Source organism: Perissodus microlepis, chromosome 4 (assembly GCF_051167445.1).
Source record: "Perissodus microlepis isolate ML-2025 ecotype Zambia chromosome 4, ASM5116744v1, whole genome shotgun sequence".
Classification (NCBI taxonomy): Eukaryota; Metazoa; Chordata; class Actinopteri; order Cichliformes; family Cichlidae; genus Perissodus; species Perissodus microlepis.
The window spans coordinates 31744424-31815390 of record NC_140464.1 but is presented as its reverse complement, the minus strand read 5'-3'; the positions used below and the strand labels follow the sequence as shown (position 1 = coordinate 31815390).

The window sequence follows — 70967 nt, the reverse complement described above, 5'->3', positions numbered from 1 at the left end:
TCACTTTGGGAAGTTGGAGCACATGGAGGAAACCCACGCAGGCAAAGGAGGACATGCAAACTGCACACAGCAGATAACAAGGTTTGAACCAGGAAACGACCGGGTCCCTGTGCCAGCTACAAACCAAATCCATTATTTGATACCCAAGCAGCAGCTCACTTTATTTGTTCAATAAAGATGCCAAAGAAGGTGTGAGCAGCCTTGTAAGATAAGCTGACTCACCATGGGCATGCAGTTCGATCAGTAGCCTGAAGTATGCACATCCTCCTCATGTTTCACATTCAAGAAGAGCTTATAACACTGAGGTGATTTCTTTGAATAGCATTTCCTTTTTCAACCTGTGGATTAACATTGCAAGTCACACCTGAAGTCATACACTCCCTGTACACACGCATACTTCATGTATGCGCGTGTACAGGGAATCATGCTATTTACTTTTTGCTCCGACAACTGAGATGCAGCAGGGGGGAGCCTCCAATCAGGATAATTGCATTGACTGAGGAGCTGATTGAGTGGGCACAGCAGGCTTTTAATACCAGGGGGGGTTAAGCTTTGTCTAAACTCCTCGTGGGATGGCTGAAGAATGCCTTTCCACTTTGGAATATCTGTATGGACTATTTTTAGTAATTCATCAGTACTGATAATAACTCGTGGTCATTCACACCCAGAGGATCTGCTGCTAACCATCCCTAGCTGGGGCCTTCCTGGGTGGAGCCTGCATGGGTTCCTTCCCACAGTCCAAAGACATGCACAGTATATATGGTGAGTCCCTGGCTTCCATTCAGACGTGCTCGTATGTATTCACTGGTCTTGAAATCAGAGCCAGAATAATGGTGTTAAACAGGAATGAGTGTTTGGTATTTAGACAGCTATGTGGGTGTGTTTCACATTCCTGTGTGATGAAGCTTCGCTGTGTGAATTTCAGAAGGCTGCCAATAGAATCGTAAAACACCGAGTCCATCCATCACAGCAAAAGGCACAAGTTTTATTAGGATTCAGTTCAACTCAGCTTTATTTATAGAGTACCAAATCACACGTGTGTGTTTAATCTGTAGTATTGTAAAGCTCAAAAATGGCACCACACCTCCGCTGTGTGCACATCGCGTTGGTGTTTTCATGCAACTCATTTTACACAACTTTAGGAGAATTAAGTTTATACATATCGACCTGTACAGGGTGTGACAGCCGAGAAAGACTTCAGCAAACCATGAGCCTGATTTAAATAATTACAAGACAAAAAAACAGAACATAATGGCATTAAATAAATATCTTAATATTCACTGAGGAGATGCAGACATGTGTTAGGGTTAGGCTAACAACATCAGCAGACTCCCGCGTCTGCATGGATACTGTAGCTTCCTCTGAGACTGAGCTTAGTGGGGTTGGGTGAACTGGTGACCGGTCCAGGTGTGTCTGTCTCTAACCCCTGCAACAGGCTGGTGACCCGTCCAGGTGTGTCTGTCTCTAACCCCTGCAACAGGCTGGTGACCCGTCCAGGTGTACCCTGCTTCTGTGGCAGCTGGGACAGGCTCCCAGGGCACGATGAATAAAACAATGTTCTCAGGGAAACAATGCTAACGTTGCTCAATTTATTCATATTTTACAAAACAGTATGAAGCCATTGTAAAAAACAACTTGTCTGAACTTAACAATCCTGAAACATCCAACTGTGAGCAGCAAAGCCTGGTGAGAGTGACGGTGATATGCTCGGGCAGATTCAGACACAGGAAGTTTCTGTGGGTGCACAGAAGTGTTGCTCAGTCTGAGGCAGGGTGAAGATTTAGGTGATCGGGTGTAACACAGGCTGTCTGCACCAGTAACCGAACATCCTTCAACGTTACAGTGCGTGCTTCAGTGAGTGTTTGTCAGCAACGCGGTCACTCCCTCTGCAGAGCTCTGTGGTCCTCTGAGAGTTAAAGACAATGAGAAGCAGTTTCAAAGGTCCAAATGTCTCCAGGAACAGAGTCTACACTTGGTTGGAAACACTCCACCTGATCTACAGGACTGACCAGCTTCTTTCTGGTTTTCCCCATTCACCAAGTTCCCCAAGTGTCACAGACACAAGTGCTCACAAATTGACCTGCACCCCTTTATTTCCATCATCTTTTCTTCTTGCTTTGTCGGAGCATCCTCTTCCTCTTCACAATCATCTCATAGAGTTTCTCCAGGCCGGGCTGCAGACCCTGACCATTCAGTGCTGAGCAGCCCTCCGTGTGGTGCAGGGTGGAGGAGCTCAGCTCGTGGAGGCCCAGCACCTTTTCCACCTTAAACGAGAAAAAGTGAGGTTAGTCCCAACGCGTCATATGAAGCAATAAGCTACAAACTCTGAGTGTGAAAGTCGCTTTCAGAAGCAGGCCCTAAAGGATGACGTACGCATGTTTCTGCAAGAGTGATGAGGCTAAACAAAGCACACACCATTAACTGCACTATCCTCTAAACAAAAGGACAGACCAACAAAAACAACTTTTTTCACTTTAAAGTTGTGCTGCTGACAAATGCTGATGCTGCAGTTTACGGAGGTCACCCTGCAGCGACGGCACATCTGGGACTGTCGCTTCATGTTTGACACGATCAGACGGCTCTGTGCTGTCGCCATCTCTGTTGGCTCAGGTGTAGGGCGAAGAAAATAATGTGTGTGTGACTGGAACTTCATGCACATGATGCACCCACATCATCCTGAACTCCTGTCACATGCAAACCTGTTGCTCCAGCCCACTCAGTGCCTCCCACACAGGCAGGGTAGCCTCAAATGTGCACATCCATTTTTAATGTATTCTTTTAATAACAAACATCACAATGTATGTGCGTCTGCCCTCTGAGGGCTCAGCAAGGCTGAAAACAAACTGTTGTGACCCATGTCATCATTTTGTGTGCTGTTTTTGCTCCTCCAGCCCGAGAGTGTTGTTCTTTTTCTCTCCTGTTTTTGCTAATGCAAGTTCCAGGTGGAGGCTGACGGCTGGAAGACTGAATGGGGCTGGCTATAAACTGGGACACATCAAGACTGGCATGGCCCTGCCTACTTCCTGCTTCCAAATACGTTTAACCCTGTACTTTGTATTAAGTTGTGTACTGTGTGTGATGAGGTTTCTGTGGCTAGATGAGCTAGACTCGTTGTTTATGTTTATACTTTATAGACCTTTGTTGACTGACCTGGTAGCTGTAGGGGTGTTTAGGTTAGAGACAGGTCGGAGGCTTTATCACTCCCACCCCGACATTTCCTTTCTCTAACGATAAATATAATATTCAGTTGTTGGCAGCGTTGGACGTTCCTATCTTTCTTGTGTTGCGCTCTGGTTTCCCCCAGGCCGGGCCAGAACAATACAAATAAATAATCAGCTGCTGCTCCAGCACTGAGAAGTACTCCCCCACCCAGTGACTTCTGCCTTGGCCCGACACTGCCTACGGTCCCTGCTCTACTTTGCCACCTCTGTGAGCCCAGCACAGCCGAGGACAGCGACACATCTAACCACCCTTTCACACAGAGCGTTATTCTATGCACTTTAAAGTATTTTACTGACCTCACATCCAAAGCCAGCCTACAATCACCAACCTACCTAACATGCTACGAAGGAAGTCCCCACGCAAACTGATGGGTGGAACTGTACTGCAAGTGTAGAGTAACTATACCTCCAACCACAGCCACTAAAAAAGAACAATAAGAAGTAGATGCTGTGCCCAGAGCAATAATGCCGGCCATTCATATTTGATAATTACCTCTGTAGATGACAGCGCTCCATCCAGGTCTTGTTTGTTTGCCAGAACCAGCACAGGAATCCCCTGGTTTTCAGCTGACCGGGTGATCCGGTGGAGCTCCACCTTGGCCTCCTCCATGCGCTCCATCTCCGCTGCGTCCACCACGAACACCAGCCCGTCCATCCTCCGAGTGTACGACTTCCAGAGGGGCCTCAGCTTTTCCTGACCACCAACGTCCCACACTTGGAAAGTTGTGGTGTTGGCTTTGGAGTGTCCGATTTGCACTTTAATCCTTTCCATGTTGAATCCCTTGGTGGGGCTGGTCTCAACAAACTCCCTCAGCTTGAGTCTGTAGAGCAGGGAGGTCTTCCCTGCAGAGTCCAAACCAATCACCACCACATGCAGTGACTGAAAGCTGGGGAGGAATGGGCTGTTAGGGGCCGTGCCTGTTAGCTGGTTCCCCATGTTCGTGCCCTGTGATGGAGTGGCAGCTCTTAATGAATAAAGCAGATCTGGTTATCTCGTCTGGCTTGTTACTATTCTGCTTTTTACTTGTGTCCAGGGTCAGCTTGCTTTCTGCATCCTTGGCAGCGAGAACACAAGTGTGTGTCAGGGGGCTCTGAAGGTGTTTGAAGAGTTTACTTGGTTGGAAAATACTTCACACCCTGGCCTCACTTCAAAGGTTACAGAGGGGAGGGCAGGCTGTGTGGCTGCAGTCACTGAGGACCTGAAGACAAAAGAACAGACAGATGAAAACTCGAGTCAGCGTTTTAACAAATGGCCCTGCCTCCGTGAGCATCTTCAGCAACCCCAGTGGAGTTTCTATTTCCAGTCTTTTCCAGCTGTGCCCAAAACAGCGCTGGAAAAACCAGGCAAACCGAGAGTGGAGGAATCCTGCACCACCTGTTCTGGTTTCTGCGCACTTAGTATCATGTCTCACAGTCGGCCCTCTGAAGCAGTACTACAGACAAAGTAGCGACAACAGAATCAAACAAACTATATTTATATCAAAGCACAAACTAGTGTCAACTATGACTTCCCCAATAAAACCTCTTATTTACTTTGAAGACTCGCACATTCCACACAAAAAGGTCACAGTCACACGCGCACACACAAGCCTTTGTTTCTAGAAAACGAGGAGGAGCCGGAATCCCAGAGGACTAAGCCGACAGCCGCCGTGTGCGCTCCCGGCACACACGGCGGCTGTTGGCGCAGCTCTCGGGTCAGCCAGCGCGCTTCTGCTGGTGGACAATGATGAACATGTCTCACCTGCCAGTCTTTCCATGCCTGTTCCCGCAGTCAGCGCAGTTATCCTGGGACAAGTCCACCACACAGGGAATCCTCGTAGCTTCGTTTCAAGGGCGCTCCGCGAAGACGTGACCGGTTCGATCCTGAACCGGCGAAGACTGAACAGGAGAGAGGAGCTCCGGAAACACCCCGCAATCCCGCTGCTGACGTATCAACGGAGGGAGGGGGAGCCTCCTCCTTTTCCCCCCTCCTTCTTCGGCTGTTGCTACTGCTCCTTTAGGAGTCGCTACAGCGGCTCATCCGCCCACAGCATCCTCCTCTGTCACACCAGCCCCTGAACTGCACCCACGAGTCCTCTGTGGGGTCTTCCTCTCTTCCATCGTCAGTGTCCTCTGTCAGATATAACTAAGATGCTTCTTCTGCCCGTTGTGGGCTTTAGCTGAGTATCACAGACTATGAAATATCACAGACAAACGGGTCTCAAGCAGAGGTGTAAATATGAAGTAACGAAGTATTTGTACTTCGATACTTTGTTACTGTGCTTAAGTAGAATTTTCAGGCATCTGTACTTTGAGTAGTTTTTTAATGAAAACCTTTTACTTTTACTCCCTACATTTATAAACACGTGTCTGTACTCAGTGGCGGTCCTAGCCTGTTTGGCGCCCGGACGAACACTCCCTCTGGCGCCCCCCCCCCCTCCCCGCCCACACACACACACACACACACACACACAAACACACATAAAACATATTAAGGATTGTAAATGAACATAAAACTGTTGTCGGAACCAGACTGAATTTCACCAGAGAAACACACATATATGAAGAGAGAGAGAGTGTGCATTACATGCAAACAGCTACCAGACAGCCATCATAATTCATCATACAATGAATGACTAATTCATATTAAAATCTGTAACCTAATGTATTTTTTTGGAGTTTAGTCTGTTACTGTTGCTATTTTTACCATTTCTTTTTGGAGCAACTGTAACCCACATAATTTCCTCAGGGATTAATAAAGTATTCTGACTCTGATTGGTTCAGGATGACCTGCCATTATCCAATCACACATCTGCTTACCTGCATCTGTTGCTCGTTTCTCCTCCTCTTCTTTTCTCTTTTTTCTAAACTGAGCACCTGATGGCTTTGAACCTTTCTTGTCCATCTTCCATTGGTTTTAATTTTGCACTCCAGTATGAACACAAATCCCCCAACTCGAGGATCACCACAACATAACCTAACAGACCTACACCTTAGTTCACAGATTCACTTTGTCTAAGGTGTATTTCTAGGATTTTGCACAACCCAGGATTCAGATCATGAATCCATAATTTACAACATTATGAATGAAATGTGCTCTATTTGGAAGCAGCCGGCCCCTCCCCTTTCGACGGGTTGTGTGTGAGACTTTAAATCATCAAACTGTAAATTATAAATTTTAAATTGTTTTAAATTGTTACTCACGCTCACTTTTCACGTTTCAAAAAACCATTGGTGCAAATTATAAGTCTGTATCATGATGTCTGGTGTTTTCGTGTTTGTTGGTTTGTTTTTATTTTGTTTTATTTTGCGAGTTGGTTATTAGACGCTGTTCCAGCCACCAGTGAATCCCCCGCCGCCCCGCCCTCTCCTCCCTGTGCCGCAAGCAGCAGGCGCACCTCGCAAACGGAGGGCGCCCTTACTCCCGGCAAATGGGCGATAGAAAACCGATCGGTGCCTGTACCATTCCCAATACGCGCTGGCTGATGTCTGGGCAGCATGAGTACGAGCAATTTTGTTTGTTTGTTTGTTTTTTGCCGATGCCCGTGATGCTGCCCCCCACCACGATGCCGCCCCGGGCAACCGCCCGTGTCGCCCGTATCAAAAACCGCTACTGTCTGTACTTTCCACTCCTAACAATAATAAACGGGCTTGTTACTTCTGCTTTAACCACTTTGTCGGGATTTATTATCTGACGTCACTACAAGCCTTCAAACATTCTTTCATTAATCTTTATTTAACCAGCAAAAAAATCTCCATTGAGATTAGAAAACGTCTTTTACACGGATGTCCTGGCCACGATGAGAAGCAGCAAAGTGCAAAACAAGCCAATTAATGTACAAGTGCAACAAAAACATCCAAGTGATTTGAGCCTAAGCAGTGAGGCGTGTCTGTGTAATAATCACCAGGAGATGTGGCATAAGAGAGATACCATGTGCCATAGTCAGGGATAAAAGTGGCCCCACTTTTTTCCCACAACACCAGAATGACTGCAGGTGCAATCAGATCTTGATCTTGATTGATTATATCAAGTGAAGCAGACATTCATATAAATTTTACCTGATGATGCTGAGATTCATCGACTGAATTCCACCTTCATACCAACTATGCAGGCATAAGAAAATGCATTAGACCAAAGTTTGTATTCCCATTTTCTAATATTTTATTATTACATTAAATAGCACAAGGTTCAGCTAGCTTTGAACAAAAACAGCTGGCAGAAACATCCTCCAAAGAGCTAGGTTTGACTTTGAGCACATTTCAGAGCCTGTGCTTTTTGACTTTTACTTGAGTAAATAAGTTGAACCACTGCTTTAACTTTTACTGGAGTGTGTTTTTTAACACTAATACAGTCCACTTGACCGCTTGAAAAATGTAAAAAAAATAAATAAATAAATCACGTTTTGCATAGTTGGATCTTAACGAGGTTCCAAGTAGAGCTTCAACATGCAACAAGAAGAAATGGGAGTGAGACAAAACATATTTTGAGAAATTTATCGAAAACAACGCTTAAACTGAAACCGGCTGTTTTACAGCTGATCAAAGTGTAGCCTCGCTCTCTGATCACAGTGTAGCCTCTGTTGTAACTTTATGCAGCGTTGTTCCAACTGCTGGTTTAACGTGGGTTGCGGTCAAAGTCAACTTTAGATCAAGCACAGAGGACTGAGACGAGGCTATGGTGGAGGTCAGGTCTTCTTTACTCAGCTCCCTTTCAAACACATACAATACCACAGTACCACCTACTGGTGGGAGGTAGTAATAGCTGCTGCTTATTGCAATATACCACATCCCTCTTTTCCGAGATAATACTACCTCTTAACTCCAATATTTTGTAACATAAATGCACCTTTTAAATCGTAGGAACATTAACAATATTATATTCTTGAGACATTAAGTAAAGCACACCTTAGATTGCCTATCACTTGAACAATGCAAAGACATATCAGTGCAGTGTTTTGAAACAGATGAACACATGACAAATTGGATGAGACATGTCAAAATGAACATATGAAACATGACATATTTTCTCTCTTTTCCAACAAGACAGTTTTCTAACTTGTACAGAACAACTCAGGTACAGGATAGAGTGACTGTAAGTTTCCAATCACTTAGTCTCTATACCTGGCAGGGCGTATTATTGCTCGGCCACTGCGTGTGTAGCATGTGGGTGTATTGTCCATACTTGCAGGACGAGAGTGTTGTGGGGTGTCGCTTGCTGGTGGCACAACTGGCTCTTGGGCGTGAACAGACAGTTCATCTGGGTCTATGGATGTGTCCTTAAACAGACTTGGGTGTATTTTCCTCAGATGTCTCCTGTTCCTCCTGAGCACCTCACCCTCTGGTGTTTGCACAGTGTAGGAGCGTGGTTCCTCTCGCCGATGAGCTACAACAGCTGGTTCCCAACCGCGCCGTGTTTGTATGTGCACAGTATCGCCTGAGGTCAAAACAGGCAGTGGTCTTGCATGCTGATCAAAGTGGTATTTCCGCTTTGACTGCAGTCCACGCACTTTATCGTGAATGTTCTGTGGGGTTGACTGTCTCAACACAGCACTGGCGCATGGCAGCGTGCTGCGGAGAACCCTTCCCATCAGCATTTGTGCAGGTGACATATTCAGTCCTGTGACTGGAGTGTTCCTCAGAGATAACAGCACTAGATGTGGATCTGTTCCAGTTCGTATTGCTTTTTTAAGTGCATGTTTAACAGTCTTTATGGCTCGCTCCGCCATTCCATTTGAAGAAGGAAAACCGGGACTGGAAAAAGTTAGCTTTATCTCCCAAGATGCTGCAAACGATCTCATCTCGTAGCTGGCAAATGGAACATGATCGCTCACTATCTCTTTGGGAATCCCGTGTCTTGCAAAGACTGATTTCATCTTCTGAATCACAGAGTGTGCCGTTTTGTCAGGTAAGTTAAGAACTTCTGGGTATTTGGATAAATAGTCAACTAACAAAAGATATGGCTGACCGTTCAGTTCGAAGATGTCTGCTCCGATTTTCATCCATGGCAGCTCTGGAATCTGATGTGGAATAAGCGGCTCAGCCTGGTTCTTTGGCTGCATTTGCTGGCATTGTTCACACTTTTCAAGCATAGTCTCTATATCGTGTGACATGCCAGGCCAGTACAGTACTCTTCTTGCTCTGGCTTTTGTGCGCTGTACACCTTGGTGAGCGAAATGCAACTTCTCCAGGATCACTTGTCTGAAGCTTTGGGGTATTACAATCTTGTCCCCTATCATAATAATGTCATCATGGATACTGATATTGTGTCTCATAGGCCAGTAGCTGTGGAGTGTTCTGTCTAAACTCTTCCTTTTAGCTGGCCATCCGTTGAAGTGTCTTCCACGCACAGCTTGTAGCACGCTGTCTGCTGCAACTGCCGTTCTCAGGTCACTCAGTGTTTTCTCACTCAATGCTGCTGTGGCCTCCAGAGCATACACAACTCTTTCATCATTTGTGTTTTCACTCACATTTTCATTGTCACTGGTGGTTGTGGCACGTGAAAGTGCATCGGCTATGAACATGTCTCTGCCGGGGGTGTATGTGACGGTGAGATCATATCTCTGTAGTTGCAGCAGCATTCCTTGTAACCTTGCTGGTGCCTTGCATAGCGGCTTACGCATTATCGCCTCCAGGGGTTTATAATCAGACTGCACGGTCACTGGTCTTCCATAGATATACTGGTGGAATCGTTTAGTGGCAAACACAATGGCTAGCAACTCTTTTTCTATTTGTGCATACCTTTTTTCTGTGTCTGTGAGTGCTCGTGACGCATAGCACACAGGTTGCCCTTCTTGTAATAGGCATGCACCCAGCCCATCTTTTGAAGAATCGGCCTGCAATGTTAATGGTTTCTTGTGGTCATAAAATCTCAACACTGGTGCTTGTGTGAGCGTCGCCTTGAGCATCTGTAACGCTGCTGTGTGGTGTGGCTGCCACTGCCACGCTGTGTCCTTTTTGAGTAGCTGTCTTAAAGGTGCTGTGAGTGATGCTTCATTTTGAATGTACTGTGCCAAAAACTTCGTCATTCCCAGCAGACGCTGAAGGCTTTGTTTGTCTTCTGGAGTCGGCATGTCGACAATCGCTTTGATCTTTGAAACATCTGCTTTCTGCCCTGCTGCTGTGATAATATGGCCCATGTATTTCACTGTGTCAACTTTGAACTGAATTTTGTCCTTGTTAAACTTCACGTTAGCTGCTCTTGCTTTCTCCATGACCTTCTGCAGGATTTCATCGTGTTCGTGCTCCGATGTAGCTGCAATTATCATATCATCTGCAATGATAAATACACCAGGAATGTTGCCAAAAGTCTCACAATTCTTTTGTTGAAAAACCTCACTGGCGGATTTGATCCCGAATGGGAGCCGGAGGAAGCGATACCGGCCCCAAGGTGTGTTAAAGGTACAAAGCTTTGATGACGGCTCGTCCAGCTTGATCTGCCAGTATCCATCTTTTTCATCCAATATGGTGAAGATGGATTTTCCTGCTAGCTTGCTGCGAACGTCCTCTTGTGTGGGGATGGAGTAGTGCTGGCGTTTAACTGCTTGGTTCAGATCACAAGGGTCCAAACACACCCTTAGTGTTCCGTTCTTCTTCTGTGTGGCGACAAGACTGTTGACCCAATCTGTAGGCTCATTGACAGGTGTTATGACATCTCTGCTTTGTAAGTCCTGTAGCGTCTTCTTCAGCGGGTCCATTATGGAGAGAGGCACGTTCCTGCATGCATGAATCACAGGTGTTGCGTTTGGGTCAGTGTGTATGTGGTGAACTCCAGGGAACTCACCTAAGCCTGTGAACACATCAGCATACATCTCCACAAGCTCTTCCTTGGTAGAAGGTGGTTTGGCTAGTCTCGTTTTAGTGGATGTTATGGCAAGGGTCTCAACTCGTTTCACCAGATGCAGCTCTTCACAAGCTTGTCCACCTAGGATCGGTTTATCTGCATGGCCTGATACAAGAAAGTCAAACACAGCCTTGTGCTTCCGTGCTTCACACTCAAGAGACACCACACCATCTGCACGTATGCGGGCTCCACCAAAAGCTATGAGTACAGTCTTTGTGGGCTGTAATCGAGGCATCCCTGGTAACTTGTTGTAAACTGATCTGGGGAGCACATTTGCGTCCGCACCTGTGTCTAGCTTGAAGGTGACTGATACGTCTCCGATTGTTACACTTTCATGCCAACTTTCAGTTTTGTGCTTGTCACTGCACACCACGCCAATGTACAGTGAATCCCCATCAGTCTCAATGTTATTAATAGTTTTTGTTTTCTTGTAGTTTCTACTTTTCTCTGCGCCTGCTGTAACTTTATGCAGCGTTGTTCCAACTGCTGGTTTAACGTGGGTTGCGGTCAAAGTCAACTTTAGATCAAGCACAGAGGACTGAGACGAGGCTATGGTGGAGGTCAGGTCTTCTTTACTCAGCTCCCTTTCAAACACATACAATGCCACAGTACCACCTACTGGTGGGAGGTAGTAATAGCTGCTGCTTATTGCAATATACCACAGCCTCGCTCTCTGATCAAAGTGTAGCCTCGCTCTCTGATCAAAGTGTAGCCTCGCTCTCTCCTGCGCTCGCTCTGGGCTACGTAACTAGGTTAATTGTGAATCCACCTGCATATTGATTGCAGGGCGGCGTCGGTCCGTACAAAAAGAAGCCAGTTTTCTCTTGGTTCATTCCTCCCGTGTTTTTGGCGAAAAGCAGCAGTAAATGCTGGTACACTGCTACGCATCGATCAGCAAGTGAGCAGATCGCACGACAGCTACAGGTAACCTCCGATTCAATCCGAGTACCGGAATTTGTAATAATATAGTTTTGCGGCCCTGCTGTTCTGTTTCACTCCGGCGTTGCGGAGAGAGGTAGTGCAGGATGTCGCCTCCGGTCCTGGGGTAAGCATTCACAATTACAGGACGCTAAGGTTATTATTAGTGATGGTGAGATGAAGCCTCGTGATGAACTGAAGCTTCCATCCAACTGCTCGACTCATGGTTGGAAGGACTGTGATGATTCATTTGCTCTACTGCGCCATCAAGTGGACAATTCAAGTGAAACAGGCTCTGTGATTATAATGATGTGATGTGTAAACCTCTAAACTGAATAAATAAATTGTTTTCGTGGTTATTTATCCCGAATATTGTCTCAGTATGTTTGATACAAAAGAGAAAGTGGAAACTTTCGGGACAGAGTTTTGGTATGATTGTGTTACTGTTAGGGCTGTGTGTCGTCACTGATTTCTAGAATCGATTCAATTCGGGGAAATTTTGCCTCAGACAGGCAGAAATATTATAATTCAGATCATGCATCAGTAGATTTCCATATTTTTATATCTATAAAAAGGAAGCTGACACTTGTGAGACTTTATCAAAGGTGTGAGCATCACAGCAGAGGCCTTTGTGTCAAAGTAGCTGAAGATAAAACACAGAAGGTGATTTTCCTGGCCTGGGATTTTATAAAAATATTCTGCAGTAGATCAAAAACGAAAGAAAACCCTTAATCAGCATGTGAACATTACCTGATGCTGCTGACGTGAAGCAGAGCAAAGTTACAGAGGTTTTATTAGAGACACAACTAAGCGTTTTGCAATTTTGCATAATTTTAAAAAGTTCAAATCTGTTCAGTAACCTATTGAACAGCAGAAAGCGGCTGACAGCGCCCCATCTCAGTGTTATATTGGTAAAATCTGGGAACTAAATGGGCCCCAACAAGGCAAAGTACACAGAAACCCACCCGGGCCCCACCTTTCAAGTTTTTTGTGGGTACAACATGAGGAAAACATGAGCTTAAAAAGTTGGAAAGGCATTATCAGTGGGTTCTGTAGTTGCATCTTACTTCTAGTTTGAATTGGCTAATTTCTGGCACTGGGTGGGCCCCATGTAGTAAAACAGTCACAAAATCAATTTAACAGACGGCTAATACGGGTTCTGTGACACAAAGACACCAAGTATATTAAAGCTGACCGCAAACAAAAACTAGTTTGTAAATAAAACCATTTCAAAAATCACGAGGGGACACAAAACAACATTTTTCACATTTATTTTGTCCAACAACTGTGATTTTACGTAACTGTATTCCAAAGTGCGTAAACTTTTAAAAAACTAGAAATGTCAAACTACAGCAAAATTCCTTAGATATTTGGAACTGTAGCAACATGGGGAAAAAGTCAGATGGAAAACTCAAAAGCTTATCTTGAATCAGCAGGATTTCTCTTTTTGTTTTTTTACAGAGCCGTAAGTCTAGTTTGTACCCTTGCAGCCCTCGGTCCTCCTCTGTCTTTAGCTCCAGTGAACCACTTGGACAGAGCCTTCTCTGCTCCTAAGAAAAGGTTGCAGAAGTACAGAAAAAAACTGCCGTGTACGTTATAGTATGTAAACTGTAGAGAGAGAATGGCGCAATGAAAACAGAATAAGAAAAGATGAACTTTATTGAGTAGAATATAGGCAGCAAGAGTTTTGTAATTAACTTTTAATTATGTTTGCCAAAGACAATGACAGTAAATTAACCCAGTTCTACCTGCTAGCTAAAGATGTCATGCGTCTCCCCCTGAGGGACTAGTAAAAGCGCTATACAGGCCATTTACCATTTATACCGTTTAGGACAACTATAGAAATAAAACTAAAATAATCATTGATGAAAACTTATCAAACTTTCAGTATTTACCTTTGTCATAGTTTTCGATTCTTTGGTATCCTTTTGTCCTCCACGTTCTCAAACACCGGGGAGACGCTAGGCGGCGCAATCGGCTCCTCCCTCTTTTTAAACGAGCCAATAGGAGCCGCTCACATTAAAAACAACTTTATTTAAAAAGTCATTTTACACCTGATACAAACATTTTAAAAGTCAAACAATACACAAGTTTAAAAGAACAATTTTTAATTAAATTTTTTTTTAAGCATAGGGATGGTTAATATGTTTAGAAAATGAATATATAATATTTGTCAAATAATTGTCACCCAAATCAACATCATAATAAAAATATAATTAATAAAAATATAATAATGATAAGAAGAAGAATAACAGTGTACCTAAAAGCTCTTCTAACATTAGACTGCTTTTGAAAAGTTTCAATAGTGTCAATACACCATAAGGACAAGGGAGTTTCACAGTTGAAGTGTGACTGCTTGAAAGACCCCATTCCCTCTCCTCTCCACTAGTTGAAAGAAAATATAAATGATTTCTGGTTATATAATTTGAGGGCACAAGTTTGAAGAGTAACATTTTAACAGATCGGTAATATACTTCAGGAGCTTTACTGGATCTGATTAACCAAAACTTCCATCTTCCATGTAGCTAACTGTCTTTTCTCTAATACAGTAGAGTGTGTCTGATCTACTAAAAATCCTCAACTGCATGTTTGCTCAAGTAAATAGTCTTAATTGTTTGAAAAACCAGTAATCCTTAATTTGCAAATGCCAAATCTGGATTTTGTCTGTGTAATTCACTTTTATCTTGGGTTTTTTTATTTGTATTTTTTGCTTTTTTTTTTCTACTCTTGTGTCTGTTTTAAGCACTTATTATTGCTGCTGTGACAAGTGAATTTACCTAAGAAGAATCATGAAGTCCTTATTTTATCTTATCTGAGCCTCACCATGCACCCTCACCATGCAGAGCGCTGAAAGTTCAAATTAAGCACTTAAATGAAATCTAAAATTAAAAAGTAACCAGTTTCAAACCAGTTATTTGGAATAGAGTGCAGAGTGTTTTGAGTGACATTGAATGTTCAAAAACACCAAAGTTCCTATAGTCTCACTTGACAGCTGGACTGTAGTGTCTGATAACACATAACATCTTGAGGTCTCAACGTGGACTTTGAGTACATTTGCTAGCCAAGGCTAAATACTGAGAGGGTCAAAAATGAAGGGTAAAGAACATCTGACTGTACGTAAGGATAGCAAAAGTGATAGACTGAGGTTGTGCCAAATATGTTAAAGTTAGAGTGATTTGTTAGAGAATGGTACCCCGTGGGTGCCGTCTGCAGGTTATAAAAGAGAGTTATGTTCATACTTTCTTTTGAGATTCTTTTTACAATTTGACTTTCAGAACTCCCTGGGTTGTGTGCAATCTGTGATGGGCTTGTTTGGAATAAATCCTCTTTTATTCAAATAACACTTTCTCAGGCTCTTCACAGAAGAAGAATCCTCACATAAGCATGTGCTACCATTTTGAACCAATGTACACATTTACCATCACTGACCCAACTAGGACCTACATTGGATGCCCACCCATATGGATTTAATGTTAGAAACCCAAGTGGGTCCCATATATACTAAACAATCTTGAGCCCATGTAAAATATATGCCCATATTAACTTAACATAACCCATTTGGGGCCCACATAGACATGTTTTCAGGGTCTGACTTGCATTTGCCCATGTGCGACTCCACCTGTGTCATCAGTGCTAAAAAAATATATTGATTACCTCACTTTGCCCCACCTGGGGCACACAACAACAGCCTATCCTTAAATGACTGTGTTTGCCCATGTCTATCCCAGGTGGAAAACCCAAGTGGGTCCTACATGTGTTTCCCATTTTGGACCAAGTTAAGTGTTTCCCATGTTTGACCCAGCTAGGACCTACTAAAAGTGCCCATTGGGATTGCCCATATGGGTTTAATGTGAAAAACCCAAGTAGGCCCCATACAAAAAGCCCAGTTTGAGCCCATGCCCACATGGTACCCATCCAGCCCGAGCAAAAACCAGGTGGGGCCCATATATACATGTTGGCTGGGATCGTGGTGGAAGCAAAACAGCAAAGGTCAGAGGGAATTCATGACGATGTTTATGTGAAGCGTAGTTTGGATCTTCTTTTGCTGCTGGTTCAGTCAATATTGTTTGAAGAGAGATCAAACCTGCAGCTTCAGAATCAGCGCAAAAAGGAGAGTCAGCGAGCTGTCGGCTTTCAGCCCCGACCGTGTCCGTGCCGTCGGGTGAGAAAGGCGACATCTCACTGATCCTGATCCGTCGGCGGGTCTTTGTGTTTACGTCTTTGTGCAGAATCCGTGTTCTTGCTCTCATTTACTGTTCTAGCTGTTTGGTGGTTGTTGATATTTAGTGAGGTTTAACGTGAGATTCTGGCATTTCGGGCAAAATAAATTTACAATCAATTCAGGATTTTAATGAATCGATATCACGTTATCCAAGCTAGAATCGATTTTAATCGATAATCAAAACCCGCCTCTAGTAACTGTGTAATCATGCTTATGTACATCTGGATAATGACACAAACTAGTGTGTGGCGCTTCACTTTTTAATAAACTAAAAGACAGAAATCAGATTATAGGATCTGTAGTGTTGTTTATTTATATTATGGTGCTTATCATTCGTGATATTTATTACTGTGTGCATACTTTATTAGAAGAGAGGAGATTAAAAAAAATCTCTTCCTTGTTGGTTCCATCGAAGAAGAAATGCTGAAGAAACTATGTAGGACGTACGTAATCCAATTCCACAACACAGTGTGATGGGGGAATCAGCTGTGTTTTGCTGCCCATTTTATTTCGAATCTGGCGCGAACCGGCGAGCCACTTCCTGAATCAGTCACGTGGTACGGACTTCCCGCGAGGCCTCAAACGTCACTGCATACGTAATCAAAGCAAGCCTCGATACGCGCTTCACAAAACCCCCCCGAGATTACCCGACACGGGCAACGAAGCTTCGACAAACAGGACACATCACTAGTTATTAACCTTTGTTTTAGGGTTTGATTGCTGCCTTCAGCTCTCCGTGGCGAATCGCCCGACCTTAATTGGAGAATTGAGACGCCTGCCTAGTCGCTGTTTGAGGGCTCCTCCTCAGTGGAGCTGCTGTCTTGTCCCGTCTTGTTTCCCGTTTTGTTGCCAGGTGAACTGTTTTATTATTTTGCTCCTGCTGTTTTTGCCTTGCCTTGTTGGGGCGTTGAATTTTCTTTTGTTTTGTTTGGGGCTTACCTTTCTTGGTTTGCCTGGTTTTATTTAGCCCATTCTAGACTATTGTCTACACCCCTGCTTCTGTGGCTGGCTAGAGTGATCTTCAAATATTGCCTCCGCTGGCTTCTCCCAGTTTGCGCGGAGCTATACTGGACTGATCCAGGCTTGGACAATTATAGCCAGCAAAAGCTATGGTTTGATTCGCGGGGTGCAAGTCTCCAGTTTGCGCTGTGCGTGCGTGATTTCTTTTATTAAAGCTATTCAAGATTGAAGTTTTAGTTTTTTATGATATGTAGCGAGCTTGACGCTCAGTGTCCTTTTATTCTTTTAACGTGTTGTTCTGTGTTTTTATTTCAGTGCACGGAGGACGTGCCAGTGGCCCTAGGACCTCAGGTGCTGTCTGGATCTGTAAACTTCTGTCATGGTCCCGGTGTTGAACACCGGGACTTCTGGCATATTCTAACCCTTCCTGTGTTACGTTTAAGGTCCGCGTCTTGGGTCAGTATTTTCATTCCTCCCTGTCTTGTCATGTGTAATTCTCCTCAGCTGTGCTCCCTGTGTGTTCCCACATCCCTCATTATCTTCTGTATATTTATGTCAGAATTGCCCTCTGTTCTGTGTCGCGTTGTCCCTCATGCTGTGTGATCTCTAGTGTGTCTCTCTGTGAAGTTTAGTTTACATTTTACCAGTTTTGTTGTGTCTCCAAAAGTTGATTCTGTTCATCTGGACGTAGCTGTTGAGTCGTTCCCTTGAGTTAGTAAATAAAGCTGTATTTTGAGTTCATTCCCGAGTGTTGTAAGTCCTGCATTTTTGGGTCCAATCTCCTGCCTGCACACAGCGATTCATGACAACTTCCCTTTCCATCCATCCCCAAAGGTTCTCAGTTGGATTTAGATCAGGGGAACACACAGGATGGTCCAACAGGGTGATGTTATTGTCCTAGAAGAAGTCTCTTGTCCTGCAGCATTGTGTACTGTAGCATTGTCCTGTTGATAAACCCAGTGGTTACCACACAGACGATGGCCCTCAGTCATGAGGGACGCGCTCTGCAACATCTGGACACAGCCAGCAGCTGTTTGACACCCCTGCACCTCTTGAAGCTCCACTGAAGGAAAAAGCACCCCAGGCCATTACGGCGCCCCCTCCACCGTGGAGGTGAAATTGTTTTGCGTCTTTCACTTGACTTTTTTGTTCCACAACCCTCAGGATCATTTAAGAAATTACAAATGACCGTCGCCACCTCACCAGCACCTATGGTCTTATTAAACCCGATTCTTTGATCCCCATGATAGAACAGAGAAAACCCGACTCAGAGTGGTCAAAACATTTATAATTCTTTATTCAATCATCTTCCGGAAGAGAGAGAGCCCTGCACAGCCCAAAGCCAGTTGCAGAATCGCTGACATTAGAAGCTAAAAGTGTGTCTCATATCGGTGTTATTTTGGTACTTTACACGTCACACATAGTTTGGATACAAACACTCCTTATATGTTACTAGTTCCTCTTTTTGTCTGGTTTCCTGTTTTTATTTATATGCTTGTACAGCTCTACACTAACTTCCTGTTTTTCAGTCTGGCTGAGCACTTAGTTTATGAGTCAAAAGTGGCCTTGCTTTACAAGCCTTTATTACTAAAATACATAAAACAATATAATCAGAAAATAAGCACTAAGAATATATGTTTATTCCTTAACAGCCTCTGTTTAAATTAAGGTGGATGAGTTGACCCGTGTTTGGTCACTTTGCATCAACCAAGAGCCAATAACAGCAAACTAAAACTGCTCTGAAAGCTTTTATAGACTTTAATGAACAGATAATACTTTAAGAAACAGCAATAAAAAAAAATGTTTATCTCAGGGTCGGGCTCAGGTCACTGCAGGATCTTAGACTCCCTCCTCTCCAGGCTGTGTTCTCTGTAAATGTCTCCAAAAGCTCCGTTTGCTTTGCTCACAGGCTTTGATGTTGATCACTCTCCTCTGATTCTGTCCTTCAGAGCAGCTGGGAGATGACGTTTCTGTTCACTACTGCCAGGAGAACGTCCTGCCAACCACATGACTCAGCTGGTCTTCTAACAATGGGAATTCACTTGTTTTCAGGGTATAAAATAACCAGGGGTAGGGTTCTGTTGGTTGCCAAGTTCCACTTTCATTTTTAGTTACTTATTATGGTATTTCCACCATGGGGCCCACAATAACATCTTAGCACTGCAAACCCTGATGTGACAGCCTTGAGTTCATTTGCTGAGCCATGGTCTCTGTGGCCAGTTCAGCATCACCAGATGTTACTTTTCTCTTTTTTTAGCTAACCGTTTAATATAAAACATCCAACTTGTATAGAAAGAACTGGAAAAGAAAGCTCACTTTCTCTGGTGTGGTGTGACGGCTGGATTAACACGTGAAAGTAAAAATATGAAGAATTGGTGCAGAAACCTCTTTCAGAGTTCATTCTGGATCCATGCCACCACGCTGTCCACTGGCACTCTCTCTGATTGGAAATGCTCGTCCAATGTTCGTTTCCAATCACACATTCAGTGTTCCCACACAAGCGTGGTGGCGATGTGCTTCACTCAGACCGGTCCTTTCTGTGCCTCAGTGTTTCCTGCCGGTGCTTCAGTGTCCTCAAAGCACGCTTGTTAGTTTAAGCACTCACTTCTCTTTTCTTTTAATGCCACATTTTAATCATCAGCACTTTTCGATGCATTCAAATCACTTCATGTGGCTCACATCCATGGTCACTGCAGAATCAGAGTTCAGCTTGCAGTTGTAAAGGTCTGTATTTCAAACGGCGAGATCTCTACAAGCATTCGGTCTTAGATTGAGAGAAAACATGAATGAAATGTTTTCTCAATGATTCCCCTAAACAACACCTGAGCCTGTCCACATTTACCTTTAATGGCAAACTCTTCTGTAACAAACTCCTGACTGACTTTCTTCACTTCCTGTCTGCTACATTTAATGTTTTGTGACATATGCAGCAGAGTTCAAAGGTCTGTGACCCCCAGCCTCACCTAACAAGGACTTCTTCTTATCCAGGTCTCCTAACTAGCATCTTTTAAGACCTTCAGTGAAAGCTGGTGTATTTAAAATGAACACAGAAGCTTAACAGCACACAGCCATGTCAGGGTGGGACCATTGTTAGTGAACCATGGAGGGTGGAGGCAGCAGATTTACCCACACTCCCCCGCCAATCTGTTCCTCTGTAACAAAGCAGCCCAGCGTTATGTTGCCTGGAGGCTCTCCTTATCGAGGTCAGAGTGACACTGACACTTCAGCAGTGCTCAGCCCAGCCTGTACAGCTTCTTTGTCTCCTGAGTACAAGTCAGGTGAGTAAAACTCTCATTTGCTCATTAAGACCACTGCGACTGTCTGTGCTGATATTTATTCACACACGTAATCTTTAACAGCTAAAAGTCCAGGAATCCAGAAGAAAAGATAGTTCAAATTAATCATGTCTTCATTCATTAAGAGTGTGGAAACATGATCCAAAATCTGGGTGTGCCTTTGTCATTATACAAAGTCTGAATCTCTATATCATATGTGTGTAGCATGATATTTTCCATAGCTTCAAACTCTGACAGTGTGAATCAATATTCGAGATGTGTGGTATCATTTAAATGTTGTGTTCATTTTAAGCGTACAGGGCTCACACTGAGAGCAGGTCAGACAGGACCCAGCACAGTAATCAGAGTAGCTGGTGGCAGTGGTTGGGTGCTGTATCATGTAGCTGCTGTGAGATAAAGCACAGTGTTTGTAATCCAATCCTCCCCAGCACCAGCACATGCTGCTCGAGTCAGTTTGAATCGTGAAGTGGGTGATCGTGAAAATGAGAGAATGTGGGGATGATAAAGAGTTAGAGACATACCTGTGGAGGTGTCAAGAAGTGGACTTCCGTGCTGGTTGACACAATCTTGGTGAAAGGATGTCGGAGGAGTGGAAAAGTGTACTGATGCTCGTTATCCGTAACAAAGGTGAGAGCTGTAGTAACTAAGGGCTAAAGCTGAAGAGAAACCATGAAAGTACCAGAAAGAGTTGTTGAAGAAAAGCACTGCAGACGTGACGATGCTTGGTTGTGCTGATGGAGGAGGACAGATGGAGCTTCACTGTGTCTTTGTGGATCAGAGGAAGCAGATGAGATGCTGCCAAGAGAGGAACTGTGGTGCTGCATGAGGAAGTCATGAGAGGGTGGTGAGGTGTGAGTGGACAGATGGGTTCAGATGAGCAGCAGACTCAGCTCACTGTACAGCATACATTGGTCAGGTCTTCTTCCTCTCTCCATCCATGAGGTGTAGAGGCTTCAATTCAATTCAATTCAATTCAATTCAATTTTATTTATATAGCGCCAAATCACAACAAAAGTCGCCTCAAGGCGCTTCATAGATACAGAGAAAAACCCAACAATCATATGACCCCCTATGAGCAAGCACTTTGGCGACAGTGGGAAGGAAAAACTCCCTTTTAACAGGAAGAAACCTCCGGCAGAACCAGGCTCAGGGAGGGGCGGCCATCTGCTGCGACCGGTTGGGGTGAGAGAAGGAAGACAGGATAAAAGACATGCTGTGGAAGAGAGACAGAGGTTAATAACAGATATGATTCAATGCAGAGAGGTCTGTTAATACATAGTGAGTGAGAAAGGTGACTGGAAAGGAAAAACTCAAAAAAGATGTTCTGCTCCTGACACTGACCATCTCTCTATTTCCAAAGCAATCTGCATCCTGGCTTTGATGTCATGTAACATCATACATAAATGAAGATGATAAGGGAACGGGTTTCCATGGCAACTGAACTTCCCATGTCCTCCAAACTTCACAGCTTCATCTCTACATTTACCCCAGTTCTCTTTTTATGTACTTCCCAAAGTGACCTTCAGTGCAGGCACACCACAAAGGTTTACAGTGTCTACGTCTCCGTAGCCCAGACTCACTCGAGATGTCAGCTATGCACTGGGAGGCCAGGCGACGGCAGACTGCTCTGGACCGCAGGATGGCCCGAGACAAGCAGCCGGTGAGCAAGCAGCTATCTGCTTTCTAATAAGGAACCATACATAAATGTTCACTTATGAAACTTTCAGTGTTTTTAAATATGAAATGACATCAAGTGTAACCAGAATCTGAACATTTTTTATTACATTGGCAACATCTCCAGATTGTATATACTCGGGAAACTGTAATTAGATCCTATCACAAACCATCCATCCTCTTCCACTTATCATCAGGGTCACAGGAGGGCTGCAGCCTTTCCCAGCTACCACAGAGCGAGAGGCACAGACGACCATTCACACCCACAATTTACAATCACCAATGGCCCTAAACCCACTAACTGCATGTCTTTCACCATAACAGGTCTTTCATTAAGTTTCAGTGCTTGTAATACTTTGTCCTGCCAATCCAAGTTTGTCAAGGCTTCAAGTCAGGAGCTATCACACTTTTAGTTGGAAGTTAAAGAACTTCAAATCATTTCTCCAACTCTCTGGCTCATCCATTACCCTCCCTGTAACACATTGTTCTGATGATCTGAGCACTGAAGGCAGACTTTCCTCAAACCGTGACATATTCTTTAAACTGCAGATGAGTTCAGAGTTGGCTATTGTGTCCATCTTTCTCTTCACAGTTGGTGCACATGAGAAGCTGTTCTGACACCAATGCAACCAAATCAAATGCAACACAAGAACAACGAGGTAGGACCAGGCTTTTAACTATCACAATCCTCGAAGTACAGCTCGGGGGGTTGGTGGGGTGGGGCAGCGATCCTCTATATTATCTACTTCCACTTACTGATCACCCAAACACCCAGATTGAGTTTTAGTTCATTTGAAAGCCTGATGCTTAGTCTTGTCCAGCCAAGCTGGAAAACTGAAAAAACAGTTTTATTTGTTATCATCTCTAAGCCTAATCCTTACTCTGAGTTTTTGTCTGATTTCTCAGACTTCTTATCTGATTTATTGCTCATGGAACAAAACACAGGGAGAAAAACATGTAAACAGGAAGGTGAGACGAGACAACATGGAGACAGAAATATAGCTAAACATAGCAGCCATAACCAAGTTTAACTCAATACTAACTAATAGAAAACTAAAAGATTATAACACAGAAAAAAACACCATAAACTCAAAAGCTGGGTCAAATGACCCAGAACCACGACAGTTATTAGACTCAACTGGCTTCTTTCAAACTGTAAAAGAACCCACCCACCACTTTAATCACACTCTAGATCTTGTTTTAACATATGGCATAGAAACTGAACATTTAACAGTGTTTCCTGAAAACCCTCTCCTGTCTGATCATTTCCTGATAACATTTACATTTACAATAATTGATTACACAGCAGTGGAGAGTAGATTTTATCAAAGTAGACGTCTTTCTGAAAGCGCTGTAACTAAGTTTAAGAATATAATCCACCCACTGTTATCATCTTCAATGCCCTGTACCAACACAGAGCAGAGCAGCTATCTGAACGCTACCCCAACAGAGGTCGATTATCTTGTTAATAATTTCACCTCCTCACTACGTACGACTCTGGATACTGTAGCTCCAGTGAAAACTAAGGTCTCTAATCAGAAGTACCTGACTCCGTGGTATAATTCTCAAACACGTAGCCTAAAGCAGATGACTCGTAAGCTGGAGAGGAAATGGCGTGTCACAGATTTAGAGGATCATCATTTAGCCTGGAGAAATAGTTTGCTGCTTTATAAGAAAGCCCTCCGCAAAGCCAGAACATCTTACTATTCATCACCGATTGAAGAAAATAAGAACAACCCCAGGTTTCTCTTCAGCACTGTAGCCAGGCTGACAAAGAGTCAGAGCTCTGTTGAGCCAACCATCCCTTTAACGTTAACTAGTAATGACTTCATGAACTTCTTCAGAAATAACATTTTAATCATTAGAGAAAAAATTACCAGTAATCATCCCACAGATGTAATATTATCTACAGCTACTCTTAGTACCATTGATGTTAAGTTAGACTCTTTTTCTCCAATTGATCTTTCTGAGTTAACTTCAATAATTACTTCCTCCAAACCATCAACGTGTCTTTTAGACCCCATTCCTACAAAACTGCTCAAAGAAGTCCTGCCATTAATTAATTCTTTGATCTTAAATATGATCAACCTATCTCTAATAATCAGCTATGTACCACAGGCCTTCAAGCTGGCTGTAGTTAAACCTTTACTCAAAAAGCATCTCTAGACCCAGCAGTCTTAGCTAATTATAGGCCAATCTCCAACCTTCCTTTATATCAAACATCCTTGAAAGAGTAGTTGTCAAACAGCTAACAGATCATCTGCAGAGGAATGGTTTATTTGAAGAGTTTCAGTCAGGTTTCAGAGCTCATCACAGCACAGAAACTGCTTTAGTGAAGGTTACAAATGATCTTCTTATGGCCTCTGACAGTGGACTCATCTCTGTGCTTGTCCTGCTAGACCTCAGTGCAGCGTTCGATACTGTCGACCATAATATCCTATTAGAGCGATTAGAACATGCTGCAGGTATTACAGGTACTGCACTGCAGTGGTTTGTATCATATCTATCTAATAGACTCCAGTTTGTGCATGTAAATGGAGAGTCCTCTTCACACACTGAGGTTAATTATGGAGTTCCACAGGGTTCAGTGCTAGGACCAATTCTGTTTACATTATACATGCTTCCCTTAGGCAGCATCATTAGAAGACATAGCATACATTTACACTGCTATGCAGATGACACCCAGCTCTATCTGTCCATGAAGCCAGATAACACACACCAATTAGTTAAACTGCAGGAATGTCTTAAAGACATAAAGACCTGGATGGCCGCTAACTTTCTGCTTCTTAATTCAGATAAAACTGAGGTTATTGTACTCGGCCCTGAAAATCTTAGAAATATGGTATCTAACCAGATTCTTACTCTGGATGGCATTACCTTGGCCTCCAGTAACGCTGTGAGGAACCTTGGAGTCATTTTTGACCAGGACATGTCCTTCAACGCACATATTAAACAAATATGTAAGACTGCTTTCTTCCATTTGTGCAACATCTCTAAAGTTAGAAATATCCTGTCTCAGAGTGACGCTGAAAAACTAGTTCATGCATTTATTACTTCCAGGCTGGATGACTGTAATTCATTATTATCAGGAAGTCCTAAAAACTCACTGAAAAGCCTTCAGTTAATCCAAAATGCTGCAGCAAGAGTCCTGACAGGGACTAGAAAGAGAGAGCAGATTTCTCCTGTTTTGGCTTCCCTTCATTGGCTTCCTGTTAAATCCAGAATTGAATTGAAAATCCTGCTCCTCACATACAAGGTCTTAAATAATCAGGCCCCATCTTATCTTAATGACCTTGTAGTACCATATCACCCTATTAGAGCACTTCGCTCTGACACTGCAGGCCTACTTGTTGTTCCTAGAGTATTTAAAAGTAGAATGGGAGGCAGAGCCTTCAGTTTTCAGGCCCCTCTTCTGTGGAAGCAGTTAAAAGGGAGTTTTTCCTTCCCACTGTCGCCAAAGTGCTTGCTCATAGGGGGTCATTTGATTGCTGGGTTCTTCTCTGTATGTATTATTGTAGGGTCTACTGTACAATATAAAGCACCTTGAGGCGACTGTTGTTGTGATTTGGCGCTGTGTAAATAAAACTGAATTGAATTATCTGGCATCTGAATGATTCATGACAGGCCACACAGGCTGCTCTACACTCTCACATATCAGAACCCATTGATGTAATGCTTTCTTGGCAGTGGACAACAAAGGATTCATCATTCACTGCCTCATTCTCTCCCTTGTCAGCCATTCGTTTGGCTGAGATCATTCTACGGGCAGCAGCAGCAAGTTAGCCGTGTGGTCAGCTAGAAGCACACGTATCATTTTTTCAGAAGGTTCACTGTCCCTACAGCATCTCCCTCACCTATGCCACAGCTACAGGTTACACACAGAACAAATCAATGTTATGATTTAGTGAACACACCTTAAATATCAGTGTAACAGCTCTGTCCATCAGTTTGTTTGATTTGGCTCTTGTGCAAATCACTCACATCAAATTCAGAGCCCGGTGCTGTGTTTTCAGTTTATTTTTTCATATGGCATCAGTGCATAACAACAGTTTCCTCGAAGAGGATTACGCTGCAAAGTAATCTGAAGAAGACCTCTGCTAGAACCAGGCTTAGGGAGGGGCAGCCTAATGGGATGAGAGGTAAACAAGAGAGGTAACATTTCCATGTGCTGCTTGTAGCCGGAAGTCAGCATCACTGTGAAGGTGACCTGAAGATGGATGACCATCACAACCCCAAGATTCCCAACAGGTTCTCAGTAGGTATCATTGAATTCCTGTGATAAGGCTTGGCCTGTCATTGTAGACTGGCAATGACTCATTTTCATTATGTTTATCAGGATCAGTCGTCTTAGTAACGGCCCATCTATTACAAATATTGATCTATTATCCATTTATCTTCCAGTCTCTGCAGTACACCCAGCAGTGGTGAGGAAAGGGAAAGCCTCAACTCTCTCATGACTATTGCAGCATGTGTGGAAGCAGCTGTTTCTGCATCTATGAGATAATAAATGAAAATGACCTCGTCCATGTGTCTGTTACTGGAGTTACAGAAGGACCCTCAGACAGTTTGACACATATTCACACTGCAGCGAAGGCAGCAAAACTCCTATGAAGCTTCAGTGCTTGGTCTCTCTCACATACACATGCTCAAACACACAAACAGGTGTGGGTGTCTGACAATGCATGTGTAACACACTGAACACAAAAAGGAGAGATCGGGGTCATTATTACTATCATCACAGTGATTTATTCAAACAGCACTGGCACAGGGAAACTGTGTGCTTTGCAAAGGGAGGAGAGAGAAATTTAAGGCATGAACCACAGATGCACGTAAAATCATGAGAAACTCTAACAATGCAGACACAGGTTATTAAGAAGCTGCCTTCTTGTGTAAATTGGTCCTCCCACCTTAACTTTGCTCTTTGTTTAGCCTTTTCTGTGCTGACTCTCTCTAGTGTCTCCAGTCCTTCCCATATTTTCCAGTTCCGCCTTCTATCCAGCAGGGGGCGTAACAAATACTTTGTTACTGTAGAAGTAGAAATTTCAGGTATCTGTACTTTACTCGAGTATTTTTTTCCTGACAAAGTTTTACTTTTACTCCCTACGTTATCAAAGAAATATCTGTACTTTCCACTCCTCACATTTACAAAGCAGACATACTTTTAATTTTAAGGTGAGTTATTTCATCACACCTTCAAACGTCAACCTGATTTGAGCCTCAACAGCAACACGTGAAAGGCAGTCCTGTTCGTGTATTAATCACCAGAGGATGTCACAAAATGAGATGAAAGAGGCAAAACCGTGTGAAATAGTCTGGGATTAAAGTGGGCCACTGTTTTTATTTATTTTTCTGCACAGCACCAGAACGGCTGCAGGTGTGCGTAAACTGCAGTTGCAGTACTCCAGCATCTGCCTGGCCAGGAGTGAACATAAACGGATCAGTATTTTTTAAGAGACTTCTATCAGTTCAACAACCATCAGCAAACACAACAACTGTTTGTTTGCAGTTTGTCTCAGTGTTGTTTAGAGGCTGCATGATAAACAGGTTAGTTTGCTGCACTGTGGTGGAGTTAAAGTAAACAGTGTGCTGGACTGTTGCTCAGCGGCTGCTGTGCTCATGGTCAGAGTTACGTTACATCAAGTGCAGCAGAGATTAATGAGATTATTACAACACGTTCTCATCCCGACACGTAACATACCGACACTATGTGACAAATCGTCAGTATGTTACATGTTGGGAATGAGAATGCTCTGGATTTTTAGCTGATGATGCTGAGATTCGTTCACCTTCATACCAGCTGTATAGTGTCTAATATAAGACAGTATAAATAGTATACTGTCAGTGTAGAGGACAGAAATCAGCCCAGACAATTCATAAAACATCAGCTGGCATCTTGTTGAATTCAATTCTTTACGTCCACAAAGAGCCGTGAGCAGCAGTACCCTCGATCAGCTGATCACTGAAGCTCTCGATAGAGACGACTGAGTTGTGATTCACAATCAGTCACAACATCTGACTTTAATGTTCCCCCACTTGCTAAACCCTGACTGTGCTCATTTCCCTGTTTAGAGGCAAAGTCACCCTCTACGGTGCACGCAGTAGAAAACAGATCTGAATGATTCCTTCTTTAGATTCTGCTCATGCTCCATTTGACTGATTCAAGCTGAGGACAAGTAGAATTAACATTTAGACTGAAATAAAGTTTTTATTCCCATCTACTAATATTATTTTAATATTACATTAATATAGCACAAGGTTCATTAAACATTCAAGGAGTTACTTTGAGTACTTTTCAGAGCCTGTACTTTCTCACTTTGGTTAACACGAGTATCCGTACGGACACTTTAGTCCAGAATGTCTGCACGTCTGCAGCCTCTGACCATCTCTCACAGCAGTGGAGCGGTCTGTGTTTAACACAGGACTGGAAACACTGGGCTGACTAACAAACTTCAACTAGCAGGAGCTGATTTGACGGTTGTAAAGCCACGATGCTGCTGTGTTTCATGCATTGTTGCAGTTGGCTTTGTTTCCCCCCCTGCATTCATTCACCAAACACAGGACTCAAACAGGCTCACATAGCTTTATTGGACTTGTGGAGCGGAAATGTCTGTCAGGAAGCTTTACAGGAAAACGCGTCATTTCATCAATGCACCAAAAACCAGAACATGGTATCACTGTAGAACTGCACTTACATGTGTTACAGATTCCATTTACTTAAATGTTAAGCCAATTCATTTTAACAGGCTGTGTGACCTGCAAAGGTATTTTGCTGCATAAAGTTTCTTAAAGATCTCTTTAAAAATAGCTCCAAAGCCTCACACTTCCACTTCCACTTCAGTATAACAAACACAAGAAATAAAGAGAAGGCAGAAAATATACAGAAAAACCCAAAAACCCTGAAGAGCAGATGTGTTTGTGTGTAAATAGAACTTGGCTAAGGAGAGGAAGACCAAAATGATGAAGGCACAATTACTGAACAGCGACTTTCAAACAGAGACGATCAAGTGGAGAATACTTGGAATACTTGCTCATGTCTTTTGCAGTAAGTTTGGTGAATAAGCTCTCAAAAAGACAAATACTGAGCTTTATTTGAAGATCATCATGCCGTCTAATGATTTATAGGATTCCAGCTTACAGTGGGGGCAGCACATGCTGGACCACACTGGGTGCCATCCTGTAGGTGCTGGGTCATTTTAATGGACTGACTACAGTGATCTTTCAAAACCAAAGCAGCTGTTAACCTTCACACTGATTTTCCAGTCATTCAACATCCAGCCGAGACAGCATCCTGCTCTAAATATTACGAAGCACATTACTCTGGTTCACAGACACGCGCACAGCATTTGTTATCTGTGCCTCCATCAGGTCGATGCGGCTTGTATGCTGTGTGGTGCGGTGTTGTTTGCTCCACAGTCGATGTACTCGTACGTCTCCAGGGACAGCTGCTCATAGCGGGCCAGGCAGAAGACTGTCAGAGATATCCTGCACAGAGATCACCGTGAAAATCAACAAGCTGGAAACTGCAGACCTTCACAGCTGTGTGTCAGCCCGAGTTTGAAGACACTTCTCCCTCACCGACTCCCTGCTGGGAGCGGAGAAGAAGAAGGACGGCCTACATATTTCGTTGTCACGTACAAGTACCAGCAAACATTCACGAAGACCAAAGCAGACTCACTGCTCCTTCAGGACCATCTGATCTGGCTGCTGTTGCCATACACAGCCTTGTATATTCAGGTACTCACTGCTGGCTACAGTCAGGACATGTTCATACCTCAGCTGTGATCGGATCAAACAGCTTCTGTGAATCTCTTCATGCTTAAAATGTTCAGATTTCAAATAATGTAGAACCAATTAAAACAGCCAAGAGCAAAGACCTACTAAACCACACTGTTAATATAAGCTTGTTAACATCTAACTTTAAAACTTCTTTATTGTATTTTCTGCACAAACTGAAGAAGACTACGAGCCTGCTGAAACAAAAGCAGGAGGATGTCATACTTACTGTAGGTTCACATATAGAATATGGACAGGCAACGACTCTTTCTTACAGTAGTTACTGCAGAGGGAAGACAGCAGAAGCAGGAGTGAGAAGAATGATTCCACAAACTGTTTATACACAGAACAGAAACCAGTGGGACAAACTGTGCACCAGCTGCAGAGCTGGATGATCATTTCACAATGCAAACCAATACTTTGAACAATGTTCACCAGCTTTCTACACTACCTGTGCAAAAGGTAACCTTCAAACACCGGACTGACGAATACACATCAGATTTAAGTCTACGGAGACTCAGACTTGGATACTTTGTGTCACACATCTGCTGTTAGACAGCAAATGCATTAGAATAGATATGATTCAGTGACCTCTGACCCCCCAGTAACCGCTCTGACCATAAATTCGTCCCACTTAGGCTCACCTCAAACCAGGGTCTGTCAGCTGGATGGGTATCATGAAGGAGTACTGCGAAGAAAGAGAGATGCAGAGTCATTCCTCACTTACTGTGATACTTGTTGAACAAAGTCTCAACAACAGTAATCTTCCTTAAATAAAAAAAAAAAGCACAAAAATATTGTAAAATAACAGAGAAATCAGATCCATCAGTGAGGAAATACCGCTCGGGACAAATGAAATATTTCAATGTTCATTTTTGTTTTGTGAACAAACCAAATAGAGCCCTCATCGGTGACTGGGATATGTGAAAATCTGTTCTGGTTAGATGGATCTCTCTCCGAATGTTACAAACATGTCACATGAATACAGCTCAAAACAAACAAAGAGCCAGTTCACTGCTGCAGTTACAGACATCAAAACAATCAGCAGTGCTCTAACAGCCTGCATCGAATCGGTTATCTCTCATTCAGCAGGATTCATTAAAGGCAAACATCCTTCAAATAATACACGTAGACTTTTCAGCCTCACACATCTGTCTCACCACAGTAACCATAACAACTAACCTCTCACTGGATGCAGAAAAAGCCTCTGACCATCTAAACTGGACATTTCTCCTGAAAACACTGAAAAACGTGGCTTTGGGCCGTCGTTTATCCGATGGATCAAAACACTACGATAAACCAAAAGCAGCAGTTGTAACAAACACCTCAATCTCAACAAATTCACAGAGGTGCTACACGAGGAAAAAAAACACTATATTTGCACCTAAAACTCAAACACCCATATGGACTTACCCCGACTTCACTGCAAATAGAAAACACGTCGCACACCTCCGTCGCACACCTCCGTCGCATGTTTGATCACAATCATTTCAACAGCTCATTGACAGGAAACAGTTTCTCCAACATAACCAACTCAAACACTCCACCAAAGCAAAGCATCAACAACACTCAGCTGGCACAACATCACTGCAAGACAGCATCAATAAAACTGCAAAGTCACCAAAAACACTGAATACACGAATACCCTCTAATGACAATGCACCTCACACTCCAATCAACAAACAGCACACAGACAGTCCAATCTGGAGTAGAGTCTGCACTAACAACACCAACAATTTAAAATACTACAGTCCGCACACAGCACAGGACGCACACCACGGGACTGACTGACTCAGACATCTGCACACATCACTGATGAGCACGTTAACACATCCTGGTCTGTCCACCAATACACAACTTCTGGAAAGAAAAAAAAACTACCAAAACATCCCAAACCCTCGACCACAACATCCCGCTATGCCCCTCCGTCTGTTTACAGGGTGATCTGGAAGAACTAAACATAAACTCCAAACAGATGAAAACAGTCGTGCCTGTGGCCCCGACTATCACCAGGAAACCAGTACTGCTCAACGGGAAAAAGATTCACACATCCCAAAGCTTAGACCTCCTCACACAGCAGGTATCAATGGAACAACAATCAGCAATACATAAAAACCAATTACAACATTTCATTCAAATATAAAAGCTGCTGAGCTAATGCCACAGCAGAAATCATCAGCAGGAGAAGGAAGCGGGACACAAACACGCTCTTATTTATCTGCTTTTCTGTTCTCATCCTGTCTCGCTGCACTTCTACATAGAAGGACAGGTGTGTGCTCCTTCCTCTCACAGCTGTGGTGACTGCATCACATCTCACCGTTTTCATGGACAGAGGTTTGACAGACACGACGTTCTTAATGGACACCGTTCCCAGCACCGTGCCAAAGTTGAGTGCCTGTACTGTCAGGTTGTAGGCCTGCACCGCTGCAAAGTTGTTATTAGTGATGTTCAACACGTTCTACAAAAGAAAGCAAAGAGCCATCATCCCGTCCTTCCCTCCACAGCCCGACTGCTCCATTCATCACAGCCCGTCCCTCTCTTCTCACCGTGATGTTAATCTGCACGCCGTCGTGAGTGAAGTAAACAGAGGATGAACTGACAGCTACTGGAGACAGAATCACGGAGCGCGGGAACAGGAAGAACAACACCAGGACGCTGACCAGGAGGCACAGCCCGACAGACAAGGCAACATACAGCTTCCTGAGTGAGGACAAAACACGAGAAACAGAAATGCATAATAATAATAACTTTATTTATAAAGCGCTTTCAAACAAAGTGCTGTACAACTATTTAAAACTAAAAAGATAAAAAAATAAATAAAAGCGATACAGGTAAAAGACACAATACAAGTTAAAAACAGTAAAAATGTAAAAACTAAAAGCCACAGAATTAAGACATGTAAGAGAAGGTGAACAAATGTGTCTTCAGCTTAGTTTTAAAAACCTCCACAGAGCAGCCTGCCAAACATCTTGAGGAAGGTTGTTCCACAGAAACGGGCACGAAAAGAAAAAGCTCTCCAACTGTCTTTGTTCAGGCTCTAGGAACCTTTAGAAGGCCAGAGTCCTGAGATCGGAGAGCACGGGATGGAACGTAAAGATGTAAAAGGTCGGAGAGGTATGAAGGTGCCGATCCGTTTAAAGCCTTGTAGGTGAGCAGCAGGACCTTAAAATCTGCTCGAACCTGACAAGGTAGCCAATGCAGAGATCTCAGCACAGGGGTAATGTGCTCAAATTTCCCAGTTCTTGTTAAAATGCGAGCAGCTGCATTTTGTACCATCTGTAGACCTCTGAAACTTTTCTTTGGTAGCCCAGAAAGAAGAGAAGAGCGTTACAATAATCGATACATGAAGACACAAATGCATGGACAAGAACCTCTGCAGTGTCGCTTGACAAAACTTGTCTGATTCTGGCTGATGTTCCTCAAATGATAAAAGGCGGTCTTTGTTATCTCTTTTACACGAGACTCAAAGGAGAGCACCATGTCGAACCACACGCCCACGTTTTTTACCTTGTTCCTGCAATTTATGACACTGTCATCAATTCTCAAGATGAAATTTTGGGACAAGTGCTGAAATTTGTGCAGCCCAATGACCATCAACTCTGTTTTATCAGTAACTCTGTTTTAATACAACAAGTATCAGCAGCACTCTTACGTGTGTCTGGGCCTCAGCCTCTGGTCAGTACAGGGAATGACAGCAACCAGCTTGCTTTCCTGACCTGTAACACAGTAGGAACAAGGTTCTTAGATTAGAGAAGAAAGTGGGGCAGATGTGACGTTGTTGGGTTATCAAAGCAAACCGTGACTGGTCATGTCTGTGTCAGCCCTGTGGTACACCGCTGACCCCACTGGGGTGCTTCTCACCCTGTGACAGTGGGGAAAGGCTGCAGCCCAACTGTCAGCTTCACGAGTGACATGAACATCAGATTCATCACCCAGCTCTAAAATAAAGGCGGCTGTGAGGTTCCCATTGAAACACGCGGTGTGCATTACTGCTGAAAAGAGTTTCTCATGTCAGAGTTCATCAACTCAGAGACTTGATGAGAAAGTTACAGCAGGAGTGTGTGTGTGTGTGTGTGTGTGTGTGTGTGTGTACGGGTTCTTACTATACAGGTGGGGACCAAAATCCAGGTCCCCACAGGGTTGAAGGCATTTTCCACACTCAACATGTGGTTTCAGTGTCAGGGTTACAGTTGGGTTAAGCTTAGGTTTAGGGTCAGGGTCAGGCATTCATTGTTGATGGCCAGGGTAAGCATTGTGTCGATGGGAGGTCCCCACGAGGATATCAAACCAGACATGCATGTGTGTGTTGGTTCACTACCTCTGGGTATACGCCCGGTGCCCTGACAGGTGGGACAGTGAACAGTGTCTGCTGAGCTGCATCTCCTGCTCCAGCTGGTCCTCTTAATGCTGTCCTTCTCACTGATAGGCTGGTTGTAATCTTCCTGTCCCGCCCCGCTGGGCTGGAGACAGTCCTCGGTGACACCTTCACATTGGCTTGGAGCAGCTCCCATACCTAAAGAACACACACACACACACAGTACTGTGCAAAAGTTTTAGGCAGGTGTGAAAACATGCTGTAAACAAAGAATGCTTTCAGAAACATAAATGACTGTTTATTGGCCCCAAATGTACACTACAGCAGGACAACGAGGCCAAACACAGCGAAAGTCAAGACGAACAAGTACTGAGGTGATGGTCCGGCCCCCACAGAGCCCTGATCTCAACGTCATCGAGTGTGTCTGGGATTACATGAAGAGACAGACGGATGTGAGGACGCCTACATCCACAGGAGATCTGTGCACCGATGTGATTTAGATTCCTCTTTTGTTCATGTAGTGCACAGGTGTCGAACTCCAGGCCTCGAGGGCCGGTGTCCTGCAGGTTTTTGATGTGTCCTTGATCCAACACGGCTGATTTAAATGGATAAATGACCTCCTCAACATGTCTTGACGTTCTCCAGAGGCCTGGAAATGAACTAATCATTTGTTTCAGATGTGCTGACACAGGGTGAGATCTAAAACCTGCAGGACACCGGCCCTCGAGGCCTGGAGTTCGACACCCCTGATGTAGTGGGTGCGTTGGGTACAGCTGGCAGATTTTCCAGAACAAATCAGGAGCGATGGGAAAAACAGTCGTCGTCTTTGACACTCCTGTAGCAGCCGGACTGTGCGTTTGAAATTCAACAGTTTCAAATCATTTTCTGAATTATAAGGAAAAACTACTCATGTTGTGGAAGATGGGACCAGTGATCTGGATGTGCCAGGCCCGGGAGGCTCGAGGCCTGAAAAAAGATGTGAGAGTGGATCACGTGAATCAGAGCGGATCACGTGAATCGGAGCGGATCACGTGGATGTGTGACTGCGTCCGTCATTAGTAGTTTTTCGCTCAAAGCTCAGTGAATAAAGTACTACAGCGCTGTGTCCTCGGGGTGACACAGACGTGTGTTTCAATGCGTTCATGAAAACGTTGCTGTGACAGGTTTGAACGCGTGTCTCTAATCGTCTATAAGCGCTCCGTGAAAACGTCCATTCTTAATATTTGAACACTCGGAACGAGTGTGAAGAGACGCCTACAGCTCCGGAGCCGCTGCTACATAACATAAGCGGAGCACTCACAAACAGCAGCCGCCTTTCCCAGTTTCTACCCCTCCTGCCCGCGACAGCACCGGGCTCGGGACGTACCTGGCCGCCGTGGGTCTCTGTTATGAAGCAGCCCGTGTCTGTATGCTCATTCCTGCTGCACCTCAGCCTCGGTTGGCTAATGGTTGATCACGCCGCTGACCCGCACGTAAACACTTCCTGTAGCAGCTGGCTGCACTCGTTACGTAGCCGTCTTCCTCTACGGGTCGTTTTTATCCCAGAAGCTGGGAAGTTCCTGTGTGACCGCAGTGACCGCAGTCCGGAGCGGAATGTAACCGACAGTTCACTTCCTGTAATTTCATTCGGAGCGGAGTCTGTGAGAGGAAGTGCTCTTCCTGACGTTAGTCACTACTGTTCACCTTTGGCTTCGTATCCATGTCTTCGTCACTGGACGCTGTTAGCTAAACTCGCTATGATCACTGGGCCATAATAAATGTGTCAGTGCGATTCTGGCTTTGGCAGAACCGGCATCGCTCATTTCAGCTGGTTTCCTGGTATAAATCTGGCGTTAAGCACAGTAAATACACTTTCTATAGGGTTAAGCTTGGGTTTTGGTTGCTCCCTGATTCAGACTGGGTTGCCACAGGTTTGCCTTTCCCGACAAAGCTCCAAGGGATCCGTCTCCTCTCAGCTGTAAGCTGGGGATCTTTAATTTGTTACATAATGTGTAAATCACTACATTATCACGTCGTTCAACCACGCAAACAGATCCTGTTAAAAATCTTTGACTCTGTCAGTAAACAGAACATGGTCTGATTCGGTTGTTGAGTTCTCCAGCAGTAAAGTTTTTCAATGTGATGAAAACATGTTCTGTGGCTTCATTTTCTTCACACACACGTTTACTGGCCCACGCTTGCCCACAGTGGGTACGTATGGGCAGGGTGGAACCCACACTTAGGGGCAGCTGTGTCTCAGGTGGTGGGGTTGGTCAGTGGTCTGATCTGTGACTCCTCCAGTCTGCGTGCCAAAGGCTCCTGAACCCGTAGCTGCCTCCCGTGTATCCATCACAGTGCGTGTTGTGGTGTGAAAGACGTTGCTTAAGCATAGATAAAAGTGCAGTCCACTTACCACTTACCACTCAGGCCGGAGTGGGTGTGCCCACGCGGACTCCGTTTTAGTGTCTAATGAACAATTTGTTTATTTGAAATGACTTGTTCTGTTTATCAGTGAAACGTGGCAGCGTGAGAACAAAATCTCCCAGTTTTCAGAACATTGTGTGCATCATGTGGCTGCTTAAAAAGACATTTTTATGTCTAATGAAGAGGATTATTCCTAAAATTGGGAAAGCTCAGCCCTGTTACAGTGTTCGAATAAAGCCTCAGCTTTGTGCATCTTTGACTGTCAGGTAGGATCATCAGTCAGACTTTAACTCATGTCAATGATTCATGAACAGGTTTGTTTAACATGTATGTGGCACTACTCACACTGCAGGACATACTCTTCTCCATCATCTAGCCTTACCTGATGAGAATGCTGAGTACATGCTTTCAGTGAGCACTGCTGTGGTTGCTCCCTGCTGCTTCTGGCTCCCCTGGTTAAATAATCGATGTTCCTACTGAAAAACGGCTGTAGCAGACTAAGGGTTTGGCTGTCCATAGAGAATTTTCCCACTTTTATGAGGCAGTGAAAGTCCAGATCTTATTTCAACAAAATTAAAAAATCATAATCAGAATAATCCCAGAATAGTATTTGGTGCTACTAGCAGCACTGTTCCTCCTCCACCTAATCGTGCTTTGATGGACGTGAGATCCAAACTCTCCTCAGTTACTCTTTTCTCTCCTCCTCAGCCTAAACCACTGCTGTCCTCCAACCCGCCTCTGTCAGAGGTCACTTCCTGTTTAAAAAGGAGGTACAATGTTACAAGATACTTGCTCAAAGACGCTCAACAGTCCCATCTTTGACACTGAAACATATATGATGACATTCATTTAGCATGTTTGTTGCTTCTATTTAAAGGTGACATCACAAACGTGACCTGTTTAGTTCCACGTGATGCTTCTAACAAACAGGAAGCAGAAACCTCAGGTGGGTGTAATGCATTTAATTGGAGACATATTGATTTGTACATCATACAATATTCATAAAGTGCAACACAGAAAAAAGCTCGAGCCATCCCCCGTTTTTCTTCCTCCATAAATACATCTTCCCCAATTTGAACATATTTCATCCAACCAGAGCTTCTGGCACACATGACGACTCATTTCAGCACGATGACACACAGCACACATGTGACCTTCATTTGAAGCAGGCCACACTGAACCTGTCGCAGGACACTTTTATTCTTACCTTTCAAATTAATTACCTATCCAAGAGGGTGAAACCCGACAGCATGATTTATGAATATAAAAGAAATAATGAATGCCTAAAACTGATGAATGCCACTTGCGTTTTAAAAATCTAAACATCTGTGTGAGATGTTTGGAGCTGTTTGAGTCAAAAACGTGGCCCAGTGTGGGGGCTGTGCTGGCTGGACCCGTGGCTGGTCCTTCAGGCAGCTGCAGAAAAGACAAAAGTTATAACAAACACAGAGCTCATGCTGTTCTTTAAATCGTTTCAACCACCCAGCATGTGACCTGCACGTCTGCCTCAGGCTCCACCCACACTGTTGCTTTCCTGTTGGACTGCACAGACATGTTGTATACCAGTCCCATCAACCACACACCAGTGCAGACCGACACAGACAGGGTACCATGTGACGTGAGGTTACGTGGACGTGTAACGGCATAAAGTGTAGTAGCACGCAGTGTATCGCAATCTTTTATTGAAGGGTTTTCCCTTCACACCCACACCAACAAAACATCCTTTATTACAAAGTATGAGACTAAAACTGCAGAACAGCTTTAACTAGCACACCGAAAGACACGACGTCAAACTTACAAACAGCCTTCAAGCAGTCAAAGCAGAACTTAAACTAACTCAGCCCACTACTTTACTAATGAGGTCAGCTCAGGGTCCGGCTACGAGCAAAAGGAAAGAGCAGACGAGCAGCGACCTTACTGTGCACACCCGACAAAGCCCATCAAAGTCAACGTATGGAGCAGCCACGTGTGTCTGGGATTCACAACAAACGTGGCAACGAGCCCCTCATGACCCGCACGCCTCTTTGGAACTTTCTCTAGTGGATGGAGGAAAATCCATTTCCAAAGGTGTTACTATAGTTACCAAACCTTAATGCTGAAATCACGTCGCCATCACCTGGGCCCCTCAGCTGATCCTAATGAGCAGACGTACCACACCGAACAGGCAAGCATGTCGTGTCTGCTCGCCGTCCGCCCATCTTAAATCCTTCATCTGATGGGAGAACTGAAAGAAAACAGCTGATAATGAACTTCGTCTAAAGCCACAAAACTGATGCCAGCAGGACTGCGTCTCCATTCAAAACAGGAGAAGCATGTAAACATGGGTAGGAAACAAAAAGATGAAACGCGTAGAGGACAGGAAAGGAAGAATGTACGCTGCTGCTCATCAAGTTTAGCTACGATAGCTCTATGCAGAGGAACTGGGTGTGTTTCCACAGCAGTTCTGGGTAAACTGTGGTTCTCCGCGAGGTTGCAGCTCTGAGTGCTAAAGAAACCTGGTTGGTTAGCTAGTTAACCATCATGCAGTGGGACAGTGTAGTCTGTTCACCACCACTGACTCACAACTCAACAACAGCAGTAAATCACACACCAGCTAACAGTCCGGCTCAAAGTTTCAGCTACACTGAGTGGTTTTCAATGACTTCTCTAAAACAGGTTATGCATACATGTATTTAGTGTATATGAGAAAATCCCTTTAGTTTCAGCGATGGACTAAAGTTACAGGACAAAGGTAACGTGCAACCAAAACGGCACGCTGCAAAAAGCTCATCACACACGTCGTTACCACCACGAAGGAGCGTTACTCAGATTTCAGTGGATGATCTGGTCTGAGCACGTGCGTGAGTTCTGGGAAACCGACTCAAACAAAGGAGGAATGTGTGTTTTGAATAGCACGGCTATTTAAACATCAAAGTACTTCATTGCATTCATCATCACAAGTCACATCAACATGAATGTGTGGGAGCAGTCCTGCTCCTCCAGCTGGAGCTCTGGAAACACCAAAGGGTCAGATTTCTTATACAGTAAAGCCTCACACACACTACGTCACCTGACCAGTTCTGCTTACCTACAGTCAGTTTGATTATTTACAACCCAATAATAAAGTCATTAGTAGCTGTTGGAATGGCTGGTCAAATAAAACGGAGGAAGAAGCAAACCTGAAGCTGGCACTGTGCAGACGAGCTGTGTGGGCCTGCTCTGGGACACAGGTCAATGATATCTAACCAAAGGAAATTTGCAAACAATGCTAGCTTTGTGAACAGCATTAGCTCACTGCCAGTCAAGCTGGTTGTTACCGTTTTCACCACAATACGCAGAAACATGCACCACCAGCTGGTGTGATGGAGCCAACTGGACGAGGCGAACAAGACTCTGAGGAGATGAGATGACTTGATGCCTCAGCAGAACCATCAGCACGAAGCTGCATTTTCTTTTTGCCCAAAGATGTTCTGAGCGAGCGGGTTCGGTAGGCGACCTGTGAGTCTGCTGCTGTGGACTTGAGCAAAGGAAACGCGTGAGGGTGCCGTTTGTAGCTTTTTGGGATACCTGCAACCAACAGGAGCAGGTACAGCAACTGTGGAGTTTCTGCAGCCAACACAACTTTAGCTCAGGTTTGATGGAAGCGAATGCTTTCACGCTTCACACTTCGTTAAAATCCATGATGTTAGCACGTGGTGTGATTCACATTTGAAGACCTAGAATGCCTGTTTTCACCTTTCTTAGACAGATATGCAAAGAAAACCTGCAACTATCAAGATCTACGCTGAAAGTACTAAAACTACAGACAGTGGGTGGGTGATGGTCCGCTGGAGGATCCAGGGCTGGCTGGAATGTCCCCTTACAAGCTCGTAGTATAGTCCTCGGTCCAAAAGGGCAAATTAGTGGAGAGCTGAAAAGAAGGAGGAGGAGTTTGGCCTCCTCGTCATCAGTAGCGTGTAGAGTACCAGTCATTGTCGGTCATCTGAACGAGCTCATTGACCACGTCCAGCAGGCTGTAGTTGTGTTTCTTTAGCAGACGCTGGTTCAGAGAGCGGTCTGCAAAACCCATCTCCACCAGCACGGCCATCATGGTGTCCTGGGTGGATGCATCCACTGGAGGCTGGGTGGAAACAAGATCGGATCAGTCGAGCGAGCCAGCTACTGATTACCGCACAGGCCTGAATGAGTCTGTATCTGAAGTGTTTGAAGGTCTGACTGCTGACAACATGCTGTGTAAAATGTAAATAAAAGCAGAGTGCAATGACTGCAGCAGCAACATGTCACGATTCCCACTGTAGGCGTCCCCTCGTCAGGAACTGATCGAGCATCGGGAGCACCGTCTGATCAGGGAGCACCTTCGGCAGCTGGCTCCTGCTCTCCTGGATTAGGGATGCAGCCCCAGCTTAAAAGCCTTTCCAAGGTGGTGCAATTAGCTTTGCATTGGCCTGATTAGTGTAAGTGTAGCCCCACAACTGTGTCGCCTACGTGTTGCATCGCTATCATGCAGAGAGAAAAGAGTTCAAACCTGGGCTGTGACGAGGAGATGTTACGTTTACTTCAACACTGGAAGGTAGGCTTGAAACTCCAAAATACACAAATGTGAATATGGGAGAAAAAAGCTGCTGAATGTGTCACCTGTGTGGGGCCTTGTCCGGTGAACAGGGCTTTGTAGGCAGAGGCAGCTACTGACAGAGCTCCTTTCACCAGGCCGCCGGTGAGGCCTTGTTGCCTGAGGAGGGCAAACATTTGGAGAGTTAATCCTTTTGTTCTCTCTTATCAGTGTTTACTATTCATGGATGTGAATTTATTTATTAGCTGTCTGCAAGGGGAAAAGTTACAGCAGCAAACAGAAACCAAAAAGCATCCTTGGACTTCATGCTCCATCCAAACTGTTAGTGCTCGTCATTCTACTCGGGAGGCCAAAACATTGTTCTGCTTGTTTTAGTTGGCAGCTGGGATTTTGAAGCACAACGATGGGGTCGGGGTCAGGCTCTCAGCACAGAGCCGAGGTGAGACGACTCCTGTACGCATGTGCGTCTGAGCTGACCTTAACCTGACCTCCGGCTGACCTGTGAGGACTCTGCCTGCACAGTCATACTTCGAACAGCACTGCAGTTCAATCAGCTTCATTTGAACCTTTGTACATTACTAACTTCACTTTCTGAGCCTCAAAGGCAGCGAATCGTCCTGTGAGCCTGGTAAACTCGGACAAACAGCAGCAGACAGCTGGACTGGCAGCTTGTTACAGTCTCACTACTTTAACATGAAGACATTATTTAGCTTTTATGTTAGCGAGCAGATAATCTGCCTCCCGTCTCCTGGAAGCCTGTGTTTGTCCGCTTCTATTAGAAGCTACATTCAAAGTGATCGGATGATGGCGGGACTCTGATGTCTGAGATTTGTAGTATCAGTGGTGTGCACGCTCGATACCGGAGAACAGATACAGGAAGTTGAAAAACAAACTGAAAGAAGATGCATCAGGGGCCTCGTGTAGGCTCTGCACGATAAATCAAACCTAGCCAACGGATGGATGGACTAATAAAAACATGATAGCTTCATTGTGTGTGTGTGTGTGTGTGTGTGTGTGAGTGTGTGTGTGTGAGTGTGTGCGTGCGTGTGTGTGAGAGTGTGTGTGTGCGTGTGTGAGAGAGAGACCTGGGGTCCTCGGGGTCGTTCTTCTCTGTGTCAGTAGCTTCAGGATCAGTCTGAGCGCGCTCAGGAGCTGCTTCTGCAAGACAGAACGATGCGATCACCGTGGACTTCATCAGAGTGGTACTGTGAATGAAGTGACAGCGAGACCCAGCAAGGAGCCTACCGTCCTCAGTCTGGTACAGTTCTGAACCCTGCGCTCCTTCCTCAGCGCCGGCATCCTCCTCCTCTCTCTCTGCGCTGCTCTCTGGGCTGTCAAACACAAACATGTTTGCTCCGCTCATCTACTGTCCGCACAACAACAACGCCTGTGTCACTTCATTAGCTTCATTAGCTTCATTAGCTTCATGACTCGGCTCGCTGTATTTGAATCTTGTTTCAATGAAGGAAAAATGTTTTTATATGATGCGGCACACCATCGAACATATTTTGGTAACTATTTTGTGAAAGTAGCTGTGTGACTGACAGGTGATCATTTGTGTATAAGCAGGAAATAAAGCATTAGTAATCTCCTTTGCCTGATGAAGGTGTAGCCCTGAAACGCTGTAGATGAATGGTGCTACAGTCGTGCAGATGTGGTGCAGCAGTGGAGCGGTCGGTCTGAGGAAAAGACCAGCTTTCCTGAGGAAACGTTCTCATGCTTACTGTGATGTGACGACAGCTTTAGGCGGTGTGACTACTTCAGGAGTCAGCGGCTCATCGTCCAGCGTCTGGGATGTACACAGCATATCGTTGGCACTGCTGGCTCCTGACAGCTCCATTCCTGGAGCCGCTTCATCCACCTCGTCCGCCTCCCTCTCTCCTGCGGCACTGTCCCGACGCTCAGCTGAGGGGGTATCTGGGTCTGTGTCGGTCTTGGCTTGGACGTCTCCGGGCTGGGACAGAGCAGAGCTGCAGCGGGACCAAGAACAAAGAAAAAGTGAAAGCACTGATTACTGTCCCACAGCCGAGGGTTCTCCCAGACACTCCAAAGCCACGGCTCATACCTGTACATGGACTCTCCCAGGGGCCGAGTGGTGTCAAAGCAATCGGGGAGGATGATGATGTAATCCTCGGAGGATGTGGAGGAGGAGCGACTCCTCATTACATCCCTCTTCTCCTCTTCTTGCTTCTCCCTCACTCTGGACTCCACACAGATGCTCTCCATGTGCGATTCCTCAGCTTCACCTGTGATGAGACCGAGGAAGCAAACGCTGGGTGTGACTGGCTGCTGTACGTCGCACACATGCTGGGACACATGCTTCACTCCCACTCATGACACAGAGGTTCAAGCTTCGCTTCCACTTCTGTCGTGCCCAAAAATGGCGGCAGAAGAAGTAACTAGAAACATAAAAGAGGACCTGAGGGTGTGTAGTGTGTGGACCTGATGCGTAGCTAGATTTTTAGAAAGGTGCACAAGGTTTTAACGCATAAGCTAGCTGAAGCCTAGTTTAGACAGTTTTAGTTTTATTTATACAGCACCAAGTCACAACACAGTCGCCTCAAGGCGCCTTATACTGTAAGGTCGACCCTACAAGAATACATACAGAGAAAAACCAACAATCATATGACCCCCTATGAGCAGCACTTTGGTGACAGTGGGAAGGAAAAACTCCCTTTTAACAGGAAGAAACCTCCAGCAGAACCAGGCTCAGGGAGGGGCGGGGCCATCTGCTGTGATTGGTTGTTGATTCATTTAAAGGAACATAATCATTTCTGTTAGTACACGACTTAATAAATTGATCAACAAATCGATTAGTTTAATTAGATTAGTTTACATCAACACCTGAGTCTTTCTATTTGTGGCAGCAATTTTCCAGCTTATCAATCAACCAAAGACCAGACAGACGGTTCATTCATTTGAAAGCCTGGTGCTTAGCCTCGTCCACCCCAGCTGTAAAACCAGTGATCATCTATCGTCCACCTGGGCCTTACACAGAGTTTCTGTCCGATTTCTCGACCGACCCCTCCCCTCTTGTTTCCTTAGCGTAAGGAGGAGTGAACTCTTATGTCAGGTGCATGACAGCGCCGTGAGGAGTAGCAAGCCACAGAAATGCAAGTTGAGATTTGGAAAAACAGATGGAATTGATTGAAAGCCAAACGCAAAGGCTGCAGTGTGGGAGCACTTTGGGTTCAAACTGAATGACCGTGGTGAAACACTCACCTGTGTGAGCCGGTTTGTAGCAACTAAACTGGCTTCCTGTTAAATCCAGAATTTAAAATCCTGCTCCTCACACACCAGGTCTTCAATAATCGGCCCCAGTCGTACAAAGTGTTGCAATTAGCTGACATTTCTGTTGTGCTCGAAATCTTGTGGACCTTCCATTTAAAGAACAAACAGCTGTTCCCTCGACAAAGTTCTCCTATGTTTGTGGTGAAGGAGCTCCACACAGATCCTCAACTGTGCTGTCACAGCACATGTCAGCTGGCTGCTCCGTTAGCACCGCTGCCTGGGGTTTTAGTGGCGTCCCGCCTGCTGATGCTAGCTGAAAGAGTTTCCAGAGGTCCTCCCAAACACTGAGCTGTAACCCAGAGCTTCAAGTCTGCTCCTGACAAACCAAGGCTGCCATCACACCTCACTATGCTTGAATCCAGCCCAGTCATATTAGACTCAGTCATTTTCACTCAAATCAGACGCCGCCTCCACTTTATATACAGTCTGCAAATGGTCAACGCTCACCCCCCAAACTGGTGCAAACAGCTGTTTCTCACAGAGAAGCTGCTTGAGTCAACATATCAACTTAAAAATGTCACCTGTGGCGGTGTCTTCTGGCAGCGTGGCGGTCCCGGCTGAAGCGTGGAGCGGCCCCGGTGCTGAGCTCGGGCCAGGCAGCACGTTCAGGGTCACCGATGTTGGAGTGGGCAGGGAGGCTTTCAGTGGGGAAGGGATGGACGCCTTGAGACCAACGAGGGGTTTCATGGGAGTCTTGGAGTTGCTAGAGCAGCTGTCGGGACTCTCCTCCATTTTCACCGTTTTACTCAGACAGGACAGCGAGGAGGAGCCGCCATGAGCAGCTGGACGTACCACTGAAAGGAAACACGAGGACCACAGTGAAACACCAGCAGATCACGCTGCAGTCTGGTGGACAGCTGACACTAAAGCAGACGTTCCAGTCGGAACAGATTGTATATGAACGTGGATGCGTTTCAGCCAAACACAAATGATCATTCATTTAAAGGCTGGCGCCGAGGGCGTGTCACTGACCTTTTCCTGTTCCTGGGCAGGATCCTCTCAGAGGTATGTGATCAGGGGCCTCCTCCAGGGTCATCGAGCGAATCACAGTCTCACAAACAAACTGAGTACCGCTGATGTCATCCTCCCCTTCCTCCTGAGCTGGGACTCCGCCCCCTTCAGCTCCAGGTCCTACCCCATGGGGGACATCTGAGGACCAGCAGCGAGACAACAAATGTCAAGACACGCCCATTTCATTTTTGAACAAGACAGCTGTGCACATTTCTCCACACACAGCTGTATCAGCAGGACAGCTGCTCACATTCAATCAGAGAGCCAACTGCATGGCTGTGAACAGCTGGACAGTTTTAGAAGAAAACCTTCACCCCATTGCATGCTGGGAAGCCAAACAGGGTTTTTCAAGGGACCTGAATCAAGTCAGTCAGGTGTGGCTTCTTTAACGAGTACTTGTAGTTTACGTTCCAAGCTTTCAACAGAACCTTTAAATAAACTGGGAGAACACTGAGGAGGATTGGGACTTCATTACCCATGATGCTATTGATGACTTCAGTCTCTTCCTGAATCAGACCCAAGGAGGGGCTGCCCTTGTCCAGCAGAGGGCCATCTTGAGACAGAGGGGACATGCAGGGTGTCATGTCTGGAGGAGAAACACAGACAGCACTGAGCTCTTACAGTTAGCAGCACGTGGACTCGTTTACAGCCGGCTGACAGAACGAAGACCGAATGGCAGTTTTTCCAAAAGTGTAACATTTGCAGTGGTTTTGAAACCGACGTGGGGAACACTTCAGAAAGCTTGGCCACCTGTTCTGTGTCAGAGCACTGCGTCTGGAAGCTGAAAGCACCGGTCTCTAATGTGAAGACTGAAATGTTCCAGCACTCGCGAGCCTCATTTGTCATTTATTACGCTCTGAGTGCTTCCAGTGAATCAGCTGTGGGCTGCAGACACACCAGTTTAGCACCTGAACTGCACAAAGCCACAGAAAGCGGTGTGTCTAACCAAACTCAGATAGTCTGCAGCTTCCCCACTCGATCAGGGTCACAGCACCTAATGCTAATCAAACTACGAGGTCAAAGAAACATGAATGTCTGTGAATCACAGACGGCCTCCGTCAGTGTGTCGGGCCGATGCTGCCACTGCTCAGAGGACGCTGTGCTCGCCGTGTCTGAAAGAAATCTGCTGGTCTTTGCATGTTAGAGTTTGAACGTCGGTATTTGTGGTGCAACAGATTGTATCTTACTATTTTATTGTTCACATAACTGACGTGCTTGTAGGGCAGACGCGTGTCTCTTAACCAGGACCGAGTGTTCTGGCTAACGGGTGTAGGCTGTTCTCTTCTTACCAGCAGGCGTGTTGGTGGGGGCGCTCTCCAACTCTTGGACGATGTTGATATCCAACAGCTCAAAAGACAGAAGATCCTGACAAATGAACAACAGGTAACAGATTACAAGGCTAGTCTATAGGTCACCTGACCTGTCTCCAAACCAGTACAATCCAAGTCAGAGCCCCCAGTTTATAAATGAAGATGATGATGTAACACATTTCTTATTAACAGAGGACTCAACTGGTTCTGTTACAGTAATATTGCTACATAAGTGCAGGGTTGTTGAGTGCCTGTGTCACTTCGCTGTTAAAGTGCCATCCTGCAGTAAGTACGAGTCATAGGCCACACCCCTTTCCTTTATATTTTACTGGGAAAATGAGACTTTGCATAACTTCAGTGAATTTGAAGGTGAATGATGGCGCTAATGGCTCCACACACGCCCTGCTGCGCCGCCCTGCTGCGCCGCCCTGCTGCGCCGCCCATCAGACCTGTTGCCACTGATTTTCAGTCCAGTTCCTGTGTAATCTGCAAACCTCAGCCTCTCCCTGTCTAAGCTGGAGTGGACGTGAGTGTTTGTGTTTTGCAAACCAATCCAGCTGTCAGCCAATCAGCATTTGGCCCACAGTTAAGCCACGTCACGCTGAGTTCTTGGAGGAACAGATTGAAAAGCCCCTCCCACAGGCTTGCATAGGCAATTACAAAAGCAAACGGGGGTTGGTGTGACTCAGGTGGTAGAGCAGGTCACCTACTAATTAGAAGGTTGGTGGTTCGATCCCTGCCTGCACGGACCAACTATACTAACCCCAAGCTGTCACTCAGACTCAGACCGTAGGTGTATCTACTAAAAAGCTCTGTCACCTCATTCTTCATTTATCGCATCCACAAACTTGGAGGATCGTGTCACTCAATTATTGTGATGACAATAAATTTGACTAAAAGTCTGTCTCCATGGAAACACGTGGACTCTGAATGTGAATTTAGACGGAAACAGATTTACAGTTGTTGCTCGTTTGTCACAGTTCATTTCAGCCTGTATCACAAACAGATGACTAGGGATGGGTATCGTTCAGGTTTTATCTGATACCGGTGCCAAACCGGTACTTTTGAAACGGTGCCGGTGCTTAAAGAATGGAGAACACAAAATTGGTCCTAAAACCTCTCATGTTCAGCTGTTTTTTTGTAAAAAGATAACAATGTTAGCCTTTTCTGCAGCTATGGGGCATATATGGTATCACTCTTGGCTGGAAGCGGTGCTTAATCAATGGCCAGGACTCTCCTCTTCGGGTTCTTGGGGGATGTTGCTAACTCCGGTTCTGATAACAGGCACCACACCCGCAGTAGATGTGCTCGGTGTGAGGTCTCGCAGCAAGCTATCAAATACGGCGCATTTCTTGGCTTTTAAAAAAAACGCTATGCGTCGCCAGGTGTTTCATCAGATTTGAGGTGTTACCTCCTTTGACAGTATCACAGTATCAGCTTGAAGCACTTGTTGCAGGCTGCTGAGTTTGCATCTTTTGCTGTGAAGTACAGCCAGACTTTGACCGGTCCTCCTTGGGCATTTTTAATCTGTAGCTCTGCTCTAAAAGAACGTACGTACCTGGACCCGCCTACTATCCTCGGAAACGTAAAATGATTGGCTAGAATCCAAAGTGTATCACAGCTCAGGAAAATAAAGCACTGAAATGTGCGCTGCTTTTCGGTCTGGTTACTACCGTTTATGTCAGCACTGGTGCCATCATGGCACCGGATACCAGTACCCATCCCTACAGATTACTATCAAAGACAGAGCAGCACACTGACTGCCAGTGTGGACCAGTCCCAGTCTTCAAAGGCAACAAGTTTACACAGTTGCAATTACTTTGGTTGTGCTATGATCTGTAAAAACAGATGCTTCACTGCACATTCATGGACATTTGAATAAACAGGTAAAATATGAGCTATTATTATTCCAGCTTCATGTCAGCTGAAGTATACGTACAGTAACGTGATGTTAGCATACCGAAGTTTAGCTGCTAGAATGGGGGAGGAGCGTCACAGCAGGTTACCTGTGCGGTGAGCAGGTCTACAGACGGGATGTAGTACTCTTCTTGGTCCACCGACAATAACGGCTGTTCCCTGGAAGCTGCACATGCTTTCCCATCCTTGGCTACTGGGTTCTTGCCCTGCAGGCAAACATTCACATCAACGTCATTTGTGAATTTGCACATCCAAAAATTTATTTCATTTTTAAACCATCTAAACTTCAATTTGTTTTGTATGAAATTTACAAACCAACCATCCTTTATCTCACCCTAACCCTCTCACACCAATTAGTTAAACTGCAGGAATGTCTTACAGAGTTAAAAAGTTTGAATAAAGGTCACATCAAATGATTTCAGCCTCCCTGAACTGCATTCGTTCTACCTGCGGTGTGACACAGGGTGAAACCAGGATCCCATCAGCCATCATGGGTGCTGGAGCCAGAGGGTCGACCACGATGCTGCACCACACTCTCGGTCCAAACTGCTCCCCAGCGTGGGCCAGACGCCAGTGAGATGTGTAGGAGCCCTCCACAGTGGGCGCGCACAGCGCTACGCTCACTATGCCAACCTACACGCACACACACACACACACGCTTGTTTCAGTGCTTCACGAGGACACGTGCCACAGCTCTGTGGGATGTCTCACACTCACCTGTCCTGGCTGCAGGAAGGGAACTGCCACTTCTCTCCAGCGGTCTCCAGATCCCACTGCCAGGTTTCCCCACATAAACTTCAGCTGCAGGAACCAAACAAGACATAATATAATGGTTCCTTAGTGGGAGTTTGCACACAGTGGACCAAAACCTCCCACAGGTGTTGAGGTCAAAGAGCAAAGTGACGTTCTGTGGTCAGTAAATGTCAGCACTTTGCTGCTAAACGTGATGGAAAATGTTTAAATAAGGTTTGACACTATTAACACTATTAAGGAGGTATTGGTTGGTCGCAGTGAAACAGGGTTGCTGTTTGTTTACACGAAACACCAAGCACAGCTGAACTAAGCCTATTTAAACAAAAAGCACCTGGATTAACCTGAAACACACGAGATGTGACGAGGAGCATGAAATTTGTGTTAGTCAGTGATGACATTTCACTACAAAGGCTGGGTAATCACGCAGGTCAGTGACGCTCATCACCTGGGATCATGAGTATAGCCGTTTTTATGGCAACCCAGCCAACAGTTACACTTCCCCCAAAATGTAAAAAGTACATCTAACGGTGGGTCGAATGATATTGTTGCGTCACTGTGGCCAGCACACCGTCAGGTCACGTCTGTGTTGTACACACACGGAAGCGTCCATGATATTCACGGCTCTGAGACGGCGAGCAGGTCTCATTCTGGTGTAGGTGCCTCTCAGTGCCCAAGCTGTTAATGAGCCCACTGAGCAGAAACAGACTGCTGTTTGAGACTTTACCTTCGTCTCAGCACTCCAGCTGAGAGTCCCAGTGTTCCTCATCTTCCAGTACTTGATAAACTTGGTCCCAGGACGCAGACGCGTTCCGTCAGGAAGGTTTTCGTCCAAAAACGCTGCCGTCATGGCAGGAACCACCAGGGGACAGGGGCGCTTTGGTCGCCTGGGCAACAAGAAGAAAATCCCTTTATTCAAATTCTTCATCACGTCTCACTTTAAACTCATTCATATCGTCATTCAGCTCCCATCATTCCAGAGCAGTGGTTACAATGGACCGTCTTATTGACTGCTGCAGTCTACTTGCCATATTTTCCCACAATCTTTTCACTTCATTGCACTATAACCAATCTAGGATCACGTTCATCTTTAAATGTGTTTCAGCTTTGGGGGGAAGCCGTCGTAGGTGGACAAAAGCTGTTTCAGGGTCACAGAAATGCATTTCGTCCACACCGGACCCCTGACGAGCTGACAGCGCCTCGCTGTGACTCGACTGTGTGAGCAGGTGCTGATGTTTGAATAAAGACAGACTTTGTTTCTGGAGCTACTCTGGAATTACGCATGAGGAGATCTACACTGAGATAAATGAAGTGCGTCCTGCAGCCTAACTTGGTTGGGACCTACTCTGGGCTGTTGTGCTGTGTGGCTCGAGGCTGCAGGAGGACGGGGGAGGAGCTTCCGTCTCGATGGGACGAGCTCCACTGTATGCCCCGCCTCTCCATCCTCAGCTGCTTCCGGATTTCCTTCACCTCAGCTTTCAGCAGGCGCTTCTCGGCTTTCAGCCGCTGCTTCTCTGCCTTTCGGAAACTGCGATCCCCCCGCCTGTAGAACCTAAACAACAATGGATCGAGATGAAGTAACATCAGCATTATGGGAATGTCTACAGCCAGGTGTAGCATTTTATACTGGATTCAGACAGCCCTGCATCAGCTCACACTCATACCACATATCTTTAAAACAAAACATTCATGTTTTTATTAAATATTTAGTGTGTAAAGCTGATAATATGAAGCTAGTTTGTGCTTTTTGGTAAATATGAACACATGTTAAAGTCCAGTAGCTGTGTCACACCTGCTGTGGTCTGGGGCCGGTGATCCGTGCTCCGGGATGGACAGGGGAGTCCTGGCTCTCACCAGATTGTGACTGGGATCGTGGGAGAAGCTGCAGGGCTCGCACAGAGTACAAGAGGTGCACACGCTGTGGAGTGAAACAGCCCAGAGGGATGAGAGGAAACGTGAGACTGCATCTAAAAACTGACACCGTGATGAAGAGCACGCACTCAGTTTCACAATCTGCAGAGATAACAGCTCCTGGCATGCAAGGAGAACGTAAGGAGCTGCACAATGTGATCAAACTGCAACGATCATTTGTTGCAGCAGTTTGTGTGCAGAGCTGAAGTTAGAGCACCAACATCCTCCCTTTACAGCAGCGAGGCCACAGGGTAAATGTTCACTTGGTAATAGGGCTGGGCTATATCATACCGTTCACGGTAATACCGGTGTAATTTTGGGCAACGATGGGAAAATGAAATATCACGATAGAATAGGGGTAAAACACGCATGCGCAGTGCCTTTGTTTTCATACGCACATGGCAGAAAAAGCATGATGGCGACGGAGAATGAGGAGGGGAGAAGGCGGATCGTTGAGTGAAACGATGAACCAGAACTGGTTTGTAAAATGCTGCAGCTTCAGTGGTGGAACTGGTTTAGCTTTCGTCCGTCAGATACACAACAAAGCACTATTTTTGGTAGCGCATGCTAGCGGGCGTCGTTATTACCGTGTTGTTTGGAAAATACGGCACACTTAAAATCAATGCTTTGATTTTTCTGAAAGTCGACAGAGCCCCTTATAATCCCGTGAGCCTTATGTATGAACTCTGGTTGTGTTTACTGACCTCGAAACGATTTTATGTGCACGGCGCTCGAAAATCTGTCAAATGTTTCAGTACGACTTTGCTAAGCTACGAAGCCGCACCGCTCGATGGATTGTCGGAGCATTACGGCTATCGTAGGCGGAGCCTCGCAGAGTGATACGTACTGTGCTTCAACATAATGTTACCGTATTGTGTGTTTAACCTCTTTGTAAGTGTTGTGGATGTTATACATGGTTATGCTGAGGATACGTCGGCCAGTCTCCACTGGAAATGCCTTTTGGTCAAACTGTCAGCGAGGATTTCCACTGTTACATTTTTATATTTATTTTAATGCACATAACAAACAGCTGCTTGTTGAAGTGAAAATACATTGATGGGTTTTTGCACTAATAAAGTTGTGGAGTTGTAAAGTATTTTGTCTCGTGTCAATTATATCCTCAGTTATATCGTTACTGCAAATTTTCAAATGCATATCGTGATAAATATTTTTGGGCATATCGCCCTGCTCTACTTGGTAACAACGTTTTGCTCGTTTTTCAGCTTATAAGTGTTAGAGTTAAACCCAGGCCTACTGCGACACCGGGACAGCGTCTTTCACCAACAAAGATAAATCCAAAGACCGAACTTACTCAACAACACATACCTGCACTGATAGCCTCCTCCAGTAGTCTGCCCCCTGCAGGACGAGCAGGGAGGAGTTGAGGAGGACGGAGCTCCAGGCAGAGTGGAAGAGGACACCTCGGGGACCTGCTGGGTCTCTGCTCCTCCTACAGCTTCCACTCTACCTCCACCAGCTCCACCAGCTCCTCCTGCTGCTCCTCCTCCCCCTCCCAGGGGTTTGTGGATGCAGCACTGTCCTGAAAACTCCCGACAGATCTTTTCCACTGCCTCACGAACTACCTGGTCCTTAAACTGAATGCAGTAGCGAGCACTTTAGTCATCAGTCGTTTAGCGGAGTTACTGCTATGACACTCAACAGGATGTTCTTACCTTCTCCATGTAGGAGGTGAACCAGGCTGGCGGAGTCTTGTCTTCTTCTTTGGTCCCTTTTACTTCTTTCATGATCACCTGAGCAACAAAAGAACATCATCTATGTGCATGCACACATATGGGCACAGCAGTGGATGAATGCAGTAAGAATGAAGCCTGTGTGCTGGGGTCTTACCATGCCCTGTTCTGGCACTGCAGCCTGGACCTTGCGACTGACCACCTGAGCAAGTGAAGGGCAGTGCTGTGGGGGCCTGAAGCCCCTCTTGGGTTCTGCTCCGCTGGCCTTGGTGGTGGCGACCCTCGTCGGCTGGCCTCGAGTTTCGTACACATTCATGTGCAGTCGGTTCCCCTGCCTCACTGCACTCTGGAAAATAAACACGCCGTCAGTTTCTCCACTCCGCTAGATTCGTCACGACAACACAAATGCTTCACTTAAGAAGAGCAGTAAGCACAGCGATACTATATGAGCTGGGCGACAGATGATCCTCTCATAAGGAAGTCTTTATTTTCATGGGTCAAATGTAACTGCACAAACCATGAAAGAAGATAAACACCAGTAGGCTATTATTACTTTATTTCTTTATCAATTAAACAGATCAAAGTTGTGGAGAAGCCTGGAATCAGGATTTGGAAAGCTGTGGCTATCGACCCACAACATGTGGCCAAATGATCTCAATATAAAAGAGATAATCACAGATGGTAAAAACACACCCTTCATATCACATCACAATGAAATAGAAGCTTATGGTGGATGATAGCATGGACGGCACGTGAAAATATCTTCTTCATACACTAAGAATAATTGTGGAGTTCCACAGGGCTTCATGTTAGACCCAGTTCTGTTTTCTATGCAGATGATGCTCAGCCTTATCCATCGATGAAGCCATAAAGGTGGATCTATGCTATACACAGATCAGGGATCTGTGCTGGAGCTGGATGTGAGGGGGTTTAATGGTTAACTGGCAAATCGATACATCTTAGCTGACGTTGCAAAGTAAACCGGTGCTGCTTACACAACGAGCTAACACAGCACTGCAAGACACCAGCAAACAAACACTCCACAGAAGCTTTCCACATCATGTCTGTACTGTAAAGGAACAGGAGTGTGGAAGCAAGGAAACCACACTAACAGTTTCTATCCACAGGCTGCTGAACCACTGCCCATGTCCAGCTGTTTATCCATAACTGTAAATTTGCCATTTTGCACACAACATAATACCAGTAATTACCCCTAACCTGTAACCTGTTTCGTACATATATACACCCTAATATTGCTCTGTATATATTAGCACTGTGACAGTGTTGCAACTACTCGCACTTTAACTTCTGTTTACACCCACATATAAGCTGCAGGATTCACAAAGCACTGTTTTACTATTATTACTTTCTTGTAGTCGTGTGAAGGGAGCCTGCAGAGTAAGCAGGTGCTCTGCATAACCGTCTGTGTTCTGCAGAGCAAATGACAATAAACTTCTTGAATCTTTAACCGTGAATGAGCTCACCTTCAGAGCCTCCTCATACTCAGCTGGAACACAAGCAGAAATGACCAACGTTAACATGAGTGCACTTTTATTTGGACTTTGTTTAATGTGTAGCATCATGTGACTGCCCAGGTGTACTTACCTTGGCTGTTAATGGACACCTGGAGGAAGAAAAGGAGAAGACGATTAGGCACAACTTACCACAGTCATTCAGCTAGGCTACCACACTCTACTGCTGTAGGTTAGCTGTACCTACTCACTAATCTCACTTTGTATGGCACTCCTCAGTCTCTTACCTCCTCGTTCTCCTCATCAAAGTAGGTCAGCTGCAGGCTGCACAGGCCAAAGGAGCGCTTGACCTGTAACAGACAGACAGATGTTGTCACATCCAAAGTCAACTCTTATTTACTTCTTCACTGTAAATCTCAGAAGTGTGGTACTACACAATAGCTCTGGATGGCTGCTCTGCAAAGCTGGTCTGGCCCCAAAGGTGGATTCTGTTCATCTGGACGCTGCGTTTTCAGACTCGTGGCCACTGATCAATGATCATGACAGTTTGCATATTAACGGTCACAAACTGACCCCACGGCCCACAGTTCCTTCAGTGGTGCTAGTGTCAGTCATTATGCAAATGTGCTGTTTATAAGGTTGGAAACCTGCAGTCACTGAAAACAGAATCAACCTTTTGGCATTTCCTCACCTGGACGACTGAGCATGCATCAAGACAACTACTCAAAACATGTTATTACTTCAGGACTCGACGATTATAATTCTTTTCTATAATTAGGCTGTTCTGGAAACATCTGGATCTGACCCAGAACACTGCAGTGAGTAGCAACAGAGAGCTTCCCCACACTGACTGCTTATGAATCCACTACTGAACTTCATTCCTGGTAAGTCTTGAATGATGAGCCCATCATATCCTGCAGAGCTGACAGTACCACACACCCCACAGAGCGCTGCTGCTTACTTCTGGTTCAAAGCCATTCTTACACACAGTCCTACAGGGTGAAAGGTCACACACTAAACCTGTTTTACATAGAAGAATTGTTTTTTCATATTTTGCACTCAACCAATCACAGCTCGATCAATGCTCGAGCAAAAGCCCACGAACGTCACCAGATGGTGTTTCCTGCCTTGATTCAGTTAATGGAACACTTTAGCTGAGCTCTGTGCATTGACGCCGAGTGTCTGCACTTCAGTCACATCTTAGGCTGCATAAGTGTTTGAACAAAACTGTGCAAACACTTATGGATTTATCTCCTGCAGTTTGTGTTTCACCCACACCCAGGCCTCCCCAAACCTGCTGACCGTGGCTGCCCCCCCTGAGCCTGATCCTGTTGGAGGTTTCACCCTGTCAGGACCGAGCTCTCTGATTATGCTCACACTGTAACACAAGTGCTCTCTCTTGACATAACTGTTATTGTGGTGTTATAGCAAAACAATAAAATGAAGTGTATACTTTACACATCAGGCACAGAGTGAACACATTCAGATCCATGATTGTAAATTAGGACGACATCACAACTGTGTGTGACGAGTAGGGCTGCCACAAACGATTATTTTGATAGTCGACTAGTCACCGATTATTTTTGCGATTAGTCGACTAATCAGATCCATTGGATGTAAAACGTACAGCTTATTGCACCAGCAGCATCTGCTCTCATATAACTATCATTAGCTTACAGCTTTAAGTGTTTCAGGTCTGTGCTAACTAAAAATAAAGACAAGATGATAGTTTATTAAATTTTAATGAAATTTGCAGATTGTTTCGGTGAAGTTTAATAAACTCCTTGCTATCTAAAATATAACAGGACACCGGAGTAAATTCTCGAGCATCTCACACTTCTGATGATCAGCTGTCTGCTTGACGTTTATTCAGCTGTGTAAAAACTATAACTTTAATCTCAGCCAAACCAATTTACTCAGGAACAAATAAAATACTAAAAAAAGCCAAACAATAACATAACAAGTTATCTAAGTGACTTATATATCATGTTTAACCTGAGTAGCGAAAGACGGCGGTGGGTTTGAAAACGATTTGCCGGGAGTCCGGTGTTCTCACGGCTCTAGTGAGCCTTTCCCCCGGCTAACTATCGAGCTAGTGGGTAACAGACGTCTCCGAAAACGTCGGAGCGCTTTTGAAAGTATGTGGTGTCTTGATAAACTGAGCAGATATTTGAGGTTTACACAGCTACATTCCCGCCTGAAAATATGTTAAACTTTATTTTATGACCCAGAAAGATTAATAAGAGTAATATTAAAACTAACTAGCTGCCGCCATTGTTGGAAACTGAGCTGGGCTGCGCTATGAATTCTGGGACACAGCTTCTTCTTCTTCTTCGGGGTTTAACGGCAGCTGGCATCCTTGTACATGCAGTGCTGCCATCTTCTGTTTCAGTCCGTTATTACACTCTTAAATCCTACTACTCATTCCTGCGTCTTTTGTGATCTTACAAAGCTTCAAACGACGCGTCGACTATTAAATCAGTCGTCGACGATTTTGATAGTCGACGTAATCGTGACTAGTCGACTAATCGTGACAGCCCTAGTGACGAGTGCTTCAGCTGCTGAAGGGCTGACGGAGGAGTTGTTCCTGTATGTTTACTATCAGGAGGATGATCCCTCAGCCACAGGGACCAGGTCACAGGCCTCCATCTATACTCCTGCTAGCTGTTCACATGCTCTGAGCAGCACAGTGCATGCCTTTGACACAAACACATATAAGCTCGTACTGTTTCACAGATCGGCATCAAATGAAAAACAGTAAATGCTCAACCTTTTGCAACAGTCTCAGCAGCCAAACGTCTGTGACTCAGCAGCACTCACACCAATGATGTGCTCCAGGTAAAGCCAACCATGCAGGGCTCCAAGCCTGTGTTTCACCTTCTTGTTCCTGACTTACTGCATTTCCAGTCCCAGTCATATATAACTGGGCTCTTGCTCAGGGCTCCTTCACTCTGCACTGCCAAACAGATCTACTGCAGCTCTGGATATCTGCATCCTTGCAGTGTGTAGCTACATTTCTGAGGAGGTGCATGTCAGACTCACAGATTTAACACAGTACACAGTAATGAGCTGAGCTCTGTCATTCAAATCTATATTATCCTATGGTTATTACACCACACGTCGAAGTCCTACACGTGGCAAATATTAGAGAAATCTGTGCGTGTATCTGTGAATTAAACCAATACTTGATAACAGATATAAATAAATTCAGCTAGGCTCTCCTCCCAAACAGGCTTTCATCCTCCAGGTTATTGTCCTTGGATCTGTTACTGTGTTACTAAAATATAGCAGCTCACTCAGTGGAAATGCTTCCATTTGTTCTATTTTCTTTGGCAACGTTAGGAAAGCAACATGAAGTTAGTTACACATAAGGCGCGTCTGCCAGTGTCGTCCTCGCAGTGAGGACACAAACACAAGCTCCTGCATCCCTGCTGTGTGCTGCAGTCGTGGAGTATCTGTAAATGTCTCTGTGGTTGTTTCGTCTGTTTACTTCCTGCACTCGGAGTGAACCACTGCGCATGGCGGTGAATTGGCGACGCTGTTGCTGGTGTGTTGACGTTAAACCGCCTGGGCAGAAAACGCAGGAATGTGTACGGGCCTGTCTGACTCGTTGCCTTTACCTCCCCGATGCCCACTGTGACCCACGCAGAGCCTTAAAGGTCACGCAGTGATTTTTCTAGTATTCGGCGTGTTTCACTCTGACATACACAACAGTGTGGCTCAGTCTGGAGGGACGAGCACGTCCTGAACAGCCTAGTGTCTAAGCAGGGATCACGGCCCGCCTGTGAAGCTGCTCGAAATGAGTGCGGCCCGTCACGAAGCGGGCTGGGACACAGGTCTGCACGACGTGACGCACTCCCGGGACTTCCCGCACACTGTCGCCGTCACACCCGCTGGGCCAGGCCGCTCACCGTGACGGCTCGGGCTGGAGTAATCCTCTCCGTGAGCACACAGCGCCTCACGGCACCTCTCACACGGAGGTGTAAGCGTTTGCCCCGTGTCTCCGTCAGCACCTGTGGGCCCCCTGAACCCCCACCCCTCCGTGTGCTGCGTGAGCGCCATGCGTGTGGCGTCGTGTCTGACAGCAGGCCTGCTGCTCGTCTCTGCTTACCATGGCCTCCATCGACTCCCAGCTCTTGGTCTCGGATCCCGACAGCAGGAAATTCTTGGAATTTCCCCTGAAATTCACCTTCAGGTTGATGTAGAAATCCATGGCGCCCCCCTCGGTGCTTTAGAGCATATTAGACGCGACGTACACGGAGGGTTTTCCGCACCGCCGACGACTCTTTCTGGGTTAACCTCAGCAGCTCAGTCCACCACGATTATCCGTCGAGCTGTGAGGCGTATTTTGTGTTTACATCAGCGCAATGAACACACCCACTTTGCACCACGTGTCCGGAACAATTTCTTCTTTAGGGTGCCTCTATGCCTCTGAGTTGCGTTACTGCCCCCCTCTGGTTTAATGCCGCCATATTGGCTTGTGTCCGCGATGCTGTCGGCTCCTCTAACGAAAATAGAGCCACGAACGGGTTTGGTGTGGCTCCACTAGTCGCCTCTGGGCGATGGCTCACTGCACATCAGCGCAAAGCTGTTTCAAATGTACAGGAGCGTCATTAGAAGCTTTTTGACATGACCGTGAAAGAAAAGTCCACTACAGGGCAGGTGCGCAAACACACCTGTCCCTCACAGCTCCAAGCCGATAAGCTGCATTCAGCGGGACTCCAGCAGCTGTGTGGGAGCAGGCTGATCTGCTTCGACAGCAGAACAGCTACAAACACATTCACTGTTTTAACGAGAAAGACCCACCTGTACCTGCAACCAGTAGGGACCTCTGATGACTGTCTAGCTTTATGTTATTAAAATTGCATTAATAATTTGAATGTCTGCAATCTGATGTTCACGTGTTCAACTACAGTACTGTGCAAAAATCTTGAGCCACACCTCGTTTCTTTATATTTTTCTTCTAGGAGGAAGACCTTCTTTGTATCCTTTAAAGTCTTTACCAGAAGTTCTCCAGATTTTTGAAGTTATTTCAAAGTCTTTGGGCAAAAAGAGTGTTTCTTCCCTCCATCCATCCTTTTCAGGGTCACAGGGGGCACTGGAGCCTGTCCCAGCTGGGCAAGACGCAGGGTACACCCTGGACAGGTCACCAGTCTGTGGCAGGGCTAATGTAACCAGTGTGTTCCTGCGTTGTGTCTGATAAAGAAAGGTAAAAGAAATAAAGACCTCCAAGTTATTAACTTGCCCACTCCAGCTCCTCTCCTACAGGGGAATTGTAGAAAAGGGCCTGCATTTATTTTTTTACATCAAACATAAAGTACAAACTTACATGGAACATATTTGACACAAGATTTAAAAAAACCCACCAACACGAAATCCGACATACCTGATTATTAATTGTTAAATGGTAAATGGCCTGTATTTGTATAGCGCTTTTAGTAGTCCCCCCTAGGGACCCCAAAGCGCTTTACACACCCAGTCATCCACCCATTCACACACACATTCACACACTGGTGGAGGCAGCTACAGTTGTAGCCACAGCTGCCCTGGGGCGCACTGACAGAACGGTAAAAGAAAGAAAGACCTCCAAGTAATTAACTTGCCCACTCCAGCTCCTACAACCAAATGCAAACAGTAGGGAAGAGGGTTAGCTCAACCCACCACAACTCCCAAGCTAGCAAGAATTATCTATTCAAGCTAGCATTGACTGTGCCTATAACACATATGTGGCACACACGTACTACACATTTACATTTACAGCATGTAGCAAAGTCAGGCACAATGATGACAATAATTGAACTAAAGACACACAATCAGAAACATCAGGGTGGCTAAATATACATTATATGTGTGTTATACGGTGTCTGGAAAGAAATGACACCCACCTCTCCCACAGGGGAATTGTAGAAGCGGGGAGAGGCCAAAGGGGTGCACTGTATTTATAGGGTTGCACCAAAGAAGAAAAAGAATGCGGAGGGGCTCCAACTGATAATGAATATAACTACAGGCTTGAAGGTCCTAAAAGTCAGGTATAACAGGAACAGTTTGGGGTCTAGAACACATTTTGTGTAATTATAACAATATGTAATTTATGGCCCGGTTACATTCATCCCCCAAGAATTACACAAAATCCTAAAGAATACACAAACAAAAAATAAGAAAATGTATAAATACACCCACAATAACAGATACAGTGGCCTTAAACAAATTCACATCACATATACAATGAATTAGATCAGCAACATAGCTTCCTTTAAGGAGGATAAGAGACCTGACACCCGCTCAGCACCTCGCAAGATCCCAGGACACACTATAGACAAAATGAGGTGCCATTTACACCACACAAAACAGGCCATAATATCTATGGGCAATCAGACCGCACAGACTGACAAAATACAAACAAATCTGTGACTCTATTGTTCTTTTCCAAAAACAATAGCAATGGACAACATACAGCAATAAACAAATTCATACATCAATAACCGCTGCTTGAACAGGTTCAACACTAAGGAGTGTTTCAAGTTGAGCCATTGATTCAATCAAGCGACGAACTGGTTTGATGATTCTACCAAAACGTGTGGTAAGTCCCTGATCCATGTCCACATTTTTGAGTTCAAGAGACTGAAAACTGTGGGATGGGAAAGCAGCAGGGGAGTCTGGGGAGGCTCCATCACCAGCCAGCCCACCAAGATCAGGAGCACCCATCATAGCAGGGGTCTCATGAATGCCATCTTTGACTGGATCAGCAGCGGATTGCTGATGGATCCATGATAGTGTGCGGTCATCACACTCGCCAATGCTGGAGACGGTATCGACAGTATGGGTGGCCGGAGGTACAGCTCCTGTGTCCCCAAGAGATGTCACAGACCCATCCAGGTCAGACTCAAGGGGGCCACTGACAACTCTCACAGCAGGATGTGCAGCGTCGTCATTCAAAGTTGTGTCCAAGGGCAAAAAGTTAACTTCAAGGTGCAGGTTGCGATGCACCTTCTCTGTCTCTGATACGGCAGATATGAAGAGCAGGATCCAAGTCGACTACTGCGTACACAACAGGTTCCCATTTGTCAGGGAGCTTCCTTTTCATTCTGACTCCCTTGTTTGCCAACAACACCTGGTCTCCCAGTGAAAGAGGCAGACCCTTCACCTTTCTGTTGTACTGGTCAGACTGGTGTCTCTGCTCCATTGTGCTGAGTTCCTGGGCTTGGAGCATGGCAGAACGCAGGTCATCCATCAGTGACTTGACATAGGTATCATAGTCACAAATGGTGTCATCATGAAGGACATCCCGAAACGTGAGGTCAGCTGGCAACCTTGGGACCCTCCCAAACATCAGGTAGAAAGGTGCACAGCCGGTGGTCTCGTGTGCCGTACAGTTATACACAAACGTCATGGACTGTATCATCTGCGGCCATTTCTGCTTAGATCTGGGGGGGAGGGACCGTAATATGTTTCCAAGGGTGCGATTAAATCTTTCTGTGGCACCATTACCCAAGGGGTGGTATGGTGAAGTGTGAGATTTGGCAACGCCACCCAAAACCAGAAGCTCTGCAAGCAGCTCGCTCTCAAAACTAGCTCGCTGGTCAGAGTAAATGCGCTGAGGGAATCCATCCCAAAGCTTTTTAGCAACTCTCTTAGCTGTCTGATCCTGGCATTGGAATGCATGTGCTAATTTTGTGACGTGGTCAGTGATTACAAGGACATCCACAGACTTGTTGTTGCTGTCCTCACCTGACCAGAAGTCAATCTACACAAATCTACCTCATAAATCCCTCCATAAACTGCAGTTGGTTCAAAATACAGCTGCTCGTATTATTTCCAGAACTAGATCCACTGAACATACAACACCAGTTCTTAAACAGCTCCACTGGCTCCCAATTCACCTCCGTGTCAATTTCAAGATCCTGCTTCTCACTTTCAAAGCGCTTCATAACTTTGCTCCTCCATATCTATCCGATCTTCTCCATACATACTCACCCCTTCGTACACTCCGCTCTTCTTCAGCTTCCCTTCTGTCAGTTCCACCTGCTCGCCTGACTACCATGGGACTCAGAGCCTTTAGTTGTTCTGCCCCGAGACTTTGGATGCACTTCCACTTGCTCTACGGACCACACACTGTCTCACCACTTTTAAATCACTACTCAAAACCCATCTGTTTAGAATTGCATACACCTGATCTGTCTTAGGCCATTTTAACCTTGCTCAGTTTTTATATTCGCTTTTATACTTTTATGACTGTTTATGTCTAAATTTTATCTACCATGTTTGCTATATATACATTTTTCTTATGTTTTTTATGGTATTGTTTACGTGCTACTGTAAGGTGACCTTGAGGGTCTGAAAGGCGCCTATAAATAAAATGTATTATTATTATTATTATTATTACAAGTTGCAGTGGAGCACAGGTCTTAATGCTTTCCAACAGGGCCCTAGCTGCTGGCTCTGGGGTCTTGTTGGGGTCTCACATGATTGCACACATCCTTCTCCATATCATACCAGAAGAAACGCTGACGAGCCAAGGAGAGTGTGTGAGGTTGACTTTGATGACCAGCGTTGTCATGTATGCCAGACAGCACCACTTGTTTTAGGGAGTCAGGTACCACAAACTGGAATCTCTTGTGTTTGGTCAGTGGGTCCCTCACAACTCTGTAGAGGACACCATTGAGGAATGTGAGCTTATCCCATTGTTTTAGAAGCTGCAATGTATGTTGGTTCTCGTGATAGCGCTCATGTCAGGAGGGCCTGCGCTTACGGTCAACATAGCAGGCTACTCTGGAGATCACAGGATCTCCCTTCCAGGAGATCAGCATGGGATATCAATTTCTCACATGATTGCGCACATCCTTCTCCATATCATACCAGAAGAAACGCTGACGAGCCATCACATGAGAGACATCTAAGTCAGGTGGACTAATGGAGGTCAGGTGAGCAGCGAGGGATGTTGCACGCTGGTGAGAAGCAGACTCCCACTCACAGAGGGAGGACATGATAGAAGAGACGTCATCAGTTGACAGAGACACATCGAGCACAGCAGAGGGTGGAGCACTGTGTATCGACTGAGGTTGACAGGTCAAACGGAAGGCATCTTGGACACTGGCATCTTTCACATCACTGACTTGCTCTAGCAGCTCAAAGTACGGCTCTGACAGGAGGCGCTGGGCCAAAGGCCTCACAAACGGTTCCCTGCTCAGGGTGTCTGCCACGATGTTCAGCTTTCCAAGAACATATTTGATCTCAAAGCAATATGCCGCAAGCTTAGAGACCCAACGCTGTTCACAGGCATCCAGCTTTGGCTTAGTCAGAATGTATGTGAGAGGATTGTTATCAGTCCAGACAGTGAACTGGTGACCCTTGAGCCAGTGGCTGAACTTATCGCACACAGCCCTCTTCAGAGCCAAAAATTCAAGCCGGTGTGCTGGGTATTTGGCCTGACTGCGGCTGAGAGACTTACTAGCAAAGGCTATAGGTCTTGCTCTCTCCTCACCAGCTGGCACCTGGGATAAGACAGCACCCAGCCCATCCATGGAAGCATCAGTTGAAAGGATAAATGGACTCTCAAAATCAGGATGTGCCAGCATCGCACAGCTGAGGAGTGCACCTTTGAGTTCCTCAAATGACTTCTCGCAAGCAGGAGTCCAGTCTTGAGGGGTGAGCTTACGAAAGGTTCCAGGTTTTCGACTCCTATAGCAGCCTTTAACCCCTCTTCTGACCGGCAAGGAGAGCAAGGAGTGGCTTTGCAATACGAGAGCACCCTGGAATGAAATGCTGGTAAAACATCACCATGCCAAGGAAGGACCTCACGTTCCTCTGAGAAGGGGTGCACCCGTCACCATCCATGAGGTCAGTCTTCTGAAAACTGCAGATAACCCTCACTTTATCAACCGAGACACCACCAGCATCCACGACGTGACCCAAAAACCTCACAGAGCGTCTGACAAAATGACATTTTTTCTGCGCCAGCTTCAGATTGCTGGTCCTCAGGCGAGAGAAAAAAATCTCAAGACGTCTTAGGGCCTCCTCTTCTGAAGGTGCAAAGACCAGCAGGTCATCAAAATAACACAGGAGGCTGGAAAAGTTCAAATCACCAAAGATGCTGAGCATCATCCGCATGAAAGATGCTGGGCTGTTGCATAGACCGTGGGGAAGTCTGTTGTACTCATACAGGCCAAGAGGTGTAGTGAAAGCCGTGTATCGTCTGTCAGACTCATGGAGGGGAACGTTGTAGAACCCGGATGTGAGGTCCATGGTGCTGAAGAAAGCATTCCCACCAAGGGCAGCAAGGCAGTCAGCCTGATGGGGCAGTGGGTGAGCATCCTTAATGGTTTTGGCATTGAGCAAGCGGAAGTCAGTGCATATCCTCAAGTCACCTGACTTCTTCCAAACCATTACCAGTGGTGAGGCATATTCGCTGGTGGACTTACTGATGATGCCTTTCATCTCCATGTCTGACAGCACCTCTCGCAACTTATGATAGTGAGCCGTGGGTACTCTGTGATAGGGAAGCCTGAAAGGGTGGTCGTCAGTGAGGTGGATACGATGGACAAAGTCTTTCACCTCACCACAGTCCAGTTTGTCTCTAGAGAACACATCTTGGTAAATCAACGCAAGCTCCACCAATTTCCTCTTCCACCCATCTGACACTTCACAGCCTTCAATGTCAATATCAGCCAACCCAGCGTCTTTGAGTAGCTGTGCAGAGTCAGGCACAGGGTCTGATGAGGGGGGTAAACTGGTATGCTGGTCAGTCAGAGTCTCGCAGAGACCTTGAGTGATGGGCAGGTCTTCCACAGCAATACAAGGGAAGACATGAGCAATCTTAGCACTGCGACGAAGTGTCACAGGGCTCTGTGTTGGGTTAAGGACTTTCATAGGGACCCAACGATCTCACCACATGGGTGTTATAATCAATGTTCCCTCTAAGCAGCGCAATTGCGCAATTGCGCACTGCTGGCACGGTCTCTGCACACAGAAAATCTGCGTTACGCACAAAAAAAAATCTAACCTGAATTGAAATTAAAATAAATACATTAACAATTCTGTTTTGCAGTGATAGTCAGTAAGTGACTGGCTGCTCCCGTATGGGATTAGAACGATGCCACCTTATCTCATAGTCCAGCCAATGATGCGATTCACATTCGTATATACGCAGCCAATCAACGTCGTTGACAGGCTATGACAGCGTCCTTATGTGCCGACACCGGTGTTTTAGCGAGCAAAGCGGCTGATGTGGAGTGAAGCCACGTTAATGACAACGTGTACAACCATTGAGCATTCAGAGCAACATCTGCCATGTTGCCAACAGCTACCATCTGTTGAACACCTGGCTCAGCTGGAGGAGGGCCGGAAACTGGCAAAGATGGGAGCATGACATGAGCAGGAGTCAAAGGAGGAGAAGCAGAGGGCTGTTGCACACTTAACATGCCATCAGAAGAGAGAGGCTGACATATGGCTGCAGAGGGAACCGAGGGCATAGGATACAAGGCTGGCTCATGTGTTACTGGGACTGCTTGAGCGGTCCCAGTGGGGCTGGAGTGGGGCTGGCTGTTAACAGTAACAGGGCTCTGATGTAGGATGGTCAGACATGCTGTATTATGAGACAAAACACTAGACTGTCTCATTTTCTGTCACAGTTCTGGGTTATTTTGACCCAGCATTTTGACTTCTTATGTTTTGGTTTAATTTTGCATTGTGGATTGTATTCTGATTTTCTTGTTGTGCTTTGTTGATTATTATTATAATTCTATCTTTCAGTTTATTCTGGTTAAACTGACGCAAAAACGCGAAAACGCGTCAGTTGCGCGTCCAAGTAGCGCGACTGACGCGTTTGACGCGCAAATAAAAATACGCGCGTCAGTTTGTGTGGTGCATTTTGTGCATTCACGCGTATCGCGTCTATTGCTCGAGTTGGAAAAATCTGAACCCGAGCGTCAAGTCGTGCCGCGACAACCAATCAGGACTCTGGTGATGTGATGCTCTGACCTAGTTCAGAGGGGCAGGTCCAGCCAAAGCCCTTCATTCTTCATTCAATATGGGTGAAAGGCTAATCAACGCTGTAGCAAACCACCCGGAGCTGTACGACACCAGCTGCTTTCTGTACCGAGACAGGAATAAAAAGGACCGAGCTTGGAGGAAGATATGTGAAGAGATCGGGCAACCTGGTAAGTTCATTCATTTCTCTTTTGAAATTTTTCACTGACCCGGGAAAGCCACGCTAACGATAGCAAGCTCGCCTACTGTCCCGCTATTTTCCCTCTGATGAACAAATACCTTTCTGCTAACAAGACAATGTGTTTATTCAGAGGACATCTGCAGGAGAAAGTGGAAGAGCCTCAGGGACAAATACAAGGAGAAGAGGATGGAGAAGGAGTAGAGGAGTGGGTCTGCAGCAGGATTGATTGATTGATTGGTAATTTATTTCAACATGTGAACAATATACAGGTACATTTAAAAAAGAAAATAAGAGAGAAAAAAATACTATACAAAATACATACAAAAAAACGTTCTGATTAATTTACATGTTGAAAGGGAGTGGGAAGAAAGTAAACACTTAAAGTTAGGATTGGGGAGGAGATGGAAGTTCTTCGCAGTCATGGGGTTTCTGGACCCCTTCCTCACCCCGTGGGAGACTAGCGGCAATATGGTGGGGGCCGTGGAGAACATCCCCCCCGAGGACCAGGGACAGCCCGGAGAGGCAGCAGGGGATTCCCAGTCAGAAGGTATGTTTACAATGAATTAATGTAGGCAGTTAATTTATGCATGTTGTCATATAGGAATATATTTTGTTTATTAATAAAGAGTATACAGTGGTCCCGCTGTTCATCCGTCACTGCCTTGCTCTTTTGCAGATTTCTTTATTACACAGTACAACTTTCAACAATGCGCATTGCATTCTGCAGCCTGATTGACAAATCTCCTCCGTGTCGTGTCTCCTGCGCTTGCCACATTTATCATGTTTGGTTTTGATAACCATCACGTCCAATAGAAAAAACAGCACAAAAACACTCATAACTATGACCCTCATTCGGAAATAGACACCTGCACCGCGAGGGAAAAAGGCGCACGAAAGTGGCAGGCAGATGAAGACAAAACGCGGCATAATAATACTTTTACGTTTTGCAATCTACAAAGGTTTGCACTTTGAGAATCAACTTGTGAGAACTGTGACTGATGTTCATGTCTGTGTGACAAAAAGTGTATAAAGTGCGTGGCGAGGGGCTAGTTATTCTGAGAACCCCTGCTGCAATAAATGAGGGACCACTGTATATACTTTCTCTATGATTATTGTTTTCAACCTGTTAACATTTAATATTGTCTTGATAGAACCAACTGATTCTGCAGCAGAGCGTTCCCTGTTGCTTCTCCTGGCTCCCCAGTCCCTCAGCTCCTGCTGCTGCACCCACAGGTATGTACAGCAGCGCTGATAGCTTTCTACTTGCTTGGATTCCCTTGTGATCACCTTTACTAAATATCTACAACCAATCTGTTTATATCCTGTTTTTTTCGATGTTGAATATGAAAATCTAGTAGCAGCCTTCTCATTTCTTTGTGTTGTTTTGTGCTGTTTTACAGGCCCACCGAGGAGGACGGCTCCGAGGTGGATGAGGGACGGGTCCCAGGACGGTCCATCGCGGTGGGGCTGGCCATACTGGAGTTCCTGAAGAGGCCACGCCAGACTCCGACGGAGCATTCCCTCCTCAGCCTTGTTCCTGCTCTGGAGAGCATGCCGCCTCAGACAAGAGAATTTGTCAAATTTCAAATTTATAAATTAGTTTTTGAAAACAGCACAGCTGTGTTAAATTTGGGAACATTGGACCGTAATGATCAGTAGTTTTCTGATGAGGCAGAAACAATGTTCTTATTTTTCTCCTCCTTCTCCCTGAGGCTCTTCCATTTTAAGCTGGGTCCTTTTTATCCCTGTCTCTCCGTAAATACTTATATTTTATATATTTATGTTTAATGTTTTTCTGTTTGAGAATTTTAATATTATTTCAAATAAATTTTTTAATGACTAATGTCTCAGTTCTACTACACAGCAAATGTTGGCACACAGCTTGACACATGTAGAATTTATTTCATATTATACTAATGACAAAATATACTAATATATAGGAACATAGTGAAGACCAATTATTTAAGAGAATAAAGAGAGGTTAGTTTATTTTGGAGTAGAGCTCCATTTATTAAGAAAATCTTAAAAAGGCAGGAACGCTCTTTAGAGGTTTGTGGGTGGCTCAGAGCCGTTGTGGGGAAGTCACTGGGACTTCGAACAAAAGAAAGGCTTTTCTTTTGTTTGCTGAGACACGGCTCCCTCCACCGAGAAGTGGGCCATGAACTTCTCCCTCGCCAGGACAGCCTCTCTGGAGGAGTTGTTGGCTGCTACACGACCCAAAAAAATTAACCTGTGATAAGACATAGCATATATAGAACTGTTATTATCATACAACTAAAGATGAACCAAACTGTTCACAATTTTATCTAGCTCTCAGTTTTAAGTTTTCTGAGTATCACTACAAAGATTAACCCACAGTGGTCCTCACACCACAGTTTGATATCAGCAAACACCGAGAAAATACACTGATATGACACCACAGCCATGCTATCATTGCAAACACTGAAACACTGATAACAGCATAAACTGAATTAAATCGGGACTTGATGAGACCTTTTGAGTATCACTAGAAATATTATAAACAGTCGTCTCCGTACCACAGTTTGCTATCAGTAAACACCGACGGCATTCACTGCTAGCATACCACAGCCATGTTTTCAGTGTGTAAACAGATAATTTAGCATATATTAGCACAGGGTCAATAAAGGACTACCGTATTAAACACTTTTACTAACCGCAGGCAGACGGACAGGTGCTCTGCAGGTGGGATTGAGCGCCTGTAGTTGGTGTCTAGGCGGGCGATTCTGGGACCGATGCGGGACAGCAGGTCCTCAAACTGGGCAAGTGAAAGACGGTGATATCGCTGAAAGCAGCCGTCATCCAGACGCAGCTCCGGGAGCAAGTGGTGAAGGGAGACTCTCTCTTCAAACGCTCGATCGACAGCTGTCATCTTGCAAACATACCGTCTGGCACTACTTCCTCCCACATCTCCGCTTGACGTGTGACCAATTCGCGTTGGACGCGCGTCAAGGTGTGAATGTGCACGCGACCAGCTAGGGGCGTCTGGCGCATTGTGGTCATGTCTATCACATTCGGTGTGAACGCACCGTAAGGATTTAGTTCTTAGGTTTTGTTCTTGTGCCCTCGTGTTTACTGTAGGTTTAGTTCAGTGTCAAGTTTGCGTCTTTGTGTTATTGTTTCTTGTTTCCTGTCTTATTGTGAAGGTTTGTGTCTCGTGTGAGTGTATTCAGTTTTGCTTCCCTTGTCTCATCTTGTCAATTACTTCCACCTGTGTGTAATCTCCCTGTGTTCTTCTGTGGCTGTCTCCCAATTTAGCGACCGCATGCTTCGCTACGGTGCGTACTATAAGTATGAGAAGTGCGGAAGTGAGAGGCTTGTGAAATGGGACGGTCTAGCCTTCGTCGCGCTGCTGAGGTTGCCTAGCAACCATGATACTAACCGGGAGAAACGTTTCATACAGCTTTGTGTGACAGAAATGAAGGAGAAAAAATGTTATGTTGGTCATTCATTTTTGTCATGACATCACTTTGATTAGTTGAGTATCTGAGGCTGAAACCACAGGACTGTAAAACATGATTGTTGGGCTTCATTTCTGTACTGAACAGTCATTTAAGATTAGTTAGTAAATAACAATTAGCTCATGTTGTTCATGAGACTAAAATCATCTCACTGTGGTAATGTAAATATAATATGGCCAATATTATATGTATTGTCAGATTATTATGAGATATATATATATATATATATTACAGGATATATTACAGCAGTGAGCTTGAACTCTGTGAAAATATTCAAGTTGCAGTTATTTATATTTCCTATCACCTTAAATCTTCACTCAAAGACAAGTATCTTTGACAGTGTATATACAGATGTATTATATATAAGAGACAAATATTGTTCTTTTAATATGTTGGCATTACTAAATTTGGCTCAATGCTTACATACATGTGTAAAAAGCAAATGTACGAGCTGTGATAACTGTGTCTGATAAAATGAAGAGTCGACTGATATATTAAATATTCCTTTATTGGGTGAGAAAATCAGACCATGTCATAACTGCTTTAAGTCATACAGAATAGATATCAGAGCCTTAAACAGGCTGACTTCTGCTAAATGGGTCAAACTGGGCAGAAAGTCTACAAACACATAACATCCTTATAGAATATGATGTAACACTATAGATCAACTTAGCTCAGAATATATAAAGCATATAAACAATTACAGCAATATGATGCAACAAACACAGCAGCTACTGATCCAAAATACTCAAAGCTTCATAGAACTGAAACAAACATTTATTTTTAGCTCCATTCTGCTGCTGATACAGACTTTAGGTT

At 45.2% G+C, this 70967-nt stretch overlaps 3 protein-coding genes and 1 long non-coding RNA gene across 10 annotated transcripts; 1 reads left to right on the top strand and 3 right to left on the bottom strand.

The window, feature by feature from the left end:
• Nucleotides 1-994: 994 nt before the first annotated feature.
• Nucleotides 995-5258, bottom strand: LOC146389304 (ADP-ribosylation factor-like protein 4D). Its single transcript, XM_084927094.1, has 3 exons — nucleotides 4963-5258; nucleotides 3715-4420; nucleotides 995-2264 (listed from the first exon to the last, which is right to left on the bottom strand). Exons 2-3 carry the CDS (start codon nucleotides 4156-4158, stop codon nucleotides 2100-2102), a joined length of 609 nt encoding a protein of 202 aa, XP_084783220.1. The 5' UTR covers nucleotides 4159-4420; nucleotides 4963-5258; the 3' UTR covers nucleotides 995-2099.
• Nucleotides 5259-16729: 11471 nt separating this feature from the next.
• Nucleotides 16730-26634, top strand: LOC146389303 (uncharacterized). Of its 5 annotated transcripts, none has more exons than XR_014800142.1 (6): nucleotides 16730-17033; nucleotides 17148-17328; nucleotides 17456-22096; nucleotides 22703-22769; nucleotides 26289-26365; nucleotides 26512-26634. It is a non-coding gene; the product is annotated as an uncharacterized LOC146389303 (long non-coding RNA). The 5 variants fall into 5 exon arrangements; XR_014800140.1 differs by having other exon boundaries at nucleotides 16738-17328; nucleotides 17456-20418; nucleotides 21953-22096; XR_014800143.1 differs by lacking the exon at nucleotides 17148-17328.
• A 2037-nt stretch (nucleotides 26635-28671) lies between these two features.
• LOC146389302 (transmembrane protein 106B-like) lies at nucleotides 28672-36111 on the bottom strand. Of its 2 annotated transcripts, none has more exons than XM_084927092.1 (8): nucleotides 35565-36111; nucleotides 34202-34396; nucleotides 33536-33599; nucleotides 32430-32583; nucleotides 32201-32341; nucleotides 30528-30571; nucleotides 30113-30166; nucleotides 28672-29592 (listed from the first exon to the last, which is right to left on the bottom strand). In XM_084927092.1, exons 2-8 carry the CDS (start codon nucleotides 34392-34394, stop codon nucleotides 29472-29474), a joined length of 771 nt encoding a protein of 256 aa, XP_084783218.1. In that variant the 5' UTR covers nucleotides 34395-34396; nucleotides 35565-36111; the 3' UTR covers nucleotides 28672-29471. The 2 variants fall into 2 exon arrangements, with proteins under 2 accessions (XP_084783218.1, XP_084783219.1); XM_084927093.1 differs by lacking the exon at nucleotides 35565-36111 and adding an exon at nucleotides 35499-35553.
• Nucleotides 36112-37547: 1436 nt separating this feature from the next.
• Nucleotides 37548-58875, bottom strand: nbr1b (NBR1 autophagy cargo receptor b). 2 transcript variants are annotated; one of them, XM_084927090.1, is made up of 23 exons: nucleotides 58615-58875; nucleotides 54791-54853; nucleotides 54637-54655; nucleotides 54516-54538; nucleotides 53189-53377; nucleotides 53014-53091; nucleotides 52667-52935; nucleotides 51222-51347; nucleotides 50775-50981; nucleotides 50157-50316; nucleotides 49397-49480; nucleotides 49127-49312; nucleotides 48769-48885; nucleotides 46742-46817; nucleotides 45928-46038; nucleotides 45414-45590; nucleotides 44963-45235; nucleotides 43216-43396; nucleotides 42875-43120; nucleotides 42396-42481; nucleotides 42236-42308; nucleotides 41216-41309; nucleotides 37548-40700 (listed from the first exon to the last, which is right to left on the bottom strand). In XM_084927090.1, the coding sequence occupies exons 1-23, from the start codon at nucleotides 58714-58716 to the stop codon at nucleotides 40527-40529; spliced, it is 3114 nt and encodes a 1037-aa protein (XP_084783216.1). In that variant the 5' UTR covers nucleotides 58717-58875; the 3' UTR covers nucleotides 37548-40526. The 2 variants fall into 2 exon arrangements, with proteins under 2 accessions (XP_084783216.1, XP_084783217.1); XM_084927091.1 differs by lacking the exon at nucleotides 41216-41309 and having other exon boundaries at nucleotides 40554-40700.
• Between the last annotated feature and the right edge of the window lie 12092 nt (nucleotides 58876-70967).

Excerpts from the sequence above, each read along its gene's own strand:
- LOC146389304 (XM_084927094.1), bottom strand. The coding sequence starts at position 4,158 with ATGGGGAACCAGCTAACAGGCACGGCCCCTAACAGCCCATTCCTCCCC. Across the intron at positions 2,265-3,714 it reads GAGCGCTGTCATCTACAGAG|GTGGAAAAGGTGCTGGGCCT; the intron begins GTAATTATCAAA and ends TTCTCGTTTAAG.
- LOC146389302 (XM_084927092.1), bottom strand. The coding sequence starts at position 34,394 with ATGGGAGCTGCTCCAAGCCAATGTGAAGGTGTCACCGAGGACTGTCTC. Across the intron at positions 32,342-32,429 it reads GCGTGCAGATTAACATCACG|AACGTGTTGAACATCACTAA; the intron begins GTGAGAAGAGAG and ends TTTCTTTTGTAG. Across the intron at positions 30,572-32,200 it reads AACCTCTGTCCATGAAAACG|TACTCCTTCATGATACCCAT; the intron begins GTGAGATGTGAT and ends CTTTCTTCGCAG.
- nbr1b (XM_084927090.1), bottom strand. The coding sequence starts at position 58,716 with ATGGATTTCTACATCAACCTGAAGGTGAATTTCAGGGGAAATTCCAAG. Across the intron at positions 46,039-46,741 it reads CCCCACCAACACGCCTGCTG|ACATGACACCCTGCATGTCC; the intron begins GTAAGAAGAGAA and ends TTTCTCCTCCAG. Across the intron at positions 45,236-45,413 it reads CTGCCCAGGAACAGGAAAAG|TGGTACGTCCAGCTGCTCAT; the intron begins GTCAGTGACACG and ends GTTTCCTTTCAG.